We start from the raw sequence: 72,089 nt of genomic DNA, 5'->3' as shown, positions 1-72,089 counted from the left end.
TTAGTTACATGACCCACAGATTTAGTTCTAGGACATGCATTTCTCCAGTAAAGCAAACTTTGTCAGTGTTTGGCTTTAGTGTTAGACTACAACAAGACTTTCAGAGGATTTCTTGCTTTTTCAAAGCTCTCTCCCTCCATTTCCTATTTTTGGTATCACTTTTTTCAGTCTCTAGCATTTGGAAGGGTAAGTGTCAAGATTCTGTTTTTTTTTTTAAATTTTTATTTTGCAATACAATTCAGTTCTACATATTAGCCACGGATTCCCTTGTTCTCCCTTCTCCCACCCCCTTACCTTCTCCCCAGCCCACCCCCATTCCCACCTCCTCCAGGGCAAAGCCTCCCCCATGGACTGAGATCAACCTGGTAGACTTAGTCCAGGTAGGTCCAGTCCCCTCCTCCCAGGCCGAGCCAAGTGATCCTGCATAGGCCCCAGGTTTCAAACAGCTAACTCATGCAATGAGCACAAGACCTGGTCCCACTGCCTGGATGTCTCCCAAACAGATCAAGCCAATCAACTGTCTCACCCATTCAGAGGGCCTGATCCAGATGGTGACCCCTCAGCCATTGGTTCATAGTTCATGTGTTTCCATTCATTTGGCTATTTGTCCCTGTGCTTTATCCAACAGGTTGGATTCTGTTTGTTTTACATTTACAATGACATTAATAAACTTATAACCCTATGCTTCAATGAGGATGCCTCATAAACCTATGGAGTGAATTATGGGCCTGTTTTTGTTCTCTGGTAGATTATCAGGTTGGAAACTGTAGCTCATGAGTTTGTAGTGCTCTCCGTTAATGGCAGAATGTAAGTGTCTTTTGAGCTGAGAAATTTTGAGCCAGCGTTAAATAAAATTGGTCCAAACTTTGTCACCTTTCCTTCTGATTTTAATTTTTTTGATGCTAAATGACTTTTTTTTATTATTGAGAAGTTTTCTATTCATTTTACATACCAACCACAGACCCCCCTCTCCTCCCTCCTCTCATCCTGCAGTCTTCACCTCCCCAAACCACCCCCCATTCCCACCTCTTCCAAGGTACCTAGAGTGCAGGCACTAAGATTGACAATTAGTAAATGGTACCTCATAAAACTGAAAAGCTTTTGTAAGGCGAAGAGCACTATTAGTAGGACAAAACAGCAGCCTGCACACTGGGAAAAGATTTTTACCAACTACACATCCATTATAGGGCTAGTACTCAAAATATACAGAGAAACCAAGAAACTAGATATCATAAAAACCAAGTAATACAAACAAAAATGGGGTACATGTTTAAACAGAGAATTATCATTAGAGAAGTCTCAAATGTCTGAGAAACAATGAAAAGAAATGCTCCACATCCTTAGCCATCAGGAAAATGCAAATCAAAACTACTCTGAGATTCCATCTTACACCTACAATTATGGCTAAGATCAATAACACAAACTATAGCTCATGGTGGGGAGCACTCCTCTATTGATGGCGGGAGTGCAAACTTGTACAGCCACTATGGAAATCAATGTGGTGGTTTCTCAGAGAATTGGAAATTGTTCTACCGCAGGAACCATCTATGTCACTCTTCAGATATACCCGAGAGAGCTTCATCTTGCCACAAGGACACTAGTCAACTATGTTCATAGCAGTTTTATTCATAATAGTCAGAAACTGAAAACAACTTAGATATTCCTAACTGAAAAATAGATAAATAAAGTATGTTATATTTCCACAATTTACTCATCTGTTAGAAAGATGACATCACGAAATTTGCATGCAAATGGACAAAACTAGAAAAAAATCATCCTGAGCAAGGCAAACCCTACCCAGAAAGACAAAAATTATATGTCTTCACTTAGAAGTAAGTATTAGCCGTGAAGCAAAGGATAATAATGCCACAATCCACAGATTCAGGGAAGTTAGATAAGGTGGAGAGGCCTAGTAGGGATACATGGATCTTTCTGGGAAGGAAGATTAGCATAGATTTTGTGGGTGGGCTGGGGGCAGGTAGAATGGGAACAGGAGGGATCATGTTTGAGAGAAATGGATGGAGAGAGAATATGGGGAGAGACTAGTGGAATATTTGGGCATTTAGGGTACACTGAGGAGCCCTAGTGCAGAGGAAACTTCCTGGAACCTATGAGGGTGACCTTAGCAAGGACTGCTAGTAATGGAGGATATGGAGCTTGAAGCAGCCATCCTCTGTAACCACACTAGGCTCCCTATGGCGAGACTGGTTCACCAGCTATGGTGGTTTGAAAGAAAATGGTCCCCATAGGGAGCAGCACTATTAGGAGGTATGGCTTTGTTGGAGTAGGTGTGGTCTTGTTAGAGGAAGTTTATCACTGTGGGGGTGGTCTCCTATGCTCAAGATACACATAATGTGGCACACAGTTAGCTTCCTGTTGCCTGAGGATCAAGATATAGAAACCTCAGCTCCTTCTCAAGCATCATGTCTGCTTTCACACCTCATGTCCCATCATGATGATAATGAACTAAACCTCTGAAAGTGAAAGCTAGCCCCAATGAAATGTTTTCCTTTATAAGAGTAGTTGTGGTCATGGTGTCTGTTTACAACAATAGCAACCTTAGCTAACAGACCAACCCAGTCACAAAACCATGGACTCACAACTTGTTATGCCTACAAGAAGAAAAATGTGCTGTGGTAATGGTAAAATGGGAGGGGCCAACTAATGACTGGTCTAACTTGAGGCCCAAGTCACTAGAGGCAGCCCATGCTCAACACTGCCTGGATGGTCAAGATCCTGAAGCTAGATAATTCAGAGACCTAGAGTAGAACCAAACAGGACTGACAACAAAACAAAACAAAACAAAACAAAACAAAACAAAACAAAACAAAACAACAAAAAGCATGAATGAAATTTATTCTTAATGATAGTCTGTTACCCTCAATAGTCATAGAGAGGCTTCCTCCAGCACCTGAAGCAGATACAGAGACCCAACAGTAGGAGGAGCTCAGGGAACCCCTATAGAAGGGAAGTAAGAAGGATTGTAGGAGCTAGAGGGATTGAGGACTCCAGGTGAACATGGTCCACAGAATCATCTAAGGAGGGCTCATAGGGCCTCACAGAGACTAAAGAGGTAATCAGGGGCCTGCATGGGTCTTTGCTAGGTGCTCTGAATACATGTTGTGGTTGTTTAGCTTGGGGTTTTGTTGGATTCCTAACAGTGTGAGTGGGCATGTCTCTGACTCTTTTGCCTGCTCATGGGACCCCTTTTCTCCTACTGGGTTACCTCATCCAGCCTTCATATGAGGGATTATGCCCAGTCTTAGTGCATTTTGTTATGCTATGTTTGGTTGATATCCCTGGCAGGCCTGTTCTTTTCTGAAGGTAAATGGAGGAGCAGAGGATCTGGGAGAGAGAGGATATGGGGTGGGCAGCTAGGAGGAAGGGAGCAAGGGAAGGATATATTGTATGAAAGAAGAATAAAGAAAATAATAAAACAAAACCACAAGCAAAATCAAAGAACAAAAAAGAAGCATTCTCTAGTCCAGCTCTCAGAGATGAAGTCATCTGCACTCCTGTTATGGGTTTTGCTGCTCTGGGTACCAGGCGAAAGGGTGAAAGCCACCATCTCTTTCAAGTTTAGTGACAGTGTCAGTAAATTTGGCCTAGATCTTATACATTGGTGTCAACAGAAACAAGGACAAACTCCCAAGTTCCTGATCTATAATACTTCCATCTATCATCTGGGATCCCTACCAGGTTGAGTAACATTGAGGCTGCCTTAGACTTCACCCTCATCATCCATCCTTGGAAGTTGATGATGCTGTAATCTATTGTTGTCTGCAAGGAATAGAGCTTCTTCCCACAATCCTCTAGGTCTAAGGAGAAACCACTTGGGTTGCTGTTCACCGAAGCTCAGTCTCTCAGATGTCTATCCCCTTGAGACAGTCAAACTAGGGTCTGTAGGAGGCTTCTTTGAAAGGGAAGAAAAATACAAAACAGAAGATTCTTAAGCTGATGAGGGCATTTGTTTTCCCTGAATATGTTATAATTAAATAATTTCCTCACTAAATAGTGATGTCTCTGCTACTGTTTCTCAAAGAAGTTTTTTTTAGATTTAATAATTTTTACTTAGATAATCATTTAAAATTTAAGAAAAATTTTCCAGGCATTCAAAATAAAAAATAATTTTAAATATTAAACATTGTTAATGATATGACTTTGAGATACTGGCTAACACTCTTCAGATCAGGGTTGTTTGCTTATTTTGTTTTTCTCAAGAGAAGGTGAGAGATCTGGAAGATTCTGAGACAAGCCATTTTTACAAAACAAAGATGAGTTTCTGAATAAAATTAGTAGTGATAACGTAAAACAAAATAAAAACAAAGAATATAAAAGTTAAAAATCTAAAAATAGTGATACTAAGTGGTGGAAACAGAGAATTGCTTCTCAAATCTGGAATGAGGGAAAGGTGCATGCCCACTCTGTGTGTGTGTGTATGTGTGTGTGTGTGTGTGTGTGTGTGTGTGTGTGTGTGTGTGTGTGTGTGTATGCCTATCCATTTGTGATTTACAGTATCAGTGTGTAATCCCTTAAGCACCCCTTGCTTTGAATATCATTGCAAGTGTGAAACCCCATGTGTCCATCACTGGAAGAAAAGGACATAATGAGTTTAACACTGGCTCAGGTTTGAAAGTTCTTCTCTATGGGAGACAGCTCCTGTGTGAGTCTGTGGTGAGGCAGCCCATCAGAACATGAGTGTGTGGAGCAAAGCTGTGACTCTTGTGGCCAATAAAAAGGAGGAGATCACAGCCACACAGTTTCCCCATGAGCACAGGGTTAGTGGCCTCAAACTTCCCACTGGCCCTGTATTCATACACATTCCACCAGCAAACACAGCAATAGCCTGGAAACCAAGCTTTTACCTCATGGGCCTTTTGGGGACAAGCAAACTGTAATCTACTTCAGTCCTTGAGAGGGGAGCATGAAGCTTCACTTAACGCCTTGAATTATAAGGCTTATATGAGGATATCAGGGTCTAAGATGTTTCTCACTGTCAAACACCTGGAAGTGGAAATGTCTGAGTTTCCCTTGCATTATACACAATGCTCACTGTTGTCAGTGTATCCAGTTCAGGGGCCATGAAGGAGGGAAATGCTTCTTATGAAAAAGCCTCACTTCAGCTAACCTGGGTTTGTTGCAAGGCTGTGGTCCTAAGTGGAACTGATGGTGAGTGTCCGGAGGGACACAAAACCCAGTATCATTATCCTTCTTGTGTTTCAGAGAAGGGACATGACCAGGATATCTGACACTCTCGTAGATCAAGAAGGGACTTCAAACTTGTGTCCTAACTGGCAACAATTGTGGACTCTGACCTAGTGTTATTGGGTTTGGGGTAAATATTGCTTTCTCTGTTTGTGAAAGAATCAGCTAGGCTAGGAATTGGCCTAGAGACCTGCTTATTCTCAATGATGACTGTTCATTCTAAGTTTAGGTTTCCAGCCTCCTTCGTTTCATGGTCACTGCTCACTGCTTTTTCTGCTCCTGATGACATTTAGATTACAGCCTCTCAGAGGAGCTGACATCCCCTTCTCATCTGAACCAATCCACCTTGTTTTTTCTTTATCTCATTATATCCAACTATTTTGTTTGTAAGAAGAATCACAATGCAAAATACTTTGTTGTCATGAGATTCAAAAAATCAGTTTATGGCTGGAGAGATGGCTCCGTGGTTGAGTCGTTCTTGCTCTTGCAGACTACATGGGTTCAGATTCCAGCACTCATGTGGCAGTTCACAGTCATCTGTAACTCTAGTTCTAGTGGATCCTTTGCCCTCTTCAGGAATTCAAGGGCTACAGGCACACATGTAATGCACAGACATAGATGCAGACAAAACACACATACACATAAAATACAACTAAAGACATCTTTTTAAAAGTTTAAGTCTGAGAGGTCAAAGCGCTTCTGCAACTCGCACTCTTTAAAGCAGAGCAGTGAGAATGCACTCCCCAGATGGAACCTCAAAATAACAGAATTTGATGACTCCCCAGGGCCAGCCACAAAATCTCTTGGGATATACTTAAAATACTCTAGGGAATTCTTCCTAATCCTAACTGCCATAGAGTGACACAAGAACGGGTGTCCTGTGAGCACCAAGTCAAGCTTCTCTGAGCTGATTTGCATATTGAGACTTTAGCCACAGTGCAGAATGCTCAAAGCATCTTTAAAGGCAGCTTGCCAGTGTCCAAGGAGCAGCCTCTAGTCCAGGTCTCAGAGATGGGGTCAGCTGCTCTCTTGCTGTGGGTACTATTCCTCTGGGTTCCAGGTGAGAGGGTGCAGTGCTAGGAGCATCTCCTGTGGCCATCATTGTTTTATATGCCTTGGTGTCCTCCCCAGTCACTGAAATTTAATTGGTTTTAAGTTTCCCTTTTATTTTATTTTTCTCAGGGCATATCTATTGACTGATGTTACACATTCCGTATGTATGATTTTTTATGGGTATTTGCAGTATATCTGTGACAGCAATGTGTGTTTATCATTCCAGGTTCTACTGGGGACATTGTGCTGACCCAGTCTCCACCTTCATTGACTGTGTCTCTAGGGCAAAAAGCCACCATGTCCTGCAGGTCCAGCCAGAGTATCACTCTAGGTAGTATTATTCATTATCTTCACTGGTATCAACAGAAACCAGGACAGCCCCCAAAACTCCTCATCTATGCAGCATCCAACCTAGCATCTGGGGTCCCTGCCAGGTTCAGTGGCAGTGGGTCTGGGACAGACTTCACCCTCACTATCTATCCTGTGGAGGCTGATGATGCTGCAACCTATTACTGTCAGCAGAGTAAGGAGGTTCCTCCCACAGTGCTCCAGGGCTAAACAAAAACCTCCTGGGGTTGCTGCTCACTGAAGCTCAGTGTCTGAGCTGTGTTTTTCCCCAGGCATGTCAACCGTGTGATTTCAGAAATCTTGTTTGTTAAAACAGTGAAGCTCTGGAACAGATTTTTTTAAAAAAAATAATATGTGTTTGTCCCACCATTTGTGCTTCATAATTCATCTGTTTGCTTACTTAATAAAGAACTCTTGATACTATTTTCAACAGGTTATTTTCAATAAATTTTGTTATTGTTGTTCAATATACCAAATAGTCAATCATTTTAAACTTACAGGAAACTTTCCTCAGTTGCCCAAAATAATCAGAGCTTGAACTTTGAAGACTATTGTCTTGCAGACACAAGCTTACATTTTCCACCTAATGCAATATTTCCATTTCTTTTTGCTTAAGATTTCTCAAGTCCTTCTTCAGAGGATCACATACAAGTCTCTTGTGGCTGATTTACTGCTCAGCTTCTGATGTGCATCTCTGTGTCCATCACAGATGCTCATCCACAGTCTTATACTCACTAGCCGTTACTTTCTCCTCATCTAATACTCACATCTTTATATTATCTTTCACAATGTGGGCCACAATCTCTTCCTGCCTTCTTTCACTTTTTGCTGTCTTCTTACTTGAAGGAGTACAAAGTCTCACTATATATTGAAAGCTGACCTGGACATCACTATCTAGTGCCCAGTGACCTTGAACTTTCATCCCACCTACACCTTCCCTCTGACTGCTGGATTGCATGACACCACACTCAACTCCTTTTCTTTTTGTGGTTGTTCTAGCATTGCAGGTACATGAGCTCTAGAGGCCTAAGGGTATGCAGCCATGGTCATGGAAGGTTTTTTTCCTAGACATCCTCCACTTCTACCTGAGCCTTTATTGGATTACTGCATCCTCCCAGTGTGGATACAAAAACTCAACAGAATGATCCATAGCAACTTTTCAAGATGCAGGACTCTGAGTCTTTCAAGTTTACCATCCTAGATCACAATAGGGAATCAGTTTTGTGTTATTATCCTACTGCTACACAGTAAGCTAACACAAACTCGGGGACTTGCAATCACAACAACTGTAATCTTGGCAGGGTATATCTGGGTCCTCTGTGCAGGCCTTGGAGGCTAGAGGCAAGGTGTTTTCATGCCTGCACTGTCATCTGGATATGCAGAGAGTCTTTTTCCAAGGCCAGGGAGGAGGTTTGCACCATCTCTTTTAGATGTGTCTTTCTGCAAAGTGGGCAGCCAGGAAACATACGGAGCTGAGCATTACCCGCCTTCAACACCTACTCTGTGCGTTCTCACATCTTTCTTCTCTTTGACTCTTCTCTTTGACTTGTTACTTCTCCTCAGCTTTGACCTGTTTTCTGTTGCTGTAATTGAATACTGGAAACCAGGGATCTAACACAGAAAATACATTTATTTATTACAGCTCTGGGCTTGAGGAATCCTAAGAGCGTGTTGCCATGATTGGACCACATCTCCTGAGGGCTTCTTTGGTGTTTCATATCATGGTGAAAGATATCACATGCTGAGATCAACAGTTTGCTAGATCTGCTATTTTTGCCTCTACTTATAAAGCTAACAGTGCCTTTATTGCACTTTTTCCTTTATAACCTCATATAACGCTATCTACCTCCCAAACACACTACTACTATCAGATTCTTTGATCCTAGTTTGAGGATTGACTTTCTACCACTTAAGTTTGTCATGATGCATTCCCTCAGATAGAGTCTTCATCTTCCTCAACTTTCTTCTGCACTGTTGAGCCATAGATTGTGCCTTGTTCAGGTCCTGCTTTCTTGCTAGTTCCTGTTGCCTTTGGTACTTTTTAGCCAGACATTTCTTCCCTTCCCACCAGTTCCCAAATAACTGTTATAGAAACTCAATATTAATTAGAAATATTTGTCCAATATCTCAGGCTTGTTTCTAGCTAACTTAAATGTAAATTAACACATATTTCTTATCTATTACTTGATATGTGGTTTGGTACCTTTTCTCAGCACAGTATGCCTATCTTGCTTTTCTCTACATCTGTTCTGCTCACTACTCAATGACTTTAATAGCTCTGGGTAGTTGGTGAGGCTTCTGGTAACCAGGCACTATTTCCCTCTTATTGAGTAGATCTTCAAGTCCAATTAGAAAGTTGTTTGTTACCATCTAGGTATATATACTATTCATGCTCTCTTAGGGTTATCATGCAATGCTGCTCCTTGGGGTTCACAGGTGTCACAGCTGGGTGGGACTTTTGGTTGTTTCTCTCCTTCGGACATTTGCATGGTATCTTCTGGTTATTATGAAATGTTTTCCTCATGGAGGAGGCATTCAAGTCAAATCCAGTACAGAGCCCTCTGGGACCTAGGTCTGTAGTTGTGTGGTATAATATCGCCTGTGGAAGTTTTAGTGCAACATCAGGCATATAGGTTTATAAAGTAGGTATAGAAGACAAACATTAACTGATAACAAATTTTGAGAAAATTTGTTTTAAAACCATTTTTCTTTATTAAGAAATTTTCTACTCACTCCACATATCACCCACAGACCCCACCTTCTCCCTCCTCCCACCCCAACCCTCTCTCCCAAGCCACCGCACATCCCCACATCCTCCAAATCAAGGTCTCCCATGGGGAATCAGCAAAGCCTACCACACTGAGCCTAGGCATGTCCAAGCCCCTTCCCTCTGCACCTAGGCTGCGCAAGGCATCACACCACAGGCACCAGATTCCCAAAACTCTGCCCATGCACCAGGGACGGATCCTGATCCCCCTGCGTAGGTGCCCCCCAAACAGTTTGAGCCAAACAACCATCTTCTGTATCCAGAGGGCCTAGTCCAGTCCTATGGGGGCTCCACAGCCCCTAGTCTACAGTTCATGGCTTCTAGTAGTGTGGCTGGTCATCTCTGCATATACTGTAGATATCTATTAAGTCCTTTTGAGTCATAGTGTCTGTTAGTTCCCTTATTTCTCTGTTAATTTTCTGTCTGGCAGACCTGTCCATTGGTGAGAGTGGGGTGTTGAAATCTCCCACTACTAGTGTATGGGGTTTGATGTGTGATTTCAGCTTTGACTATGTTTCTTTTACAAATATAGGTGCCCTTGTATTTGGGGCATAAATATTCAGAATTGAAACTTCATCTTGTCGGATTTTCCCTGTGATAAATATGTAGTGTCCTTCACGATCTCTTTAAACTGATTTTAGCTTGAAGTTCATTTTATTAGATATTAGTATAGCTACACCAGCTTGCTTCTTAAATCCATTTGATAGGAAAGTCTTTTCCTAGCCTTTTATTCTGAGGTAGTGTCTGTCTTTGAAGTTGAGGTGTGTTTCTTGTATACAGCCAATGGATGGATCTTGTTTTCATATCCATTCTGTTAGCCTGTATCTTTTTATATGTGAATTGAGACAATTGACACTAATGGATATTAATGACCAGTTATTGTTAATTCCTGTTATTTTTTGGTGGTAGTGGTGTATGTTTCCCTTCTTTGGTATTTGTTGGAGTGGGACTATCTATTGCCTGTGTTTTCATGGGTGTATCAAACTTCCTTAGGTTGGAATTTTCCTTCTAGTGCTTTCTGTAGGGCTGGATTTGTTGAAAGATATTGTTTAAATCTGGTTTTATCCTGAAATATTTTGTTTACTCCGTCTATGTTGATTGAGAGTTTTACTGGGAATAATAGTCTAGGTTTGCATCCATGGTCTCTTAATGTCTGCATAACATATGTCCAGGACCTTCTGGCTTTTAAATTCTCCATTGAGAAGTCAGGTGTTATTCTGATGGGTCTGCCTTTATATGTTACTTGGCCTTTTTCCTTTGCAGCTCTTTTAATATTTTTTCTTTATTCTGTATGTTTATGGTTTGATTATTATGTGGCAAGGGGACTTTTTTTTTAAGATCCAGTCTATTTGGTGTTCTGTAACCTTCTTGTATCTTTATAGGCGTTTCCTTCTTTAGGTTGGGAAAGTTTTTTTCTATGATTTTGTTGAATATATTTTCTGTGCCTTTGAGTTGGTATTCTTCCCCTTCTTCTATCCCTATTATTCTTAGGCTTGGTCTTTTCATGGTGTCCCAAATTTCCTGGACATTTTGGGTCAAGACTTTGTTGGCTTTAGTGTTTCCTTTGACTGATGAATATATTTCCTCTATCGTATCTTCAATGCCAGAGATCCTCTCTTCCATCTCTTGTATTCTGTTGGTTATGCTTGCATCTGTAGTTCCTGTTCATTTACTCAGATTTTCCACTTTCAGTATTCCCTCAGTTTGTGTCTTTTTTATTGTCTCAATTTCAGATTTCAAAACTTGAACTGTTTCCCTCACTTGTTTAATTGCTTTCTCTTGTCTTTCAAGGGATTTACTGATTTCTTCCCATTTTTTGTTTGACTTTTCCTTGAATTCTTTAAGGGAATTTTTCATTTTCTCTTTAAAGTTCTGTCATCTTCTTAAGGTTATTTTTAAGGTTGATTTCTTCTGTTTCTTCTATGTTGGGGTGTTCAGGTCTTGCTGATGTAGGTTCTGATAGAGCCATATTGGTTTTTGTGTTGTTGACTGTACTTTTGCACTGGCATCTACCCATCTTTTTCTCCACTTGGTGCAAGTAGTGTCTGTGTCTGAGGGAGGCTCTCTTTGTCTGGTTGATACTCTTGGTCCAGTAGGAGCTCTTGGTCCAATAAGTGCTGATGGATTCTTTGTCTCAGTGAGCAGTTCTTAGTCCAATTGGCACTAATAGGCTCTGTCTCAGGGAGTATCTGCAATCTTGGCCCGTGGGTGGGTTGCGAGGGGTGGTGCTTGTGGGTTACTGGTTCTGGTGGGGGATGGTGGTAGTCTAACCTGTCTTCAGGAGGCCTGCCTATTGGCTTGATACTAGGACTGCAATGGGTGGTGGTGTGGGAGCACAGGGTTGTGCCCCTGAGCTCCACCTAGACAAAGACTCACCTCTTAGTCCAATTGGGTGCTGGCAAGCTCTGCCTCAGGGGCTAGAAAAGACATTTTAACTATCAATGTTTGTATCACGACATATCTGAATGTGTATGTATGTATGACATTGATTTCTTCCCAATTGTAGGTATCTTTGGGGACATTATGATGAGCCAGTCTCTATTATCAGTGGCTGTGTCAGCAGGAGAGATGGTTTCCATCAATTGTAGGTCCAGCCAGTGTCTGTCTATACCCAGAGAACCACTTGGCTTGGCATCAGCCAAAACCAGGGCAGCCTTCTAAACTGCTTGTATCTTTGGCATCTACATGGGCATCTGGAGTTCCTGATCATTTCACAGGCAGTGGATCTGGGACAGATTTTACTTTAACTATCATCAGTGTGCGTGTTGAAGATCTGGCAGATTACTACTGTCTGCAGGTTTATAGTACTCCTCCCACAGTGCTTCAGCCTCTAACACAAACCTCCTCTAAGAGACTCATCAGTTGCTTGTACCACACACACAGCCATGGGCACTTCTTTCATCTGCCCACACAATGTGCCTGGCACATTGATGAGTAAACTTCCAAGGACCTGCAGGTTATTAATAAGCACAGTGCTTCTAAGATTCATGGACAGCCATGTAGTTAAGTGCTCTGTGTAAATTGTTATGTCTTCTTTAACAATTTACCACAGAATCTGATTTGAACAAAAGAAATTCATCATTTTGTAGTTCTGGAATCCAGAAGTCCAATACAGGACTCAATTGCCTGAAGTTAAGATGTTCACAGCCTACAATTCGATGTCAAGGCTTTAACATTAATTAATTTTTATGTGTATGGGTGTTCCACCTGTATGCATGTCTTACACCTTGTGCATACAGTGCCCATAGAAGCCAAAAGAGGGCATTGGATCTTCTAAAATTGGAGTTACATATAGCAGTGGAATTCCATTTGGGTGCCAGGAATTGATCCTGGGTACTCAGGAAGAACAACCAGTGCTTTTAGCTCCTGAGACAAACTCCAGTCCCTATGTTTCCATGTGGAGGCTTAGGAAGACACTATACCCTTTGTTTTTGTTTTTTTTGCTCTTGATGAGCTTCTAGTTCTCAGCATTGTAATTATTCTCCTCATTCTTTTTTTCCTGCAATGTATAAATTGTCTGAAAAGTATTTCAATTCCTTTCAAATATAATACCCATTTTGAAAACTCTTCACCCATTTACCCTCTTCTTACACTTCCTTCATTTCTACATGCTCCTTGGTTCATTCTTTTTCTTGTTTTGCTTCTACTTTGCTTTCTAGCCCCACTTTCTAATAAACACACACACACACACACACACACACACACACACACACACACACACACACACACGAAAATTTCTATTTCAGTAAATTTTACAGTCTACAAATTAGACTGAACTATGATTTTTGTCTTTTTTAAACAGCATTTCTGCTTTCTTCCCTTCTTTAATGGGCCACATCTGGGGGCATTTATCCAAGATGCAGGTAGCAATGAACTGAAGGTATGTTTGGATTGTCCTCAGTTCTTTCCTGGCCCTTAGACAAAACTTTGTCCAGAGTTCCTTTGGTGATCTTTGAACATGGCCATGAATATGGAAAGGGCAGAACATGATCTTCTTCAGTGCTTATATTTCTGTCTGTACTTTTGTAGAGTGAAGATTCAATTGTGTGGTTATGGGAATGTTTAGGCAGGAGATGGTGCTGGAAGCAGGAACACTGTAGTGTACTGCTGCCCATGCCCAGGGGAATGTCAGAAGAATCTCAGGCAATGAATTATGTGGGAAGATGACATAATCTCCAAATAGCCTAACAGTATCTGGTTCATCTTTTTCTTTATTCTTGAATAACAATTGACCATTAATTTAGAGTTCATCATTCCTCATGCCTGCACCCTTCATGACTAGGAAGGGTGTTGCAAGGTTCTCTGCTCAGAGTTTTTTAAATTCTAAAGTTTGAGGCTGTCATGAAATCTCTGGGCATGCGTGTTGGACATTCATCTCTTCCCAATTGGAGGTGACATCATGGTGACTCAGTCTCCATCCCCAGTAGTTGAGCTCTAGCATCCTTCACTCTCTGCTTCTCAGCTGTGAACGTGATGTGAGAAGCTGCTTCCATATCCTGTCACTTTGTCTTCCACACTATAGTAGTTTTATTCTTAAACTATGTTCTCAAGTAAAGGACAAAGTTTCCTCAACTTGATTTTGTCAGGTGTTCTATCACAGCAACAGAGAGAGTCAAGGACACATGGGCCTGGAAGTGATGTCTTCATTGACATTGTATTCCTGAAATGGAGTTCTGCTCTCCACTCATGATGGAGAGGAAAATTAGATTCTGCATCACCATATATACCCAAGGAACCCTGAACTAAGAGGAAAGAAGAACAATATTAAATGCAAACACTGAATTGTTTTCATGATTTTCTGTTACTACCAGTTTCAAAGAAACTCATTTTCATGTGTAAGCCTTTTTCTTTCCATCTCAGTTTCAACAGACAGACTTTACAAGGCACACGGAGACTTTAGAAGACACTAACACATCCTCTTCTTTCCACTGATCTCTTTTCCTGTCAGAGCCTTGAGCAGTGCACAATTCTTTGTTTGTTCATGGATCTTCCTCACTCTCCATGGTGTCTATTTATTCAGAACACATTTGTGGGCCTGGAGAAATTCTCATTGACTAAGAAAACTCACTGGCTGCCCTTTCAAAGGATCAAGGTTCAATTTGAGGTACCCACATGGTGGCAGCTCACAATAATCTGTAATTTCAATTCCAGAAGCCCTGATTCCCTATTCTGGCTTCTGTAGGCAACAGGCAAACATGGCATGCACAGACATGCACGGAGAAAAACATCCATAGATGTGAAAATTAAAAATACGTAAAGAAGGCACTCTTATTATCTCTATTTCTCTACTACTATGTCATCCACAGTGGTTGATGCTGATGGGTCACTAATGGGTTTATCTTAAATGCATGTTGGAACAAGTGTTAAAGAGCCCTCAGCTATGACCGGGTGCTTTGAGTTCTCCAACCTCATCCTCTTACACAGATTCAGAAAATCTCCTCCTGAGAGGCTCTCCTGAGAGACACAGCATGTGTGGACTCTGGATCTCCTTAAGCAGGACAGATTTGTTCATGGAAGTCACTCGGTATAAAGTCTTCTTAAACTTTGAACGCAGTAATAAACTCCCACATTCTCAGGCACCTCCCTGCTGATATTTGTCACTGGTCCAGTGCCACTGAACCATTCAGGGACCCCAGCTGGAAGCCTCATAAATCAGCAGCTAGGGAAACTGGACTGATTTATGTAGAAGCCAAGTTAAAATAGTGGTTCTGTCACTGTATAAGTGGTTCTGACTAGAGCTGAGGAAATGGAGACTGGCTCTCCAAAGATGGACTGAGAGAGTGTAGTTTGTGTCATCTCAAAATCTCAAGTGGGTCTTAAATAAACAGAAAAGAATTCACCTGGGGAAAAATACAAGGTTGTATGCAATACAGCCATCTATTTAATAATTTAACACTTACTGTGACTTAATATTCAATTTTTAAAAAGGACCAAGATTTGTAAACCATGTTCTGTGATTTGCTCATAATACCCTACTCCTATGTGACAATCTTCATCAGAGCACAGGCCCTTCTTGTTAAATCTCTTTCAAGATCACAGGTCCAAATCTTATAGGCCCTGCATTAGTTGAATATGAGCTGAACACACATGGGTGTGAGCAGCATCCCTCTTCACTCTATTTCTCTCCTCTGTCCTTTCAGGGATCCAGAGCATCAGCAGCTCTAGGAGGTAATTAGGGAACCTCATCTGAGAAGCTGAACTAAGGATTCCAGACCAGTTAAAGCAAGTTACAGCTGAGTTTTTATCTCACTCTTTCAAGGGAGACTCAGAGAACAATATGCAAATCTCCTGGTGGGTAAGGTAAAAGAGCCAGACAAAGGTAAGAAGACCCTGGGGTGAACCAAGGATCTAAATATCTTTTATATTTGAAGGAAAACCAGCAGATATAAAATCCATGTTTCCTGAAGCAGCCCATAGAAGCCCACGGTGAATATTTGAGATCTGTGGGGAATACAGAGTACATACATCCCTGCCACCTTATGACAGCACCAGAAGCCCAAGATTAAGGTGTGTGTGAGTGTGTGTGTGTGTGTGTGTGTGTGTGTGTGTGTGTGTGTGTGTGTACGCATTTTGCACAGGCCACTCTGTTTGGCTTTCCCTCAGCCTGTAATAAAAAGACGTGAGTCTCTTCCACAATAGGGCCTTACCATCAGTTTGTGGAGAGCAAGCAATAGCCAGAGTTGTTGGGGGTTTCCATGGAACTCTCTGGCCAACAACTCATTTAGACGTAGCCCATTCCTGACACTGGAGGTTCACTTGGTGGTGAAAGCTGTCTCATTGAGGTTTTGTCTCCCTTCTTATCTAGTGATCCCATTCAGATTTCTTTCATATATGTATGTATGTTAAGAAGCATCTACTGAAGTAGGTTTCCATATGATCCCTCAAATGGCTCTTAGTGTTAGCTGTCCCTTCCTGTGTCCCCCGCCACTCCTCTTTCATCCCTTGCATATCTCATTGAACATGGAGAAATTGAGCTGGTTCCTAACTAGAGCCTTCACCCCTACTGACTAGTGTTCATGGTGCTGAAAGATAATCTGCATTCTACCAGAGGAGAAAGGTAACCACCAACCAAGCCATAAACTCTGACCTAGAATGATTGTAGGAACAACCAACTTCTATGTAATTGGATTTAAGACACATTTCATGAAATGCAACCCATACCTGACACTGTTCTGGTGGCCACGAACCTGAGACTAGATAGGCTATGGGCCTAGAGGAAACCCAGATAGTATTGTTCTGCTAAAGGAACACAGCAATGAAATGACTCCTAATGACATTCTGTTATTCCCATACATCAGTGTCCTACTCAGCTATCATCAGAGAAACTTTTTCCTGTAGTAGGTAAGAACTAATACAGACTCACAAGTGTGCAAGGTTCAGAGAATGAGAGAACTTAGAAAACATCAGTCCTAATGGGAATGTCTCTGTGGAAGAGGAGGGGGAAAGGCTGTGAGAGTCAGAGGGATGGATGATATCAAGGAAACAGTGTCTTCCAGACACAACAGAACTGATGAATATAGGAAATAACAGAGACTGACCTAGAACTTGCTGTGTACCCCAGGCTAGCTTTAATCGTATGATCCTCTTGCTGTTGTCTCCCCAGTTCTGGGATTACAGATGTGAATCTCAACTCCTTGTCATGATGTTTTATTTATTTTTTTCTTGTACTTTATACATAATACTGGGTTTATAATTTACTTATATATGCTTTCATAAATCGCTGCTCTGAATCTTGGAAGGTTCTTTGATTTCTGTTATTGCCATTGATTTTCAGTCATACTCAATTTTTTCCTTTGGATGGCAACAATCTATAATGTTGTGGTCTATTTGTCTTTGTAAAATTAGTGCTTGTTTTGGGATGGCTGTGCCCCCTTCTGACAAGGTTTTATCTGTTCACTATGTCAGCAAGACCGCAATGACCCATTTCAATATAGCTAATTTCTAAATTACCATAGAGTATGAATTTCTGGAATAAACACTCTTGACAATATTTGTCTATAGCCAGGATTTCTTGATAAAATTTGGTTTCTTTTATTACCCTTCCATTTCCCCAATTTAGAGGCATTTTTCAGTTCCCAAAGTTGTAGGGAGGATACTTGCTAATTTCTGCTGGGTTTACCATTGCTTCAAGATTAAAGCTTCTCTGATCCAGGTCTTAAAATCATGACCCCCATGATTTCCACAGAGCGAATTCTGAGCTACTCTTTGCATCTCTGTCCCATGCTTATGATGGAAACTGGAGGCCAAATGTCTGAGGCACTGCTCATTGTCCTCAGTATAAGAGTGGCTTTGCAGAGCTGGAACAGGGATGGAGTGGGAGAACAATGAAAGAGATATCATGATAGAAGGAGACATCATGGGGATAGGGAGAAACTGAGTGCCAGGGAAATTCCTAGGAATCCCAGCTTAGACTACTAGCAATAGTGGAGAGGGTTCCTGAACTGGCTTACCCCAGTAATCAGATTGGTGACTACCCTAACTGTTGTCATAGAGCTTTTCTCCAGTAACTGATGGAAGCAGATGCAGAGATCCACAGCCAAACACCAGGCTCAGCTCCAGGAGTCCAGTCGAAAAGAGAGAAGAGGGATTCTATGAGCAAGGGGCATCAGGATCATGATGGGGAAACCTACAGAGACAACCAAACCAAACTAAAAGGAACTCATGAAATTTAGACCAACACCTGTGGAGCCTCCATGGGATTGGAGTAGGTCCTCTGCAAGGGGAGACAGTTATGGAGCTTGATCTGCTTAAGGGGACCTCTGGCAATAGGATCAGGATCCATCCCTGGTGCATTAGCAGGCTTTTTGGAGCCCACTGTCCATGGTGGGACACCTCTCACAGCCTTGATGCAGGGGGAGGGCCTTAAACCTGCCCCTACTAAATGTACCAGGCTCTGCTGACTCCCCATGGGAGGCCTTACCTTCCTGTAGGAGAGAATGAGGATTGAATTGGGGGAGGGGAGGCTGGAGGAGCAGGAGGAGAGAAGAGGGGTATCTGTGATTGGTATGTGAAATGAATAAAAAATTGTCTAAAAAAAAAGAAAAAGAAAAAAAGGCTTTGCAGATTATAGATAACAAATTTTGATGCAGTTTCTCCCTCTCTCTCTCCCTCTCCCCTCTTTTTCTCTTGCCTTTCCTCTCCCCCTTCTTTTATTGCATGTTTTCTTTCTCTGTTTCCTAATTTGTTGTTGCAATTTTTGAGCATGTCTTATGATTTCACTAGGACTGTCAGTCTAAGATAGCTCTCCTCACATTTCTGCAAAAGTCACCGGATTTAAATATGTCTGGGATTTTAACCCACAACTGCTATTAGAGCACCTTGTAGATTTCTCTTGGAAAGCTTTAAATGGATCCCTTTCAGTGATTGCTCATGCTTTCTGTGATGGTATTTTTGCCTGTTGACTAACACCAGCCACGGTCACACAAACTGCCCAGGCATTTGCTATTGTATTTGACTACTTTGCATGATCCCCACCAGCCCAGCCCAGCTGCTCAGAACTTATAAACCAGGACTTTCCAGTGAGAACTGCATCATATAGCAGGGGGAGCAAGATGGAGTCACAGACCCAAGTTCTCATGTCCCTGCTGCTCTGGGTGTCTGGTAAGAAATTCAAAACTATTATAATTATTTTAGAGTCACTTCTTTGTATATAAGAAATTTGCAAGGTGTCCCAGGGTATAATATTTCTGACATAATAATACTTTAACAATACAATATTATAAGGACATTAAATGACAACAAATTAACTGTCATAATCTGTGTTTTTTTTCTGTGCATATTCATTGTCTTTTCATGATCACAGGTATCTGTGGGGACATCTTGATGACCCAGTCTCCATCCTCCCTGGCTGTGTCAGTAGGAGAGAAGGTCACCATCAACTGCAAGTCCAGCCAGAGTCTGTTTGGCAGCAATAGCAAGAAGAACCACTTAGACTGGCTCCAGAAGAAACCAGGACAGGCTCCTAAACGTCTGATCTACTGGGCATCCACTCGGTACACTGGGGTCCCTGATCGCTTCACAGGCAGTGGGTCTGGGACAGATTACACTCTCACCATCAGCAGTGTCCAGGCTGAAGACCTGGCAGATTACTACTGTCTTCAGGATCATACTTCTTCTCCCACAGTGCTTCAGCCTCCAACAAAAACCTCCTTTGAGCGTCTCACCAGCTGCCTGCACCACACACAGCCCTGGACCTGCACACTTCCCCCTTTTGCCGAGAACTGGTTTACCTGAAGCACTGATGTAAAAATTTGCAGAGCCAAACAAATATAATGGGTTCAATGTCCTTTTTTTCCTTTTGTTATGAAAAATGTATATATGAAAATGCACAAAAGAACCCAGTATTATCTTTCTATTCTTTCTGTAACAATTTACCATAAACTCTGTACTTGAATATGAAAGATTTTTCTTTTTGTAGTTCTGGAGTTCTGGTGTTCAGCATATGACTCTGTGGGCTGAAGTGATGATGTAGGCAAACATCATTTCAGTTTGTTGTTCTAGCGAAGTTTTTACTTTCTTTTTCTAATTTCTAGAGGATTTTCTTACTTTTTTTTTACTGCTGAACATTGCTCCAATTTTTCTTTCATTTTTCATAAATTCTTTTATTTTTAAATTATATTTTAGTTAATTACATTTTTTGTGCATGCATGCATGCATGCATGTTTACACGTGTGTAGATATACAAGTGCAGTCAGAGGAAAACTTGGACATATCTTTCTTTTTACAATATGGGTTCTGGGATAAAACTTAGATCTGACATCAAGTTTTGTGGCAAGTGTCTTTGCCCTTTGAGCAATCTTTCTTCACATTAAATTTCTTTGTTAATGTATACTCTTTGCATGCAAACACCATAAAAACAATGTCTTTCAAGTGTATCATATATTTTGACCATATCCACTGATCTTCCTCATTTCCCCTTCCCTTTCCTGCTGTTACACATTTTTACTGTAATCTCTTGTATTTTTATCACAAACACATACACATATACACAAATACATATACATATACATTTGTGCACACATACCACACACATATCCACATAAACAGGTAAACACATATCATCATGCACAAATAAAGAGATACATATACATATACATGTGCACACACAAACTTAGCACACAACATATTTAGGATCCACAAAGGAATGAAAATGTGATATTTGTTGCCCATATTTCTGGGGCCACATCTCCCTCTGAAGACCCCTTATCTACTTTCCAACTGTGGAGATTGAGAAACTTCTCTCCACTCTAATGTGAGATGTAATGTTGTGTTAGCATGTGCTACTCTCCAGTCTTTCCATCACCTATCAATTAATAGAATTTAGTGTTTTTAGAGGGCAATCATTTGTGCTCTTGTGTAAACAGTATGCAGACTAATCTCATCAGTGTTCTGATTAAGAAACTTATTGAGTATCTATTTTGGAGATATAGCAGGGAACATGTGTGCTACGAACACATTTCATAAAATTGCTGGTGATCTCCAAATACCTTAAAGCTGTCTGCTTGGTAATCAGTGCGTCCAAACTTGTATGATGTGGTTTTGCCTAGAAACACAGCTGTGCCAGGTGTTTCTGCAGGAAAATCTTGAAGTCATGTGGACTGTGCCGAATTTAGAGTTTTCTTCATTGTGACAAAATGTCTGGGAAAAAAATTTAAGAGCAAAGATTTATTTGGCTCACAGTTTCTGTTTCAGACCAAGGTAGTTTAGCATTTTCACTGTGGAAGCAAATGAGGTTGAATGTCATGGAGGAAGGACACGAGAGGGGAAAGGTGCTTACCTCATGGCAGCTGAGAAACAAAGGGAGGTAGGATGAAGCCAGGGAATTGACAGAGTTTTTAGAAGCATTCCCCTAGTTCCTCAATTAACACTGAATCCATACTTTCCACTACCTTCCAATAATGCCATTTAATCATGAATCAGCAATAGATTAATTCAGTAATTGAGTCAGAGCAGTCATGATCCATTCACTTTCAATGGTTGGTTCCATAAGCTGAGAACCAAATATTTCACATGGAAGCCTTTTGAGACACATTTCAGAAACAAACTATAAAACAAAACAAACTATCAAACAAACAAGAAACAAAAGTTGAATGACATTCAAGTGGATTCATGATTGGAATATAGGTAGAAATGCAGAGTAAGAATCTCCAACATGGCCGGGCGGTGGTGGCGCACGCCTTTAATCCCAGCACTCGGGAGGCAGAGCCAGGCAGATCTCTGTGAGTTTGAGGCCAGCCTGGGCTACCAAGTGAGTTCCAGGAAAGGCACAATGCTACACAGAGAAACCCTGTCTCGAAAAACCAAAAAAAAAAAAAAAAAAAAAAAAGAAAAAAAGAAAAAAAAAAGAATCTCCAACATGAATTATAGGAGAGATGAAAAGTATACTTTACCTTAGAGTAAGATTGTAGTTTGGACATTTTGTTGACCTATATCAAAGGAAGTGTCTGTGTTGGGAGCTTGAAATGTTGGTAACCTAAACCATAGGTGCTTCTCTCCTGTCCTTGCTCAGAGCTCCTTCAGTGGTTATGGAATGTGGCCAAGAAGTCAGAAGGAACAGATCATGGCCTTCTAATCACTTTGTACTTGTATTCCTACAGAGCATTGAGCACTGATTGTGGTAATATATTGTGTGGCCTAATAAAGCTTGCCTGAGGATGAGAGGACAGAGCAAGCCTCTAGATTAGACACAGAGGCAATACAGTGGTGGCACACACCTTTAATCCTAGCACTTGGGAGGCAGAGTTGCGTATGGATCTCTGTGAGTTCAAGGCCACCCTGGACTACATGAGATCCACTCAGTCTAGGAGAGAAAACAGAGCCAGGCAGTGGTGGCACACACCTCTAATCCCAGCATTTGAGATATCATGCCTTGGCTTGAGAAGCACACACTCCTTTAATCCCAGGAAGTAATATGGCAGGGCAGAGAAAGATATATAAGATGTGAGGAGATAGGAACTAAAGGCTCTTTTTGGCTGAGGCATTTTGTGTGAGGAATCAAAGGCTTTCAGGATCAGCTGAGGAGTTTGCAAGGTGAGGTTGGCTGTGGCTTGCTCTGCTTCTTTGATCTTTTAGCTTTTACCCCAATATCTGGCTCAGGGTTTTCTATTAATAAGACCTTTAGAAATTTGAATGACAACTGATTGTTTGACTGTGTATGCATTTTAGGAAAATTCCTGTAGTAGAAAAAGGACAGAGGCGTGCGCAATTCAGCTTAAGTTAAAGGTTCAGCACCATCCTGGCAGTGAGCTCAGTGGGGAAGGTGATGGCTGTATAGATCTCTGAGTTTCTCATAACACTGATACTTTTTTATTTCTATTACGAACTAATGAATTTCTGTTGTTTCATCAGCTCATTGATCCAAAAGCCTGTGCCTGAGATCTCTGGGAATGGCATGAGTGGGTTCTCTCATGGGTAGACTGAGAAAACCTAAATGAGGTCCTTTTATTCCAAAGCCAGCACCAGAACAGTTCCTTATGAGTACCTCTGATTTTTTCCAACCCTACCCATATACTTCTCTTGGTCTCTTTAAAATTCATGATCTCTTTGAATTTTTGTTACATATACACTCCTACGAAAACATATATAAATATATCCCTAAATATATAAATACAGCCTACTCCATCCATATTATGTGACTTGTATGTATACATTTCCAGGGTTAGCCATTTGATACTGGAGAGCCATTTAGTGTACTCTTCCCTGAGGAAGACTATTTCTCCTAATCTCAGCATTCCTTAGTTACCTGTAGTTCTATGTCTAGGGTTGATGCCTCCTGAGCTTTCTCTCTTCCAATTAGTATCTATTGGTGTCATTCTTGTTCAGTTCATGTTTAGACAGACATGTTGGTGAGGCTACATGTGTGTAGCTTCTGACATTTATAGCAGATACAACCTCACAGAAAACTTGTTTTTCTGACTCATACAATCTTTTCAATTCTTCTTCCTAAACGATCCCTAGGCCTTAGGTGTAAGAGTTGTGTTTTAGGTGTATCACTTGTCACTAAACTCCTCAAGTCTGTATTTTGATCTATTATGTTTTTTTGAAATAATCTTCATATATTTCAAAGAGAAGTTTCCTTGGTGAGGAGTGAGAACAGTGCTGATCTTTGGGTACAAGGACAAATAATAATGTAGTTAGTGATTATGCTGCCTTAGTAAAGTGATAGTTGTAGGTTCTCCTCCAGTATCTGTGACTTCACTAGCACCAGGTAGTTGGATAGATTTCCAGTACCAGGGATGATGTTCCTCTTGTTAAACAGGCTTTAAGTTTGGTCAGAGATGTATTGGTTAGTGTCAAAATATGTGTATGATAATTGTAATTGTAGGTTTATCACACCATGGTCATCATTTTTGTGGTTGTCATTACTCATAGCCATCATAGTTGGAAAGGGTTATTGGTTGCTTTCCTACTTTGTAAACTTGTATGTTGCCTAAAGCTAGTAGTCAGGGAGGGCACATACATGCCATATCCAGCTTGGGTCCTCTAGGTCTTATGTCCAAAGTGCAGTAGGGACTTACCTACTTCTACCTGTGGGTGGTGATGAAGGGCAACAGCAATAGCCTAAAAGTTTTGGGAGTCCCTTGAATAACCCTGAGCAACAACTCAAAACACAGTTTTTCATGGCTGATATTTTTCTTTTTTCTTTTTTGCTAGCCTATGGCTCTTGGGAAGAACATTGTCAGCATAAATGGGAAATTTCATTAAAAATATTATATATGTATACATGTATGCATATGGTCTATACATATACAGAGTTATATGTATTATAGGAATTTTCAATTAGATAGTTAATAATATGATTTTCTACAAATTCAGACATCTACACAGTTATTTTCCTCTCCAATCTCATTTTTCTATATTTCTCTCACTCTCCACTTAATTACAGCACATATTTTCCACTTCATATCACTTATACCCTTCTATTCCCCTATCTATTGCTTCCCTTCCCCACAATGATTTCTTTTATACGTTTCTGGTTTCTGTAGTTACTCTAGGTTATATACTTGAATGTGGATTTGGAGCTAAAAGCTTCTGATGAGGGAGAACATACGATGTTTGTCTTTCTGGGTCTGGGTTACCTCATTCAATATGATCTTTTCTAGGTCCATACACAGAATACTGGGTCTATAACGTGCTTCGTATATATGCTTTCATAATTCACTACTCTGAATCTTAGAAGGTTCTTTGATTTCTGTTATTGCCATTGATTTTCATTCATACTCAAATATTTTTTTTGGATGGCAACAATTTATGATGTTGTGGTCTATTGGTCTTTGTAAATCTATTGCTTGATTTGGGATGGCTATGCCCCCTTCTGGCAAGGTTTTTAATCTGTTCACTATATCAGCAAGAGCACCTTGACCCAGTTTCAACATAGCTAATTTCTAAATTACCATGGAATATGCATTTCTGGAATAAACACTCAGCACTGTTTGTCTACAGTCATGACTTCTTGAAGAAATTTGGTTTCTTTTATTCCTCTTCCCTTTCCCCAAATTTAGAGGCATCTTTCAGTTAGCGAAGTTGTGGGCATGATACTTGCTAGTTTCTGATAGGTTTATTTTTGTTTCAAGATTAAAGCTTCTCTGATCCTAGTTTTAAATTCATGACCCCCATTATTTCCATAGATCGAATTCTGGGCTGTTCTTTGCATCTCTGTCCCATGTTTATCCTGAAACTGGAGGCCAAATGTCTGAGACAGTGTTCATTGTCCTCTGTGTTAAGAGTGGCTTTGCAGATGGATGATAACAAATTTTGACCCAGTCTCTCTCTCTCTCTCTCTCTCTCTCTCTCTCTCTCTCTCTCTCTCTCTCTCTCTCTCCTTGTATTGTATGTTTTCTTACTCTGTTTCCTAATTTGTTGCAATTTTTTGAGCATATCTTATGTTTTCCTTTTCCCTAGGACTGACAATCCGAGATAGATCTCCTAACATTTCTACAAAAGTCACCTGATTTAAATGTCTTGGATTTTAACCCACAGCTGGTATTGGAGCACCTAGTAGATTTCTCTTGGAAAGCTGTAAGCAGATATCTTTCAGTGAGTGCTCATGCTCTCTGTGATGGTATTTTTAGCTGTTGATTGACACCAGGTGCTCTCACACAAACTCCCTAGGCATTTGCTTTTGTATTTGCTGACTACTTTGCATGAACCCTTCCAGCCCATCCATCTGCTCAGAATTTATAAACCAGGGCTTTGAATGTGAACTGAGCAACATCAGACAGGCAAGGGGAGCAAGATGGAGTCACAGACCCAAGTTCTCATGTCCCTGCTGCTCTGGGTGTCTGGTGAGAAATTCAAAACTATTATAATCATACCTTTATATACAAAACATCTTCATGTTGTCTCTGGGCATAATATTTCTTACATAATAATACTTTGATAATATGACATTATAAGGACATTAAATGACAACAAATCAACTGTCATAATCTGTGTTTTTTTTCTGTGCATATTCATTGTCTTTTCATGATCACAGGTATCTGTGGGGACATTTTGATGACCCAGTCTCCATCCTCCCTGGCTGTGTTAGCAGGAGAGAAGGTCACCATCAACTGCAAGTCCAGTCAGAGTCTGTTTGGTAGCAATAGCAAGAAGAACCGCTTAATCTGGCTCCAGCAGAAACCAGGGCAGGCTCCTAAATGTCTGATCTACTGGGGATCCACTCGGTACACTGGGGTCCCTGATCGCTTCACAGGCAGTGGGTCTGGGACAGATTACACTCTCACCATCAGCAGTGTCCAGGCTGAAGACCTGGCAGATTATTACTGTGTGCAGGATCATACTTTTCCTCCCACAGTGCTTCAGCCTCCAACAAAAACCTCCTCTGAGAGTCTCACCAGCTGCTTGCACCACATATAGCCCTTGGACCTGGACACTTCCACTTCCCCCTTTTGCCAAGAGCTGGTGTGCCTGAAGCCCTGATGTGAAAATTGCTGAGCCAAGCAAAAATAATGGGTTCAATGTCTCTTATGTCTTTTGGTATGAAAAAAATGTATATATGAAAATGCAGGAAAGAAACTAGTATTATCTTTCTGTAACAGTTTATCACAAGCCCTGTTGCTTGAATATGAGAGATTTATCTTTTTATAGTTCTAGAGTTCTGGTATCCAACATATGACTCTATGGGCTGAAGTGATGATGTAGGCAAACATCATTTTAGTTTGCTGCTCTAGGAAAGGTTCTTTCTTTTTCTAGCTTCTAGAGAACTTTCTTACTTCTTTACTGCTAAATATTTCTCAAGTTTTTTCTTTCCTTTTTCATAAATTCTTCTACTTTTAAATTACATTTTATTTAATTACATTTTTGTACATGCATGTGTATATGTATGTAGGTGCACAAGTGTAGTCAGAGGACAACTTGGACATGAGTCTTTCTTTTTGTTGTATTGACTCTGGGGATAAAATTCAGGTCTCATGTCAAGCTTTGTGGCAAGCATCTTTGCCCTCTAAGCAATCTTTCTTAACACTAAATTTCTTTATTAATGTATATTCATTGCATACAAACACCATAAAAACAATGTCTTTCAAGTGTGTCATATATTATGACCACATCCACTGATCTTCCTTATTTCCCCTTCCCTTTCCTGCTGTTACTCATTTTTACTGTAATCTCTTTTCTATTTTTTCACACACATATACATATATACATAAGTACATACACACATTTGTAGACACATACCACATACATATGCACATACACAAATACACACACACATATATGATCATGCACACATAAAATGATACACATTTATATATAATATACATGTATACATACAACATACAACATACAACATATTTAGGATCCACAAAGGAAAGAAAATGTGATATTTGTTGCTCATATTTCTGGGGCTACATCTCCCTCTGAATACTCCTCATCTGCTTTTCAACTCTTGAGACTGAGAAACCTCTCTCCACTCTAATGTTGGATGTAATGTTGTGTTAGCAGATGCTGCTCTCCAGTCTTTCCATCCCAAATCGATTATTGGAATTTAGTGTTTTTAGAGGGCAATCATTTGTGCTCCTGTGTAAACAGTATGCAGACTAATCTCATCAGTGTTCTGATTAAGAAATTTATTGAGCAACTATTTTGGAGATACAGCAGGGAACAAGTGTGTTACAGACTACATAAAATTGCTGGAGATCGAGAGACTGCCAGCACCCAATTGGACTAAGAGTGAGTTTTTGTCTAAGTGAGGCCCAGGGGCACAACCCTGCACCCCTAAACCACCACCCATTGCAGTCCCAGTTTCAGGCCAGTTAGGCAGGCAGACCTCCTGAAGACAGGTTGGACTACCACCATCCCCCATCAGACCCTGTAACCCAAGCCCCACCTCCCCAAATACCACCCACCCTCTGAGACTGCAACTGTTCCCTGAGACAGAGACTGCCAGCCTCTGATTGGACCAAGAGGTGAGTCTTTATCCACAAACCTGAACACCCAGCCCCTAGGCTTTGGGCCCAGGGGCATAACCCTGTGCTCCTTCACCACCACCCATTGCAGTCCCAGTTTCAGCCCAGTCAGGCAGGCAGACTTGCTGTGGGATGGTCGGTATGGCAAATGTGTTGCTGATTAGTCAATAAATAAAACACTGATTGGCCATTGGCTAGGCAGGAAGTGTAGGCGGGACAAGGAGGAGAATAAAGCTGGGAAGTGGAAGGCTGAGTCAGAGAGACACTGCCAGCCGCCACGATGACAAACAGCTTGTGAAGATGCCGGTAAGCCATGAGCCATGTGGCAAGGTATAGATTAATGGAAATGGATTAATTTAAGCTGTAAGAACAGTTAGCAAGAAGCCTGCCACGGCCATACAGTTTGTAACCAATATAAGTCTCTGTGTTTACTTGGTCGGGTCTGAGTGGCTGTGGGACTGGCAGGTGAGAGAGATTTGTCCTGACTGTGGGCCAGGCAGGAAAACTCTAGCTACACAGACTTCCTGCAGACAGGTCAGACTACCACCATCCCCCACCAGACCTTGTTACCCACAAGCCTCACCCCTCCCAACCCACCATGTGCCAACATTACAACTACTCCCTGAGACAGAGGCCACAAAGGCCAATTGGACTAAGAGCTTCTCCCTGAGACAAACAGTCCATCAGCACCAACTAGACCAAGAGCTCCCACTGGACCAAGAATATTGATCAGACCAAGAAAGCCTCCCTCAGACACAGACACCACTTGCACCAAGTGGAGAAAGAGATGGGTAGATGCCAGTGCAAAAATACAGTCAATAACAAAAAACCCACCATGGCTCCATCAGAACCTACATCAGCAAGACCTGAACATCCCTACACAAAAGAAACAGAAGAAATCGACCTTAAAGAAGACCTTAAGAAGAAGACAGAGATCTTTAAAGAGGAAATGAAAAATTCCCTTAAAGAATTAGAGGAAAAGTCAAACAAAAAATGGGAAGCAATCAGTAAATCCCTTGAAAGCCAAGAGAAAGCAATTAAACAAGTGAGGAAAACAGTTCAAGATTCGATTCTGAAATGGAGACAATAAAGAAGACACAAATTGAGGTAATGCTGGAAGTGAAAACTCTGAGTAAACAAACAGAAACTACAGATGCAAGCATAACCAACAGAATGCAAGATATGGAAGAGCTTATCTCTGATGTTGAAGACACAGTAGAGTAAATAGATTCATCAGTCAAAGAAAACACTAAAGTCAACAAAGTCATAACCCAAAATGTCCAGGAAATTTGGGACACCATGAAAAGACCAAACCTAAGAATAATAGGGATAGAAGAAGGAGAAGAATACCAACTCAAAGGCACAGAAAATATATTCAACAAAATCATAGAAGAAAACTTTCCCAACCTAAAGAAGGAAATGCCTATAAAAAATAAAAGAAGGTTACAGAACACCAAATAGACTGGATCCAAAAAAAAGCCCCCTCACCACATAATAATCAGACCACTAAACATACAGAATAAAGAAAAAATATTAAGAGCTGTAAAGGAAAAAGGCCAAGTTACATATAAAGGCAGACCCATAAGAATAACACTTGACTTATCAATGGAGACTCTAACAGCCAGAAGGTCCTAGACAGACGTTATGCAGATACTAAGAGACCATGGATGCCAACCCAGACTATTGTACCCAGCAAAACTCTCAATCAATATAGATGGAGTAAACAAAATATTCCATGATAAAACCAGATTTAAACAATATCTCTCCACAAACCCAGTCCTACAGAAAGCACTGGAAGGAAAAATCCAACCTAATGAATTTAGATATACCAATGAAAACACAGGCAAGAGATAGCTCCACACCAACAAATACCAAAGAAGGGAAACATACAACCCTACCACCAAAAAATAACAGGAATTAACAATAACTGGTCATTAATATCCATTAATATTAATGGTCTCAATTCACCTATAAAGAGACACTGGCTAACATAATGGATACGAAAACAAGATCCATCCATTTGCTGCATACAAGAAACACACCTCAACTTCAAAGACAGATACTACCTCAGAATAAAAGGCTGGGAAAAGACTTTCCAATCAAATGGATTTAAGAAATAAGCCATTGTAGCTATCCTAATATCTAATAAAATAGACTTCAAACTAAAATCAATCAAAAGAGATCAGGAAGTACATTACATATTTATCACAGGGAAAATCCAACAAGATGAAGTTTCAATTTTGAATATCCATGCCCCAAATACAAGAGCACCAATATTTGAAAAAGAAACATTACTAAAGCTTAAATCACATATCAAACCTCATACACTAGTAGTGGGAGACTTCAACACCCCACTCTCACCAATGGACAAGTCTGCCAGACAGAAACTTAACAGAGAAATAAGGGAACTAACTGACATTATGACTCAAATGGACTTAATAGGTATCTACAGAATATTCCACCCTAACAAAAAAGAGTATACCTTCTTTTCAGCACCCCCATGGAACCTTTTCCAAAACTGACCACATGCTTGGTCACAAAACAAATCTCAACAGATACAAAAAAATTGAAATAACCTCCTGTATCTTATCAGACCACCATGTCTTAAAGTTAGATTTCAACAACAACAAAAATTACAGAAAGCCTACAGTCTAATGGAAACTGAATAATGCCCAATTGAATCACCAATGGGTCAAGGAAGAAATAAAGAAAGAAATTAAAAATTTCCTAGATCTCAATGAAAATGAATGTACAACATACCAAAACTAATGGGACACTATGAAAGCAGTGCTAAGAGGAAAACTCATAGCTCTAAATGCCCACATAAAGAAGTTGGAGAAATCTCACACTAGTGACTTAACAGTACAACTGAAAACTCTAGAACAAGAAGAAGCAAACTCACCCAGGAGAAACAGATACCAGGAAATAATCAAATCAAGGGCTGAAATCCATAAAATAGAAACAAAGAGAACAATGCAAAGAATCAATGAAATTTACCTTTGTTTAAAGGGTTGGTTCTTTGAGAAAATCAACAAGATAGACAAGCCCTTATCCAAATTAATCAAAAAGCAGAGAAAGAGCATCCAAATTAACAAAATCAGAAATGAAAAGGGGGACATAACAACAGACAACAAGGAAATCCAGAGAATCATCAGGTCATACTTCAAAAACCTGTACTCCACAAATTGGAAAACCTGAAAGAAATGGATGATTTTCTGGATGGGTGCCACATACCAAAGTTAAATCAAGACCAGATAAACTATTTAAATAGACGAATAACCCCTAAAGAAATAGAAACAGTCGTTAAAAGTCTCCCAACCAAAAAAATCCCAGGACCAGATGGTTTCAGCACAGAATTCTACAACATTTTCAGAGAAGAGCTAATACCAATACTCTTCAAATTGTCCCACACAATAGAAACAGAAGGAACATTACCAAATTCCTTTTATGAGGCTAAAATCACCCGGATACCCAAACCACACAAAGATGCAACAAAGAAAGAGAATTACAGACGAATCTCCCTCATGGACATTGATGCAAAAATACTCAAAATACTGGCTAATCCAATCCAGGAACACATCAAAAAAATTTTCCACCATGATCAAGTACGCTTCATCCCAGAGATGCAAGGATGGCTCAACATATGAAAATCAGTCAATGTAATACATCACATAAACAAACTGAAAGAAAAAAAACCAACATGATCATCTCATTGGATGCTGAAAAAGCCTTTGAGAAAAATCCAACACCCCTTCATGATAAAGGTTCTAGAGTGATCAGGAACACAAAGAACATACTAAAACATAATAAAGGCAGTTTACAGCAAGCCAACAGCCAACATCAAGTTAAATGGAGAGAAACTCAAAGTGATTCTACTAAAATCAGGAACAAGACAAGGCTGTCCACTCTCCCCATACTTATTCAACATAGTACTTGAAGTTCTTGCTAGAGCAATAAGAAAACAAAAGGAGATCAAGGGGATACAAATTGGAAAATAAAAAGTCAAACTTTCACTATTTGCAGATGACATGATAGTATACATTAGTGACCCCAAAAATTCAACCAGAGAACTCCTACATCTGATAAACTCTTTCAGTAAGATGGCAGGATACAAAGTTAACTCAAAAAAAGATCAGTAGCCCTCCTATATACAAATGATAAATGGGCTGAGAAAGAAATCAGAGAAACATCACCCATTACAATAGCCACAAATAATATAAAATACCTTGGGGTAACTCTAACTAACCAAGTGAAAGACCTGTATGATAAAAACTTTAAGTCTTTGAAGAAAGAAATTGAAGAAGATATCAGAAAATGGAAAGATCTCTCATGCTCATGGATAGGTAGAATTAACATAGTAAAAATGGCAATCTTACCAAAAGCAATCTACAGATTCAATGCAATCCCCATCAAAATCCGAACACAATTCTTCACAGATTTGGAAAGAACAATACTTAAATTTATATGGAAAAACAAAAAAACCTATGATAGCTTAAAGAATCCTGTATAATAAAGCAACCTTGGAGGTATCATGATCCCTGACCACAAACTCTCCTATAGAGCAATAGTAATAAAAACAGCTTGGTACTGGCATAAAATCCGACACATGGACCAATGGAATCAAATTGAAGACCCTGACATTAATCCACACACCTATGAATATATGATTTTTGACAAAGAAGCCAAAACTGTACCATGGAAAAAAGAAAGCATCTTCAACAAATGGTGCTGGCATAACTGGATGTCAACATGCAGAAGATTGCAAATAGATCCATATCTGTTGCCATGCTCAAATCTCAAGTCCAAGTGGATCAAGGACCTCAACATAAATCCAGTTACACTGAACTTGATAGAAGAGAAAGTAGGAAGTAGCCTGAAATGAATTAGCACAAGAGACCGCTTCCTAAATATAACACCAGTAGCACAGACACTGAGAGAAACAATTAATAAATAGGACATCCTGAAACTGAGAAGCTTTTATAGAGCAAAGGACACCATCAATAAGACAAAATGGCAGTCTACAGAATGGGAAAAGATCTTCACCAACCCCACATCTGACAGAGGACTGATCTCCAAAATATATAAAGAACTCAAAAAACTAGACTTCCAAATACTGAATAATCCAATTAAAAAAGGGGCTACAGAGCTTAACAGAGAATTCTCAACAGAAGAATCTCAAATGGCTGAAAGACATTTAAAGAATTGCTCAACATCCTTAGTCATCAGGGAAATGCAAATCAAAACAACTCTGAGATACCATCTTACACCTGTCAGAATGGCTAAGATCAGAAACACTGAAGACACCTTATGTTGGAGAGGATGGGGAGCAAGGGGAGCACTCCTCCACTGTTGGTGGGAATGCAAACTTGTACAGCCACTCTGGAAATCAGTATAGCGCTTTCTTAGAAAATTGGGAATAAGTCTCCCTCAAGACCCAGCTATACCACTCTTGGGCATATACTCAAGGAATGCTCAATCTTACCACAAGGACACATGCTCAACTAGGTTTATATCAGCACTATTCATAATAGCAAGAACCTGGAAACAACCTAGATGCCCCTCAACTGAAGAATGGATAAAGAAAACGTGGCACATATACACAATGAAATACTACTCAGCAGTAAAAAACAATGATATCAAGAAATTTGCAGTGAAATGGATGGAACTAGAAAATATCATCCTGAGTGAGGTAACCCAGACTCAGAAGGACAAACATAGTATGTACTCACTCATAAGTGGATACCAGATGTGAGGGAAGGGATGGCCAGACTGCAAATCACAGCTCCAGAGAGGCTAGCTAACAAGAAAAGACCCTAGGAGGGACACATGGATAGCCTAGCGAAGGAGAAGTGGATGAGATCTACATGAGTGGACTGGGTATGTGTGTGGGGGGATGGTGGCAGAGGTTCAGGAGTGGGGAATGAGAACATAGGGAAATTGGAGGGTCGAGCTGGAACAGGGACAGAGTGGGAGGGCAGGGAGGGATATACCAAGATAGATGAGGACATCATGGGAAAAAGAAGAGGCAGGGTGCTGGGGAGGCTCTCAGGAACCCACAAGGATGACATCACCTTGGACTGCTGGCAGTGGTCCAGAGGGTGCCTGGACTGTCTACTTTGGTGACCAGTCTAGCGAATACTCTAACTATCATCATAGAGCCTTTGTCCAGTGACTGATGGAAACAGATGCAGAGATCCATGGCCAGGCACCAGGCTGAGCTCCAGGAATCCAATCAAGGAGAGAAAGGAGGGACTCTCCAGATGTGGAATGTCGAGATCATGACAGGAATAAGTGCAGAGATGACTGGCCACACTATTGGAGGCCCATGAACTGAAGTCTAGTGGCTGTGAAGCGCCCACGGGACTGGACTAGGCCCTCTGGATATGGAAGATGGTTGTTTTGCTTGAACTGTTTGCGGAGAACCTAGGCAGGGGGATCGGGATCCATCCCTGGTGCTCGGGCAGGCTTTTGGGAATCCAGTGCCTGTGGTGTGGGACCTTGCACAGCCTTGGTATAGTGGGAAGGGGATTGGACTTGCCTAGGCTCATTGTTTTGGGCTCTGCTGACTCCCCATGGGAGACCTTGATTTGGGAGATGTGGGGATATGGGGTGACTTGGGAGGGAGGGCTGGGAGATGGGAGGAGGGAGGAGGTGGGATCTGTGGGTGGTATGTAGAGTGAGTAGAAAATTTCTTAATAAAGAAAAATGGAAAAAAATGGCTGGAGATCTCGAAATACCTTAAAGCTGTCTGCTTGGGAATCAATGTGTCCAAACTTGTATGACGTGGTTTGCCTAGAAATACAGCTATGCCATTTGTTTCTCCAGGAAATCTTGAAGTGATGTGGGCTGTGCCGAGTTTAGAGTTTTCTTCACTGTGACCAAACATCTCAGGAAAACAACTTAATGAGCAATTATTTATTCAGCCCACAGTTTCTATTTCAGACCTAGGTAATTTAGCATCATTGCTGTGGTCCTAAATGAGGTTGAATGTCATACAGGAAGGATGTGACAGGAGAAAGATGCTTACCTCATGACAGCTGAGAAGCAAAGGGAGGTAGAATGAAGCCAGGGACTCTACACGGTCTTTAGAAGCATTCCCTCAGTTCCTCAATTAGCACTGACTTCATACTTTCCACTACTTCTGAATAATGCCATTTAATTATGAATCAGCAATGAATGAATCCAGTAATTGAGTCAGAGAACTCATGATCTATTCACTTTTAATAGTTAGATCCATAAGCTGGGAACCAAATATTTCACATAGGAGCCTTTTGAGTTATACTTCAGAAACAAAGTATAATACTAAAAAAAAAAAAAAAAAAAAAGACAGTGGAATGACATGCTAGTGGATTCATGATTGGAATATAGGTAGAACTGGAGAATAAGAATCTCCAACATGAATTATAAGAGAGATGGAAAACATACTTTACCTTAGAATAAGGTAACAGTCTGAACATTTTGTTGACCTACTTCAAAGGAAATGTCTGTCTTGGGAGCTTGAAATGTTGATAGCTTTAACCATATGTGCAGGCAGCTGTTTGGTTATGTCCATTTAGATTGTTATTTGTTCTCTCCTGTCCTTGCTCAGAGCTCCTCAGTGGTTATGGAACATGGCCAAGAAGTCAGAAGGGACAGATCATGGCCTTCTAATCAGTTCCTACTTGTATTTTTGTAGAAGAGAATTCTTTAGAGACTGGTACTATTTGAAATTTCTAGGAAATGTGGCCTTGTTGGAGGAAGTGTGTCATTTTGGGTTTACTTCTAGATTCCAAAAAACACATTCCAAGCCCAGAGTCTCTCTCTTCCTGCTGTCTGCAGATCTTGATGTAGAACTCTGTCCTACTCCTCCAGCACTGCGTCTGTTTGCATTCCACAATGCTCACTGCCATGATGACCATGCACTAAAACTCTGAAAATGTAAAAAAGCTCAATTAGATGCTTTCCTTTATAAGAATTATCATAGTCATGCTCTCTCTTCACAGCAATAGAACACTGATGAAGACTTCTACTCTATGCTGATTCATATTTGTTCAGTAATATGTCTAGTGCAGAAGTAGCTGAATCATATGGTAGTTCTATGTTTTCTTGAGGACCCTCCATACTGAAGTTCACAGTGCCTGTACCAGTGTGCATTCCCTTTAGCAGCAGATACTGCTTGCTCTTTCCCATAGTCTTGCCTTCATTTATAGTCATTTTCATGATTTCTTTTGAATTTGTTATTCAGGGGAAATGATTTTTATATTTTTGCTTTTCTTACTATCCCACTGTCAAAATGTGAAAAATCCACATGTCAAAAAAGATCATGTAGAAGTCACTAACCATCTTTAGAAGAACTCAAGTTATTGATACCCTAGAACATCCTTTACCTTCAATCATATGTATTTATTCAGAAGTGATTTGATAATGTTTAGTGTTCTGCTCCATATTGACATGCTTATAATGAAGGAACTGAAAGCAGTATTAAGGCTTTGCTTGCATGAAGCTATGTTTCCCATGGGATACAGAGCTCTACTGTAACTTGTTGATTTGTTTTCTCCCTCTCATACAAGTTCAACAATTTCCTATGATTTTTCCAAAGACAAGTGAAACATGATGGCAGTTGGACCATCTATGTAGGAGGGATTTCATTTTATTTTATAGCATTGTATGAGGACATTGTGTGCCTTGTACAAGGTGATAAGTAACATCATCCGCATCCTCTATTCCACTGATTTGGGCATGAATGTCCTGGACTTTGCCACCCACATTCCATGATTAGAAACCTGATCTATACTACATAATGACTTTATAAGTTACTGACAGAATATGCAATTAGGAAGTTGCTTCATCTCCAGTCAAGACCCATTGTCATTTAGACTGTCATGAACCTGATGTTTCTGTTTGGAACTCTTATATATCAGTAGCTTTTGTCATTGTCCTGATTTATGTACTACCCATGTCAAGTAGGTGTTTACATCACTTAATAGGAAGCACTGATTTGACCTACAAGAGATGGTGTCAGGTCTCTACTAATGGTAGCCAGAGATAAGAATCTTAGTCATTTCAGTATCTCCAGTGGATCCTGAGAGAATGGCAGACTAAGGTGAAGTCATATGAATTCATTAGCTGTGGTGATCTTTTATCTGTGTCCCCCAATAAAATTTATCTGAGGATCAGAGGAAAAAGCCAGCCACCGTATTAAACATAGAAGTCAGGCAATGGTAGCACATGTCTTCAATTATATCACTTGGGAGGCAGGGATCTGTCTGGATCTCTGTAAGTTAAAGGCTACACTGGGAACAGAGCCAGGCATGGTAGCACACACCTTAAATTCCAACACTAGTTAACCATAGAGGTCTGGAGGTCTATACAGACAGACAGGAAGTGATGTAGCTGGATGGAGAGAGGAAATGAAATGCAGAACAGATAGGCATATAGGCATGGATATAAAGGAAGTATGACTCTGGAGACTGAGGCTTCTGTAAAGTGAGGTTGGCTGTGGCTTTTTCTATTCCTCTGATCTCTCAGGTTTTCACCCCTACATCTGGCTTCATGTTTTTTTTTTATTAATAAGACCATTTAGCAATTTATCTACAATTGCAACTCTAATTATTGTGGCAAGAATTCACTAAAAAGCTACTTGTGACCTTACAGGTCCCACTGTTCAGGCCAGAGCTGCATGTGGCTGGATCACCATCCCACATGGGCCAGAGTCTCTTTGGCTTTTTCTCTCCTTGTGGGTGGTGGCCTCTCTATGGATTTCCATCTCAGAATGCTACCACACTAGATAACTGCTTTGAAATTCCCTCGGACTTCTACTGTTCTATGCAGTCGACAGACTTGATAAGTCAATTAAAATATCTTAAAGGGAGAAATTAGTTAAAAGAGGTTTTTTTTCCCACATTGAAAAATGGGAAACATTTTTACAATGGTAGGAATTTGGTCTCTGTTTGATAACACATTAGGCAGTCTGAAAATGGAACAACTAAATGAGAGGATAGTAATGTTGATGGGATGTATGTAACATCAAGTATGAATATTATTTGTTTGATCATTTTTATTTTATCATTAAAAAGTTTGATCAATCTGCCAAAATAGAAGCTTTAGAAAAACCTGTTAAAATGAATTATAGAGAAATTCAGACCCAGACAGAAGAATTTAAAGGTGAACCTATATTAGGATTGACTTTAGAAAAACCTGTTAAAATGAATTATAGAAAGATTTAGACAAAGACAGAAGATTTAAAGGTGAACCTATCTCAGTAATGAATTATATTGCTACAGAGAAACAGCCTCAGGTTACCAGACAGCAAACATTAATCTACCCGGTAACCTTATAGGAACTGCCAAATGCTCAAAGGTGTGTATGAGCTATCTAGATTCCAGTGGAAATGTTAGATTTGAGATTTAAAGAAGTTGTAGTATCATATGGCATGTATTCTCCATTTGTAAAGCAGATGTTACACTCGTGGTCAATTTGAAATAGAATTATCCCCCAGGACTGGAAAGAATTGGTTACAGCTGTCCTAGAGGCTGGACCACAGTTACAGTGGGGAATGTGGTGGAAAGAAGAGGCTAAAAGTATAGAGCAATGATGTAGGACTAGAGGTGTGAAAATTTCTCAGGATCAGCTTCTTGGGGAAGTATTGGTGAAATTATTAAGGCCACTCCACATAGTTAAAAGGAAGGTTTATTTAGTGGTGTAACTTACAAATTAAGGGTTAGGTAGGTTGCAGAGTCTGGGGAAGACATAGCGCAGTCTGGAGTTCTCTGGAGAACTCTGCTCGGTCTACCTCTAGCATCCAGGGTTCAGGAACCAAAAGAGACAGTGCATCGGGTCTTGGGTCTTCAGGGTCCTCTCTTGGCCCTGCTTTGTAGACGTGACAGTTACCGAAGCCTCAATGGGGGTTGGAACTTCCAGATCAAGATTGGAATGGTTACCCACTACAGGGAAGGCAATTATTGATATACAAAGACAATGTTTATATGATAATTAAATCCTAATTCTATGCTGCATGGCAGCCACAAATGCATGGGACAGATTTGATGAAGGAGAAAATAAAATTGAGTCATTTATGAAAGTTATACAAGGCCCCAAAGAAACCTTATAGATTTTTTACAAAGGCTGTCTTCAGCAGTAAATAGAATGATACCAAATTCAGAAGCTAGACTGCTGTGGGACGTCATTCTGTATGCTGTGAGCATGTGTTGCTCTGATTGGTTGGTAAATAAAATGCTGACTGACCAGTAGCCAGGTAGGAAGTATAGGTGGTGCAAGAGATGAGGAGAATTCTGGGAAGAGGAAGGGCTGGGTCAGGAGTCACCAGTCAGACACAGAGGAAACAAGATTCAAAGGTAGTACTGAATAAAGATAATAAGCCATGTGGCTAAACACAGGTAAGAATTATGGGGTAATTTAAGTGTAAGAGCTAGTCAGTAATAAGCTTGAGCTAATGGCCAAGCAGTTATAATTAATATAAGCTTCGGAGTGATTATTTTATAGGCAGGCTACTGGATTGCAGGGGCCTGGCAGGAGCAGAGAAACCTTCCTACTACAAATGACACCCAGACATGGTGGCAAGAGTTTCCACCTAAAACATGAGAGAGCTTAAGAAGAGATTATAAATGTAGGTAAGAGCACCTTCCTAGTTCATGTTGCTCATGGTAGGCTGAGGTATAGTGATGTGTCCCTTGGCTATGGTGGCTTTGTGGCTTCTGGGCTGGAGCTCCAGCATGGTGGATTTCCCGAAAGTTACACAGAGGTTTCTCTAAACTGTGCAGAGCACTGCATGGTGGGTTTAGCTTTTGCTAGCACAGACAAAAAAAATGATTTCTGTGATATGTGCTGCTTTTATGGAAGCATAAAGCTACTGCTTCCAAGAGTTGGTGGTGCACGTGGCTCCCAGAGCTGGCAGTAAGTGTACCACTGCCATATTGGAAAGATGAAGTGGGCAAAGCCAGCAAGGCTTCTGCTTCAGTACTTGTAGCTGGAGAGTTTTTTCTCCGGGTCCCGCCAACCCCCGGCAGTCCAACAGCCCACTTATAAAATAAACACACAGACGCTTATATTAATTAAACTGTTTGGCCTAATGGCTCAGGCTTCTTCTAGCTATCTGTTCTTACATCTTAAATTAATCCAGTTTTATAAATCTATACCTTGCCATGTGGCTAGTGGCTTACCGGCATCTTCACATGTTGCTTGTCATGACGGCAGCTGGCAGTGTCTCCCTCTGCCTTCCTGTTCTCTCAGTTCTCCTCTCTGTTAGTCCCACCTATACTTCCTGCCTGGCTACTGGCTAATCAATGTTTAATTTATTGACCAATCAGAGCATTTGACATACAGACCATCCCACAGCAAGTACTAGCCACTGCAGTTTAAGCAATAGATTCACAATAAGGCAGATTCAAATGAAATAAGATGTTAAATGGTTTATAGTGTGTGTAAAAATGTATGTAGTCTTAGAAGAGAGAAGAAAATGAATATAAAGAAATAGTTATATAAAGAAATAGTTTTAAAAAATAAAATCTTTAAGGAGACAGTAAAGGTAATATAAAAATAAGCCATGTAAAGATGAATATTACACAGAGAATCTGGATTGTGTTGTCTTTGGGATTTTTTTAACTGCAGAAAGATATTTGATTGTAAAGACTGCTGATTTATATATTATATATATATTTAATATATTATATATATTTAATATATAATATTATATATTATATATATTTAATATATAATATTATATATATATATATATAAAAGATACTTTGACTTCAAAATTTGTGTCTAAGGATACATTGCTTTGGAAAAGAGGTTCTTTTTTTTTGTTTCCACAGAAGATGAGAACCTATGGATTGCTTCTAAGCTAAGATGGTTTGATTGACAAAGACTCCCTGAGAGGTCTCCAGATGTTCCAACTTCCAGATCAGCTCCAAAGCAACTGGCTCAGACAATGCAGCCTCACAGACTATTCCAGTCAGGACTTGACCACAGTTCTTAATTTTCTCAGGATCCCCATAAGATTGCCAGAGCCCCCATCCAGCAGGAAGTAATATGAGAAGCTATGTCCCAAATCTCAAAATATTGTTTATAAATGTTTATTTTTATTTAAAGGGGATTGATTATAAATTCAATCTTTCTAAAGAAGAAAAGGGGATAGTATAGATATGACAGGATGAAAGGTTAGATCATTGAACCCACTTTTAAAGAGCAACAACTTGTTTAAAAATGTTTTACACTGCTATGGATTTTAGTTTTCTGATACAAATTTAAAGTTAATTTTGTTATACTGTATGTATATTTCTCCTCTTGTTTAAAGTATTTTGTTTGTGCAACTCATTTAAAATTGTCATGTATAGTTGAGAAATACAGATAATCAAACTTATAGTCATGTTAGTTAATTTTTCTAGGTATACATAGATATATTTCAATTATGTAGGAAATCTTCAAACACTTCAAAGACCTACAGAATGTGGCATTTAAAATGTTTTAAAAACTTAGACTTTCCTGGTCAATGATAAACATCTGCTCCTGGCGGCAACAATTTACTTCAAAGAGGAAGATGGATGTTGAAGACACTCCATATGCAGTTTATCTTCTTCTTGGCAAAAAATAGCCATTTTGGCAAGAAACTGTTCTTGCCTTACTGCTTAAAAATGTATTGAATGGACATGAAGGACACATAAGAAGGTGACCACTGAATTTCGCAAGATGAGATGGTCCTTCAGGTTCCTGCTTCACAGAGGAGACTGCCAGATATTCTATAGGACACATAGAGAAGTAACTGGGAGACTCTAGGTCTATAGGTTGAAGATGGATACCCTGACATTGTAGAAGAACTTTGGGTGACTGTCCAGGCAGGCAGCTGTCTCTGTAATTTCTAGAATTTTGCAAGTTGCTTACAATGCATTTCCTGTTTACTTAGGTAATATTATATCCTTCTGGGGTCTTTGGTGTAGTTGAAGACTAGATAGTTTTTCCTTGGTTATGATACAAGACAAAATTAGATATGAAATTTTAGACTCACAAATATAAGATAGAATATTTTCTTTAATTTTGCCAAATACAAATAAACTAGATATTATAACAGTAATTCTTGCTTGATAACTGTTTTGTTATATGTAATTTTACTATGTTAAAGTTAAAACCTTCCCTTTTGATTAGGCAGAAAACGGGAAGCATTGTGGATTGTCGTTCTGTATGCTGTGAATATGTGTTGCTTTGATTGGTTGGTAAATAAAATGCTGATGACCAGTAGCCAGGCAGGAAGTATAGGCAGGGCAAAAGATGAGGAGAATTCTGGGAAGAGGAAGGGCTGGGTGAGCAGTCACCAGCCAGACACAGAGGAAATAAGATGTAAAGGCAGAACTGAGAAAAGGTACCAAGCCACGTGGCTAAATATAGATAAGAATCATGGGGTAATTTAAGAGTAAGAGCTAGTCAGTAATAAGCTTGAGCTAATGGCCAAGCAGTTATAATTAATATAAGCTTCAGAGTGATTATTTTATAGGCAAGCCATGGAACTGTGAGGGCCTGGCACGATTAGTGAAACTTTCCTACTACACTAGATAGATTATAATTGAATCATTAGCTTTTGTGAATGCTAATGAAGTGTGAAAAAGGGCAATCAGGCCACATGAGCACCCTTGGAGGACTGGATCAGGGGACACAAGTAAAATTGAGTCTCATGACCATGATCATATATGGATAGGAGTGGAGATTTCAAGAGCTTTCAAGAAAAATAATAATTTCAGATGCTTTAATTGTGGTAGACAAGGTCACCTAAAAAGGGAGTGTAAACAGGGCATTCCTAGAAACAATGTTTCTTCAAGTAACAATGGCAATAGAATGTTCCTCCCTTCTGGATTATGTAGAAGATGTAGTAATGGTAAACACTGGACTAATGAATGTAGATCTACAAGGGACAGGCAAGGTAATCCTTTGCCTTTTTCATTGGGAAACTCCCTCAGGGGCCTCTTACAGGCCCTCATGGCAAATTCAGTTTAGTCCTTTCCTGCCATCATAGAAGAAAACCCTTCTCAGAGCAATTAAATAACCAAATGCCTTTTGTAAAAAACCATGCTGCTCGGGGTTATAAAACAGCTATAGCAGAGAGAACAAAAAAATCAGAAGAAACCATAAAGTAAATTTTTTTGGCAAACTTCTATAAATGAACAAACACTAAAATTGAAAACATGAATAAATGACATTTCCTTGGAAGATCTTGTAGACTCAGGTGCTAATGTCACAATAATTGCACCAGAATTTTGGCATCCAAATTAGCCTCTTCAGGAGATAAATGTTCAGCTATTAGGGATTGGAACATTATCTCAAGTGAAACAGAGTGCAACATGGTTCGAATATATAGGGTCAGAAGGACAGAAAGGAAAATTAAAACCATATGTGACCAATATAGCTATGAATTTATGGGGCTATGATCTATTACAACAAAGGAATACAAGGATTAACATTCCTCCAACCTCAGAAACAAACCATAAACTAACACATGTTTCTGAGAGAAATATTAGGAGATATTATAAACAGCAGTCACTGGCCATCCAGATTGTACAAGAACAGGGAACAACTGCTGATCTTTCAAAGACACCAACAGCTCTATCTTTAGAGTGATTAACAGACAAGCCTGTCATCCAGGCACTGGCACTGGGTCCTGTGCTCATTGCATGAGTCGGCTATTTGAAACCTGGGGCCTATGCAGGGTCGCTTGGCTCGGCCTGGGAGGAGGGGACTGGACCTGCCTGGACTGAGTCCACCAGGTTGATCTCAGTCTGTGGGGAAGGCTTTGCCCTGGAGGAGATTGGAATGGGAGGTGGGCTGGGGGGAAGGTGAGGGGGGCGTGAGGGGGGAGAACAAGGGAATCTGTGCCTGTATGTAGAACTTAATAAAAAAAAGAAAAAAAAAAGAAAATGAAAATGACATGAAAAAAAAAAACAAAAAAAAAAAACAGACAAGCCTGTATGGGTTCAGCAATGGTCTTTAACAACAGAGAAACTGCAGGCTTTAGAAGAACTGGTACAAGAACAGTTGAATGCTCAAAATATTGAAGAATCAACCAGCCCTTGGAATTCTCCTCTATTTGTTATTAAAAAGAAATCTGGTAAATGGAGAAGGGTAACAGACCTTAGAGCAATTAACAAAATAATTCAGCCAACAGGCTCTCTACAATCTGGAATCCCTTTGCCTATTCTGTTACCTAAAGGATGGCCTCTTATAGCTATTGATTTAAAAGACTATTTCGTCTCAATACCCTTACAAGAAAAAGATGGATAAAGATTTGTCTTCATGGTGCCTACTTACAATAATTCTCAGCCAGTTAAGTGACATCAATGGAGTGTTCTCCCACAGGGAATGTTAAATAGCACAACTTTGTGCCAATGTTTTTAATGACAGCCATTAGAATCAATATGTACAGTTTCCCAAATCTATAATTTATCTTTACATGGATGATGTTTTACTAGCTGATTCAAATGCAGATACTTTAGAAAGAATGTTTGAAGAAGTAAAGAAAATTTAGCCTTGTTGGGGATTACAATTTGCTCCTGAAAAGATACAGAGAGGAGATTCTATTAATTATTTAGGATATAAAATAGGTCTACAAAAATATTAGACCACAAAAAGTACAAATAAGGCGAGATTGATTATGGACTCTTAATGACTTTCAAAGGTTATTTGGAGACATTTCTCATCTGTGGACTCTTGTTGGGATAAAAAATGATGAACTGAGTAATCTGTTCAAAACCTCATAAGGGGAGAAGGACTTAAATAGTCCAAGAGAATTATCAGCTGAAGCTGAGAGAGAATTGGCCTTGGTGGATAGGAAAGTACAGAAGGGACATGTGAATTGTGTGGATCCAAAGCTTGACTGCATTTTGATTATTTTACCCTCTAAGCATTATCCTACAGGAATTTTAATGCAGAGGGAAGATATATTGGAATGGATATGTCTACCAATTAAATAGAGTTAAAAACTTATGTGGAAAAGATCTCTGACTTGATTTTAAAAGGAAAATTGAGACTTCATCAATTAGCAGAAATAGACCCCACAGAAATTGTAGCACCTTTAAATAAGGAGGAAATTGACAAATTATGGGCATAAAGTGAACCTTGGCAAAGAGCTTACAGTAATTTTTTGGGAGAGATTAACAACAAATATCCCAAAAGTGATAGAATTCAACTTATAAAGAGAGCTGATTGGATTTTGCCTCTCATTCTATGGAAAAACCCATATCTGGAGCCCATACATTTATACAGATGCAAACAAAGAAAAGCAGGTTACAAATCAGATAATTTAAGTAAAGTGGTTCAAAGTCCTTATAATTCAGTTCAAAAATCGGAATTGTATGCTATTCGGATGGTATTAATGAATTCTTTGGAACCTCTCAACATATTATGGTGAAAGGGTGGTATTACATATTGAGATTGCAGAATTTATTCCTGAGGAGTCAGAATTAACTTTTCTTATTTATTCAGTTAAAAGATATAGTCAGGAATAGGAATCATCCCTTATATATATATAACTCACATCTAATTCCATATGGGTCTGCCAGGCCCTCTAGCACAAGGTAATGACAAGATTAATAAACTATTTATAGGAAAGGTGCTGGAGGCCTCAGAATTTTATAACACCATGTCAAGAGTAAGAGCTTGAAAAAGGATATTTCCATAACCTGGCAACAAGCCAAGTAAATTGTAAGGAAATGTCCTACTTGTTCTTTTTACAATCAGACTTCATTACCAGCAGGATGTAATGTAAAGGGTACTTAAGAGGAATGAAATCTGGCAGATGGATGTGTTTGACTTTGCAGAATCTGGAAAATTGAAATATGTACAGCATCCCATTGATATCTATTCAGGATTTCAATGGGCAATTGCTCTGAGTTCTGAAAAAGCTGATTCATTCTGTAATCATACATTTGTTAGAAGTTATGGGCATCATGGGTATACCTGCATAAATTCCAGTATATGTCTCTGGTAAAATGAAACAGTTTTTTGCTTATTATAATATAAAGCATATTACAGGTATACCACATAATCTACAGGTCAAGCAGTCATAGAAAGATCAAATAGAACTCTAAAGGATATGCTAAATAAACAGAAAGGGGTAACAAAAACTCCAGAAATACATTACATAATTCTTCGTTAACTTTGAGTTTTCTCAATGCTAATGAGAAAGGAACAACAGCTGTGGAGACACATTGGATAATAGAAAAAAATACAGAATTAATCAGCCTATATACTTTAAAGATGTGCTGACCTCAGAATCGAAACCAGGATATGTATTACGTTGGGAATGTGGTTTTGCTTTTGTTTCTACAGGAGAAGAAAAGCTATAGATACCATCAAAATGGATAGAGGTTTGATTTGAACAAAAGACCTTTATTTAGAAGAGGTAATAGTTCATCAACCAGCATGACCACCCAATTTAAAATTAACTTATACTACTAACAAATGCTTTTCATTTAATCAGATGTCATTTGTCAAAAGGGGACCTCCCCAAAGGCTTGGGGAAGGGCTTTTGTTTTTGTCTTTCAGGAGAATGAAGGTTAAAGAATCTGAAGAACACTGGACAAATGAGACATCTGAAGAAAAAGGACAAATCATCCAGAAAAAAAATGTCCCAAGGAAAGGAGTAAATTGGCCTATTGGTATATCACATATAAAATGTCATGTCTTCCTAAATGTTTGTTTCTGCTGTTTTCTACAGACATGTAACACAAATGGTCTTTATGTAGTCCCAATTCAATTAAAAATTAAAGCTGGCTTTGGAATTGGAGAACGGCTCTTTCCTTCTTTAAATCCAAGCATGTTTGTTAAACATAAAATGCAAAATCTCTGTATCATGTCAGAAGAACCATCTGATATGGGACAGAAGAAAATAAGAATTAATGGACTTATCTATTGCTACTGATCTCATAATTCTTTGGTTCCATTTTGATTCTTTAAACTTTTCTTAAGGTGTTAGTTTTATGTTAAAATTTATAAGATATATATATATATATATATATATATAACTTTTGTTGTGATATTAATGGTTGTATAGAGTATTAACTAATTCTAGAAAAAAAGCTTCATCTAGCTGCCTGTATATGTTTTCCTGTTTTAGTCTCTATCAGTTTTCTGCAGGGAATCATGACCAGGCCTAACAGCAAATTTGAAGTCTCTAAAAAGATAATGGGGCCCCATGACAATGATTCCACATGGACAATAATAATACGACTAACCTGACAAACATCACCCACAGATCATCTTTGGATTACAAACTGCTCAGGACAATTTTAAGATGGCTAGCTGAGATGATCCAGCCTCACAGACTACTCGAACAAGGACTTGAGATAAGCCCTGCACTTTCAAATTATTCAGAGACTGGACAACAAATGATACAGCTACCTCTCCCAGGACTTGACAATTAACTTATTTCTTTTCAGGATACCCTAAAGATGCCTTCACCCCCAAAACAGCAGGAAGTAATTTTAAGAACATGACACCCACATTCCCAACAGATGGGTTGGGTTGTTTTTGGTCTTTCAGTGGGTTTTGGATAATTGTCAGTGTTTAGGATAGTTGGTTACAAGTTGTTACTTTTGATGGTCATGGAAAATGGCTAAACAAAGGAGATTAGATTTAAGGTTCTTGTTTGAAAAAAAAAGCAGGATATAGGTATGAGGTGGATTATTGAATCTACTATATAAAATGATATAGAAATGATAGAATAAAGGGTAGATTATTGAATCTTCTCTGAAAAGAAAAAAAAGGATAGATACAATATAGATAAAAAGGTAGATTATTGAATCTACTTTTAAAAGGCAACTGCTAGTTTTAAATATTTTACATTGAATTGGATTTTTTGTATATTGTATACAAATTATGTATATTGCTACAAATTTGAGATTGATTTAAACATATATGTAGCACAAATCTCTGACAGTTTTATTAATAAACAAAATCAGAGCCAGGTATTGGGGTGAAACCTGGAAGATCAGAGAAGCACAACAAGCTTCCTCACCTTGCCAATTCCTCAGCTGATCCTGTTTCCTCAGACTGGAAGCTTCTGAGTCCTCATCCAGATGGATCTCAGCTGAACTGCTGCTCAAAAGCCTAAAAGCTTAACCAGCTCTAGTTCTGGTCCTCACAACTTAAATACCTTTCTGCTTTCTGCCATCACTTCCTGGGATTAAAGGCTCTTGTTACCACACCTAGCTGTTTCCAGTGTGGCTTTGAACTCAGAGATCCAGAGGATCTCTGCCTCTGGAATGTTAGGATTAAAGGCGTGTGTGCCACCATTTTCTGGCCTCTATATCTAGTGGCTGTTCTGTTCTCTGACCCCAGATAAGTTTATTAGAGTGCACAATATTTTGGGGAACACAAAATCACCACACATATATGATAAGATAAAAGGTAGATTATTGAATCTATGTTTAGAAAGTCACTATTAGTTTTAAGTATTTTACATTGGATTGGATTTTTGTATATTGTATACAAATTATGCATATTGACACCAATTTGAGATTGATTTTGTTAGGAAATACTATACATATATTTCTAATCTTGTTCAAGATATTTTTCCTATGCAATTCACTTAACAATGTAGTGCAATTTGCTAATCCTTGAAAGTTATTATTACCAACTATTAGGATATAGAGAAATGAAAGTTAGTAATTAGTCATTAGAATGGAACTTGTAGTCATATTAGGTATGTTTTCAATGTCAAGCAGAGATATATTTTAGATAGATAGGTCATCTTCAAACCCTTCAGAGATCTACAGAATATGGCATTTAAGATGTTTTAATAATTTTTTTTCTTTTTTTATAACTATGAGACATGTCTGCTTCTGGCAGCATCAATATACTTCATTGAAGATATGGTCATTGAAAAACCTCCACATGGAGTTTACTTTCACTGTGGCAAAAGTTAGCCACTGGACAAGAAATTGCCCTCTAATTGACTGCTGACAGTATGCTGTCCAAAATGGACAAGCAGGAAAAAAAAAAAAGGACTGCCCATCCTTACCAAGACAAGTGTGGGTGCAGCTTTGGCAACAGGCATCTTCTGAGGCCAGGACAATATGGCAACATCACTGAAGTGGCTTCATAATCCAGAAAAGGTACAGTGCCCCTTCCTTTGAAGGCAGCTGAGCAGGTAGTGGACCGATGGCTCCTGGTGTGCAATGGAACAGTAGCTGAAGCAGTTATTCTTGGAGGAGCAACTAGGCTGATGGAGTCTGGCCTCTCAATGGTAGACTGGCATTTAATAAAGGAGATGAAACCACCCACAAGCTGAGAAGAATGGGAAGCCAAATTCCAAAAATACCAGCAATTTCCAGAATTTAAAATCCTGAATCATGACAGGACACTGGCAGAATTCAAGTTTATCTGGTACATGGAATACTTGCACCAAAACTGGGCTTGAGCTGTAGGCCTTTCATACATCCTGCTTCACAAATGAGTCTGTCAGATATGCTAAGCCTGTAGGACGAAGATGATGCCCAAATGTTGCATAGAAACCTTGGGTGACTGTCCAGGCAGCTGGCTGTTTCTGTTATAACTCACATTTTTTTGGAAGTTGCTTGTTTGCACTTCCTGTTTTACTAGTTAATATTTCCTTCTCAGGTCTCTGAGGGAATTGAAGATTAGATAATTATAGTTTTCCTTGTTAAGAAATTCAGAAAAGAAACTTGATAAAGAGGTATAAAGTGTATAAATTTGAAAGACATCATAAGATAGTTTTCTGTTGGTAATTTAAATTAGGATAGAATGTGAATTAGGTACTCATCAAAATAGGATAGTTAATGGAATATTTTCTTTGAATTTGTCAAATGCAAATGGACTAGACATTGTTGATGTATTTATTGCTTGTATATATTGTATATAGTTATTGTACTTTTTGTATATAGTTTTTCTTATATTAGTTATTACTTTTTTATTATTTTTTATTTTTATTAGACAAAAACAGGGAAATGTGATATTTTATTTGTGCTGAAATGTGGTGATATTTCATTTGTGTTAATAAATAAAGCTTGCTTAGAGATCAGAGGAAACAGCAAGCCATTTTAAGTAAACAAAGAAGTCGGGCAAAATTAGCACATGCCCTTAATCATATTACTTGGCAGGCAGGATCTCTGTGTGTTCAAGGCCACAGTGGAAGCAGAGCCAGGTGTGGTGGCACACGCCTTAAATTCCAAAACTAGTTTACCATGGAGGTCTGGAGGTCTGTACAGACAGACAGGAAGTAACAGAGCAGGGTAGGAAGAGGAAATGATGTAGCTGAACAGAGAGAGCAAATCAGATGGCAGAACAGCAAGGCATATAGATGTAGGTAGACAGGAAGTAACTCAAATTTGGAAGCTGCAGAGCTGGTGAGGTAAGGTTGACTGGTGGCTTTTCCTATTTCCCTGATCTCTCTAAGGCTTTCACCCCTATATTTGGCTCCATGGTTTTTTTATTTAATAAGACTGCTTAGCAATTCATCTACAGCATCCCCACCAACTCAGTCATGTCTCATCTTCTTTTCTATCACCTTTTTATTTTTTTCTGACTGACAGTACTAACTACTCTCTCATGTGAAGAAGGAATTTTGTCTTTATTGAAGAAGGGAAGGAATGAATGTTAGGGAATAGGAAATTAAGTTAAGTTCATATAATTGATAACATATGTACATGTTAATGGAACTCTATGCAATGGGAGACAGAAGTGTGCATACATACATACATTTGAGATGGTGTCTAGCTGTGTTCCTGTGTAGCATATACTGTTTAGCATGGGTTGGTGGCAAACTCCTATTCCTCTTGCCTCAGCCTCTCAAATGCTTGGATTATAGGCACCAGTCACCAAGCTGGACAGAGGCATGACTCTTGAAATCACAATATATTGCATGATAAGAACAATAATGGTGTTCAGGAAATATCTTAGAGAGATAGGAATGCCAGTCCAAAATGATTCTTACCACATGTCTCACTGTCTGCAGCCATCCTGCCAATAAAACTACATGAAATTGGTTGTATAGCCTCATTTATGAACTACACATTATGGAATTCTAGATATAGTTTTGATTGTGTGCATAAAATGAAACACACTTTAACAGAACTTGGAGTCATACTATTTCCAGTTATTACCTCTATGAGCAGTTAGGAACTGTAGGCTTTTTGTGGGGAGACTAGAGAGGAGTGGAGAGGTTGTGGGGGAAACTGGTTGAATTAGAGAACCTCCCTGTCCATGTCTTCAGCACAGAGAATCACCATCTGCTGCAAGGTCAGTGGTGTCCACACAGAGGTCTAACAATAAACTATTTAGCCTGATGCCAACAAAAGCAGAGGCAGTCCTCTATTGGCAATGGGTCTAGGTCAGAGTTCACTCTCAGTACTATCATCATTCAGACTGAAGATGTGACACGTTATTACTGTGAACACTGTTGTTGCCTGCTCAGTGCTTCAGTCTGAAACACAAATCCCCTTTAGAGCGCAGCCCATGGGTCAGTGTCTGAAGCAGCAGCTTTCCTCTCTCTACATACAGCATGGTATTCAAACACCATCCTCTCTGCCCAAGGACCAGTGTGCCCTGATTTATTCCTGAGTAGACCTGAGAGTCCAGGAGAGCATTCAAGGATAATGTGTCCTTTAATCCTTTATTGAAGATACCCTTTTGAGTCAAGATGAAATAATTGTTTTAACTTTAGTTTTGCCTGTAGCAAAACTAAAGCAAGTTCCTACATGCTGGTTTGATATTAAATATTCTCATTTCATAGTTGTGCCCATTAGCAGAACAAGTAGGTTGAAAGCAATTCAAGAATGTTCATTTCATGTTAGTCACTAATATCTAAATATTGTGTGGCTGGGATCTTAGCTCAAGTGCTTTCAGGATCTAAATTAATCAGTTGGGCATGGCTTGAAACATGCTCCCCTTAATTCCAAAGCCATAATCAATGACTGTCCCTCACACCAAGTCTTGTTGATATAATGAGCCTTTCTGCATTTCTCTCAGGTTAAATCCAGATTCTAAGGGCTCCTATGATTATGTTAGTTCCATTCAGATAATCTCTCTCTTCAAGGCACCTTCTGTCATTATAGTTGGAAAATCTGCTTACAGAAGGAATTTAATGACTATTCCAGAAAGGCAAACTCAAATTCTTTCTAATTTGAGGGTCTTAGATCCAAATCTCCAGATGTGAGTATATATCCTGGAAGAGCTTCAGAAATGAGGAAAGAAAAAAGGGATCATGGAGGAGGGAAAAGATGTTCTAGATGTAGAGTTAGTAGGACACCGGCACCAAAAATGATGAAGTGGGAAAAAGGGAAACGAGCTGAATCTAACTGAGGTGCAGACAGGAAGGTAATACACAGAGAGTAGAAAGACAAAGGAAAAACAACACTAGGGATGTTTGGAAATGCCATAGCGAGAAGAATAATTTTTGTGTACTTGACAGCACCTATAGCTGTAGGATCCAGATCGGTCTCTCACCCTTGAGCTTGCTTTTTGGAACCTATTTCCTATGGTTGGATGCCTTGGTCAGTCTTGATACAGTGGGGAGGAGCTTGGTCCTGCCTCAACTTGGTATGCCATGCTTTGTTGACTCCCATGAGAGGTCTTACCCTTTGAGGAGTGGATGAGGGAGAGGAAAGGAGTTGAGGGATGGAAAAGATGAGAGTAGTGAGGGGAAACTGGGGTTGGTATGTAAAATAAATAAAAAATTTAATAAAAAAGAGTTGCTTATGGGATGGGAGATAATGAAAATAAGTAGCATTATTTCTCTCATTTTTTTCTTTCCTCTTCTCTTCATTCCATCCTTCCTTTCTTTTATTGTGCATTTGCTTACTGTATGTTTCCTAGTTTGTTGTTGTATCAATTCCCTGGGACTGTCAATCTGAGATAGCTCTCCTAATGTTTCTGCAAAAGTCACCTGGTTTAAATATGTCTTCGATTTTAACCAAGGCTTCTATCAGAGATACTAGTAGATTTCTGTTGGAGAGCTGTAAGCCAAAATCTTTCAGTGATTTCTCATGCTCTTTGTGATGGTACATTTGCCTGTTGATTGATAGCAGCCACTCTTACACACACTGCCTAGGCATCTGCCTTTGTATTTGCTGACTGCTTTGCATGGGCTCCTCCAGTCCAGTGCAGCTGCTCAGAATTTATAAACCAGGCCTTTACATTGAGAAGTGAGCAGCATCAGATAGGCAAGGAAGCAAGATGGAGTTGCAGATCCAGGTCCTTATGTCTCTGGTGCTCTGGGTGTCTGGTGAGAAATTTAAAAGTATTATCATCTTTTCAGAGTCATTTCTTTGTATATAAGAAATTTACAATATTGCCAGGGTGTAATATTTTTATGCATTAATACTCTGACAATAATAAATTGCAAGGACATTAAATGAAAAATTTAATCTCTATTGAATTCTATTCTTTATTATGAATGATCATTGATATATCTGATTGCAGGTGCCTGTGCAGACATCCTGATGACCCAGACTCCATCATCCCTGGCTGTGTCAGCAGGAGAGAAGGTCACCATCAGCTGCAAGTCAAGTCAGAGTCTTTTATACAGTAAAGACCAGAAGAACTACTTGAACTGGTACCAGCAGAAACCAGGGCAGTCTCCTAAACTGCTGATCTACTATGCATCCACTCGGCACACTGGGGTCCCTGATCGCTTCACAGGCAGTGGGTCTGAGACAGATTTCACTCTCACCATCAGCAGTGTCCAGGCTGAAGACCTGGCAGATTATTACTGTCTGCAGGTTTATAGTACTCCTCCCACAGTGCTTCAGCCTCCAACAAAAACCTCCTCTGAGAGTCTCACCAGCTGCCTGCACCACACACAGTTCTGGACCTGCACACTTCCCCCTTCTGCCTGAGAGCCAGTGTGGCTGAAACAGTTATGAAAACATTTGCAGAGCCCAGCAAAATAAGATGGTTTCAATATCTCTTATGTCTTTGGTATGAAAAAATTTTATATGATAATACAAAGGAGAACTCAGTGTTATCTTTCTATTTGTTATGTAACACATTATCCCAAACTCTGTTGTTTGACTATGAGGGTTTTATCTTTTTATAGTCCTGGTGTCCATCATAAGAGTCTATGGGCTGATTATGACAAATTGTATTTCTGTTGACGGCTTTGGCAAGAGAGTTTCCTGCTCTTTCTAGATTCTGGAGGGCTTTCTTACCTCCTTAATGGTGTCCATTTATTCTGTCTTTTCTTTTCCTTTCCATAAATTCTTTTAACTTTTATTACACTTAGTTATTTATTTACTTTCATCTGTATATGAGTATGCATGTTTCTAGTTGCACATGTAACATGTCATGTTTCTAGAGGTCAGAGGACACTTGACTTGATTGTCTCTTTGACATTTGGGTTCTGAGGATCAAGCTCAGGTTTGTCGGCAAGTGCTTTTGGCATATGAGCCATCTTGCTGGCCCTTAAAAATCACTTATTGATGTAAATTCATTGTACCTAGTTTTCTCTCATTAGGGTTCTTGGTTTTATTATCTCTCTGAAGCACTTTGAAAGTCTTGCATTTATAATATACATCCACATGTTTTTCTTTTTTAATTTAAAAATATTTAACCTTTTTTTAATTAAGAATTTTTTTTGTTCATTTTTACATACCAACCACAGAACCCAGCTTTTTTCCCTCCTCCCAACCTCCAGTATCCCTGCCAGTCCACCCCCATTCCCTCCTCAGATATGGTAAGGCCTTCCATGGGGAGTCAGCCGAACCTGGTACATTCAGTAGAGGCAGGTCCAAACCCTTCACCTGCTTCAAGGCTGTGCGAGGTGTCTCCCAACAGGGGACCCCTTAAGCAGATCAAGCTACAGAACTGTCTCGCTTATGCAGACAGCCTAGTCCAGTCCCATAGATGATATGATGGTATACACAAAAATTCTACCAGGGAACTCCTACAACTGATAAACACCTTCAGTAATAGGCTGGATACAAGATTAACTCAAGAAATAGATGTTCTTAAGCATGAAAATGCTAAGTTAGATCACAAGAAAAATTACAAGGAGGATCAGAACCTCCAGTCTATAGAATTCCAGGTAGAGCAGGTACATGCTAAAGCACAGCTGGCAAGACTTGACTAAGAACTGGGAGAAAAAGGAGAAGAGATTTAAGACCTGTTGAAAACTGTGGAGAGGCTGCAGAAGGAGAGAATGATGGTGTCCAGACATAGCCCCAGGGTCAGAGAGAAACCTTCTGCCAAAAGGCTGAAGGAAGAAGTTTTGCACCCAAATAGAGAAAATGCAAACTCTTTCCCTGGAACCCTACATGCCAAACTGTACCACTGACATGCCTTTACTGATTCCCATATTTCAGAGGTTTTATGAGAAAACCACAGATTGAGAAACGAGCTACACAGATTGATTTCAGAGAGAAATATGCTGAGGATGGAATCTGAATACAATACAATACAGCAATTTCAAAACTCCATGAAAAGGGTCAAGGATGATACCGCTGCACACATTGAGCCCCTCAAAGCATCTCATGAGAGAGAAACAGAGAAACTCCTTTGCAAAAATGGCTTAGAAAATTTCTCTTCCAAAGTAGGCAAACTGCATCACAAAATCACAACTCAGGAGGTGCTTATAAAGTATTTTGAAGGTCAAGTTAATGATCTGTAGGGTAAACAAGAATCCTTGCATTTCTCAAGTTCAAGAAGAAATACTACAGGACAAGTCACAAAACTCTTAGGAGAACTGAAAGAAGATAATGAAAACCATACACCAGAGATGAAACCTTTCATGGGCTTGAAAGGATGAATAGGCAGATGGAGATGGAGCATAAGCAGGGAGAGCAGGAACTCCAGCAGATAATACAGCAAACACACCAAGTAGTAGAAACTGAGCACAACAAGGGAGTTGAGAAATGGAAGAGACTCGCACAGCTAAAGAATCAGGAGCTGGATGAGTTCTGCACAAAATTAGACTCCTTACTAGAGGTTCTGTGGAAGGTGAACTAGATGTGCCAGTCGCTGTTGCAGAGGAAGTAAAAACAGCAAGAGTTTTAGTTGAACAGTGTGACCTCATTGGAAAACAGATGAAAATGTGCTACTGTTGGGACAGCTTTTAAAAAACACGGATGCACTACACAACCATATGTGGACATCACCAGACTAACATGTCAGAATTAAGTGCCCTCAGCAAACAGGAAAAAGAACATATGTGATAGTGTATTTTACTGCAAACCATTAACTAATCACATTAGAGATGACATTATGAGCAGGTTCTATCGGTGACTAGATGGGTCTGGCCCCTCGATAGTCCTCTCCCAGGGACTGTCTACAACCAGCTGGCAATTTAATCTTTGATGAAAAGAAATGAATCTATGTACACAAAACTCCTTAGTCCATACACTTTATTATTCTGTGTCAGTTCTCTCTCTACACAGCTTCTGTTCTGCTCTCATCCCCTAGCTCTTTTCTTGCCTGATTTGTCTCTACCTATATCTGTTGTCCCCTCTAAGTTCTATCTTAATTCTGCCCCATCTTAGTTCTGCCCCATCTAGATTTTCATCCATGTTGTACCTTCCCGTCTCAGCTCCTCTCCTATATCCTTCTTTCTCATCTTGTTCTTCCTCATCTTCCATCTTGTTCCTCTAGTACTCTCTTCTATCCCTTCAATCTAATTCTTCCCATCTAGTCCGTTCCTCTCTAGTTCTATTCTCTTTCTCCTCTCTCTCTCCTCCTCTCCATCTCCTTATTCTGTCCATTCTCTCTAAGTCTCTCAGGAATCCAGTTATAAACCCAAGCAATAGCAATCCTCTGGCAGAGCAAGGCCACCAGACTTGAATTCTTAAGGGGTCATAAAGGCAGGTAAGAATTTTCCTTAAGCAGTGACCATCAGGCTTTCTTTTACAACCCAAAAGGGGAGTGGTAAAGTAGGAGGTCAATAGAGAGCTAATGATCAGTTAGTGTATCAAGAAGGGGATCTATGTGCTCAGTCTATATTCCTAGAAGTGGTTAGGTAAGAAGTTAGGGGTCTATCATGTTAGTAAGGCTGTATAAGGAAAGAGGGTCTCAACCAAAATTGAACAAGAAATAAAGCTATCTGCCTGACCTAGGAGACAGGTATTGTTTAGTTTGGCCTTGGATGCCTGATAGGTATTTTAGATAAATACACTATTAGGAGTTCATGGAAGCACACATAGCATTACAAGAAAATCACTATATGAACCAGGTTAATTATATATATATGTGCTAAAATATCTCCAAGACTTCTTAAGCCATGGCTTAACCTTCGGAAAATCCTTGACTTTTCCAAGCAGTAGCTTTTGTGATAGTAACTGAATTCTATTACGTTTTCTGTGGCTTGCAGCAAGGTTCCATAATGTCACATGACCATGATTAGCAAGGTTTACTGCAAAAGGGCTCTCTGCTAGGCTACAGTGGAAGAAGAGAATTTGTCATCCTCAGCAACATTTTATAGATTAGATGTGTGCTTTTCATTTTCTGTATGTCAGAAAATCAGCTCTTCCTCATGAAATCGGCAGAGGAATGTGGGCCTCATTGTGCGAATAATCTCATCAACCGACAGCTGAGATGTAGAGCATCCTCAGTATTTAGATGATTGTTGTAATTTCTGTACAAGGAAACAGTAAGCTCTCTTGGGTATTTGCACTTGATATAAAGTGACAACTAATGATGTAGTTTAATGCATCCCTTAGTGTAGGTCAGGTCTAGTAAATAACAGTCCTAATTTTTGGCAGCTCTAAAGTTACAAACAATATAACTTTTTCTGTTGAAAAAGGGATATTATGTTGAATAGAAAAATAAAAACATTCATAAAATAGCTAGATTATTTTGCAATCCCATTTTAAAAAGTACATCACAAATGTGTGAAATAGTGATAAATCGAATCCTGTTTGTTTTCAAGTATCTTTCCCAGTCTGCTTATAGCCCCTCTCTGGAGAGGGAGCTGTCCATGGAGTCTTGGTGTCTTGGTGTCTACAATGGGCACTCATGGTCAGCCACATGGAAGAGGCAGGTGACATGAGGACTCCTGGTCCTCTTAGCACCAGACAGCATGATAAGAGCTGCATAGTAAATTTTAATTTTTAGCTACTTTAAAATGTAAAAAGACACCATGTGTATGTTTTTAGAATATATTTTACATTAATAGTGCATTTTGATTTGGAAAATATTCCAAATGCACATACCAGTAAAAACAATTCAAAGGTAAAACTTGCAAAGCAGAACTTTTTATAAGGGAAAAGGGAGCAAGTGTAAGTGAACTTGTGAGCAAATGTTGTCAAGTACCGCACCTGTTAAATACAAGAAGTGTAATTATTGTCTTAATGCCAACATTATGAAATTTGTGTTTTTATGAGATGGGAATAAAAAAGCATTATTATTTTCATTTTTTTCCTGTACAACACTTCAAAGTTATAATACAAATAATTTATTTTATAAAATAATGAAGCACGAGACTTATAGATGCTTTGCAGCATTCTGCCAGACCTTTAATGAAGAGCTGACATTAAAATTCCTGAAACTGTTCCATGGCATAGAAAAGGAAGGAACACCACCAGACTCATCGTATGGAGCCAGTTACCCAGATCCAAAGGGGATAAGTCAGAGAAGCTCGCTGATTGACATAAGGATCCCCTAATTCTTGCAAATGAAATCTAAGAACACATTAAGAGGCCTGTACACTATAACCAAGTTGATTTCTATTCAGGGATCAAAGGTTGGTTCAAACAAAAAAATACTACCTTCAATTCAGCATAAAGTATTTAAGAAGCAGAAATCCTGTCATCATGTTGAATAGTGAAGAACACTCATTTGAAATCATGATTAAAAACCCTGACTAGACCAGTAATAGAATCTTTCCTAAATATCACTAACAATATAGGGCACAGTTAGTGGCATGTGCAGCCCTGTCTGAAGCTTCATGCTGGAAGAAAGCAAAATACTTGGATTCATTCTATTGTCAGTACTGAGACAGAAAAAGTCAACTGTTCATTTTCTTTCAAAATTGGAGCATGTTGTCCTGGAGACAGAAGTTTTGGTTGCACAATACACTGACCCTTAGTCACACTATATTGAAAATATCAAACAAAATCCCAAACAGTGCACAGACGGCTGATGGCTTATACTGTTCTGTGAACAACATGGAGACACAGGAGCACTGTGATGGGTTCTTTGAGGAAGTCTTCACTGATGTGGAACCAACATATTGCACAGATTAGTGTCACCAACAACCTGGGAGCCCACCTGGTAGGGAATGTGTATGTCAAGTTTCTCCTTGAAGAGGATGCTGAGAAGGCTGTGAAGGAGTTGAATAATCCAAAGTTTAATAGACAGGATATCCACACACAGGTGTCCTGAGTGTCTAACTTCAGAAAAGTCTGCTAGCTCCAGTTTGAAATGGGAGAGTGTACAAGAGAGGCTTCTGCAACTTCATGGCCCTGAAGAATGTCCAGAGAGGTAAAAGTGCTGTATGGGTGCCAACTCAAGAAACATAATCTAGGCCCCCATTCCTGGAGCTGCATGACTGACTGTAGCATGAATCTTAAAAGTTCTTATTAATAAAATCAAACCTGAGCCAGGTATTGGGGTGAACACTGGAAGATCAGAGAGACAGAATAAGCCACAGGTAACCTCACCTGGCCAACTTCTCAGCTGGTCTTGTTTCCTTACACTAGAAGCTTCTGTGTCCTCATCCCCATGGCTCTCAGCTGAACTGCTGCTAGAAGCCTGAATGCTTAACCAGGCCAAATGCTTCTAGTTTCTGGTCCTAACACCTTATATACATTTCTGCTTCTTACCACCACTCCCTGGGATTAAAGGTTCACTTTCTGGGATTAAAGGCGTGAGTCACCATACTTGGCTGTATCTTTGAACACATGGATTTCTGCCTAGTTCTGCCTCCCAAGTGCTGGGATTAAAGGTGTGTGCTACCACTGCCTACCCTCTATGTTTAATATTGTGGCTGTTCTGTCTCTGACCCCAGATAAGTTTATTAGGATACACAATATTTTGGGGAAAACAATACCACCACACATGACTGATCCAGAGACCAGGGGCCTGATAGCAGAAGAGGTGGTGGAGGATGAGAGAATGACAGATCTGGGCAATTCTGAGCCAAACTGTCTCTGCTAGACAGTGATATAGTTGATTGACAATCCATTTCAAAGTGGGATTAAAAAATAATAATAGTAGCCAGGTAAACTTGCTGTGGATATTGCTCTGTATAAATAAACACTGATTGGCTGGTAGCCAGACAGGAAGTATAGGTGGGACTCACAGAGAGGAGAATGGAGGGTTCAGGAAGGCAGAGCAGGAGACTGCCTGGAGCTGCCGCCAGGACAAGGAAGATGTAAAGTACCGGTAAGCCACGAGCCACGTGGCAAAGTAAAGATTAATAGAAATGGGCTAAATATAAGAGTAAGAGCTAGACAATGACAGGCCTGAGCTAATGGCCAAGCAGTTTAAATAATGTAAGCGTCTGTGTGTTTATTTTATAAGTGGGCTCCAGGACTGGCAGAACTTGGTGGGACCCGGAGAGAAAAGCTCTCCAGCTACATAAACTTTATTTATTAACATACAAAAAATATCACATTTCAGCACAAATAAAATATCACTGCAGATAACAGGTTTAAATAAGTATCTCCAGTATTTCCAAAGAGCAATTATAGGCTTTTCTTTATATCTCTCTTCCATGTTTGGCCTGGAAACTGGAGTCCCAATGTCCAAGGCACTATTCACTGTCCTTACTGTAGGAGCTGCTTGGGAGATAGGAGATAACGAAAATAATTAGAATTAATTCTCTTGCTTTTTGGCTTTCCTTTTTTCTGCTTCCATATTTTTTTTTTTTGTTTTTCAAGACAAGGTTTCTCTGTGTGGTTTTGTGCCTTTCCTGGAACTCACATGGTAGACCAGGCTGGCCTCTAACTCAAAAAGATCCGCCTGCCTCTGCCTCCCAAGTGCTGGGATTAAAGGCGTGCGCCACCTGGAGAGATGGCTCAGCCATTAAAGGCTAGGCTCACAACCAAAAATCCATCCTTTCTTTTATTGCACCTTTTCTTACTCTATGTTACCTAACTTGTTGTTGTAATTTTTTGAATATAACATTTCCCTAGGAGTGTCAATCTCATATAGTATTCCTAATGTTTCTGCACAAAGTCACCTGATTTAAATGTGTCCTGTATTTTAACCTACATCTGCTATTGGAACAACTAGTAGATTTCTGTTGGAGAGCTATAAGTCAATATCTTTCAGTGATTGCTCATGCTCCCTGTGATGGTATGTTTGCCAGTTGACTGATGCCAGCCACCCTCACACACATTTCCCAGACATTTGATTTTGTATTTGCTGACTGCTTTGCATGGGCCCCTCCAGCTCAGCCCAGCTGCTCAGAATTTATAAACCAAACCTTTATAGTGTGAACAGAGTAGCGTCAGACAGGCAGAGGGAGCAAGATGGAGTTCCAGACCCAGATCCTCATGTCCCTGCTGCTCTGGGTGTCTGGTGAGAAATTTTAAAGCATTATACTCTTTTCAGAGTCACTTCTTTGTATACAAAAAATTTACAATGTGTGCCAGGGTGTAATATTATTTATGCAATAATACTCTGACAATATAGGATTGCAAAGATATTAAATGAGAAATTTTGTTTGTATTGAATTCTGTAGTTTTTTTTTTTTAATTATGCATGATCGTTGGTATTCCTGCTGCAGGTGCCTGTGCAGATATCCTGATGACTCAGTCTCCATCATCCCTGGCTGTGTCAGCAGGAGAGAAGGTCACCATCAGCTGCAAGTCCAGTCAGAGTCTTTATTCAAGCACTAACCAGAAGAACTACTTAGGCTGGTACCAGCAGAAACCAGGGCAGGCTCCTAAACGTCTGATCTATTGGGCATCCACTCGGGACAATGGGGTCCCTGATCGCTTCACAGGCAGTGGGTCTGGGACAGATTTCACTCTCACCATCAGCAGTGTCCAGGCTGAGGACCTGGCATATTACTACTGTCTGCAGGTTTATAGTACTCCTCCCACAGTGCTTCATCATCCAACAAAAACCTCCTCTGAGAGTCTCACCAGCTGCCTGCACCACATATAGCCCTGGACCTGCACACTTCCCCCCTTTGCCTGAGAACCTGAACATTAGTGAACACTCACGAAAATGTTTGCAGAGCCCAGCAAAAAGTAATGGGTTCAATGTCTCTTATGTCTTTTGGTATGAAAAACCTTTGTATGATAATAAAAAGAAGAGCTCTGCATTATCTTGCTGTTGCTTCTGTAACACATGAGCACAAACTCTGCTTGAATGTGAGGGTTTTTCTTTTTATAGTTCTGGAGTTTGGTGTCCAGCATAAGGGTCTATGAACTGAAGCCATGATTATGACAAACTGTGTTTCTGTTCATTGCTGTGGAAAGAATGTTTCCTGCTCTTTCTAGATTCTGGAGTGCTTTCTTATTTCCTTACTGATGTCCATTTCTTCCGTTATTTCTTTCTTTTCCTTTACATAAATTCTTTTAACTTTTATTACATTTTATTTAATTAATTACATCTGTGTGTATTTTTGTGCATGTTTCTAGGTGCACATGTGACATGGCATAGTTGTGGAGGTCAGAGGGCACTTGGACTTGAATATGTCTTTGTCATTTGGGTTCTGAGGATCAAGATCAGGTTTGTCATCAGGCTTGGTGTCAAGTGTCTTTGCCATGTGATCCACTTTTCTGCCCCTTAAAGTATTTTATTGATGCAAATTTTTTGGACACAATTTTCTTAAAAAGGAATGTTTTTCCAGTATATAATATATTTTGACTGTATGTGCTAATCTTCCCCATTTCCCTTCCCTTTCCTGCTATCTTTTCTCCCCTAGTCTCTCTTCTGCTTTTATCTCTCTGTCTCAGTCAACACATACAGACATACACCCCATACCCAACACATACATATACATACGCACATATGCACATATGCATCGTAATATACATACATAGATACACACATATTCACATATGTATACATTTATACACACATACAGACATGGACTTTACATACTCAGAATCCACATATTTAGGATCCACAAAAGAGGAAAATATGATACTTGTTGCCCTTGTTTCTCAGGTCACATCTCCCTCTGAAGTCTTCATGTCTGATTTGCAACTGTAGATTCTGGGAAAACTCCATCCTCTCTAACATTGGATATAATTTTATGTCAGCAGATGCTGCCTTCAAGTCTTTATATTTCATATCAATTAATAAAGCTTAATGTTTTCAGAAAGGAATATTTTGTGCTTCTGTGTAAAATCAATGTGCTAACTAATCATGTCCATATTCTGATTAAGAAACTAATTGAGCACCTGTTTTGGAGATATGGCAGGGAACAAGTGTGTTATAGACTACATAAATTGCTGGAGATTTCCAACAAATACCTTAAAGCTGAGTGATTCTGGGCAGTGAACCTTGAGTGTAGGTTGATAAATTTAGAAAAGTATCAGATAAACCAAAATGGCTGTGTAAACCAACAGCTACAAATCATAACACAAAAACACAAGATCCTTAAAAATCAAATAAAAAAGATGCCCAAAGGATCATAATTCCCATAAGAATTCAGCTCAAAGATCTGAAATAGGTAAAATGTTGGGTGAAGATTTCAAAAACGTGTTTATAAAATGTGACTCACCATAAGAGATACAAGCAAAAAATTTATTCAGTCAGGAATGTAAGATGAATCTTAGATATTGGGGTGAAATTTGAAAGATCAGAAAAGCAGAACAAGCCACAGCCAACCTCACCTCGATAACTCCTTATCTGATTCTGTTTCCATGAATCCTCAGACTGAAAGCTTGAGTTCTCACCTGAATGGATCTCAGCTGAATTGCTGCTAAGAAGCCTAGAAGCTTAAAAGTTCCTGGTTCCAATCTCCTCCAGGGAGGGCTGGGGGAAGGTGAGGGGGGCAGGAGGGGGGAGAACAAGGGAATCTGTGCCTGTATGTAGAACTTAATTGTATTGCAAAATAAAAATTTAAAAAAAAAAGAAATGGATAATAAAAAGGTGGTCCAAATATAAAAAAAAAAAAGTTCCTGGTCCTCATGCCTTATATACCTTTTTGCTTCCTGCCATCACTTCCTGGGGTTAAAGGCTTGTGTCACCATGCCTGGCTGTTTCCAGTGTGGCCTTGAACTCACAGAGATCCAGACGGATCTCTGCCTCCTGAGTGATAGGATTAAAGGTGTGTGTGTGCCACCATTTTCTGGCTCCTACGTCCTATCTAGTAGACATTCTGTTCTCTGACCTCAGATACGCTATATTAGGGTACACAGTATATGGGGGACACAATGTATCACCACACAGGAAGCTAGTGTTATATGGGCAAATATAAGCAAGATGGATAAAACAAGCAGCTACAGGGCAGAAAAAGTGAGTAACGGGAAAAACACAATTGAAATGCTGGGAATTAAATTGAATGCATTAAATACAACACACTGAACAAAGAAGTCATCAACAGTCTCAATAAAACAGAAGAAGGACATCCTGGATCAAGGTTGTAGTGGAAGAAACAGCATTGAAGCATCATATGTTAAAAAAAAAAATCATGACCATAATGTCAAACAATTCTAACATGTGATGAAGAGACCCATACCAAGAATCATAAGATACAGAAGAGCTGAGATAAAAACCAAAGACATAGGGAACATATTGAGTGAAATAAGAACAGAAAATTTCATATATATGGAAAAAAAGTGACAAACACAGAAAGGCATTTAGTTGTCTAAATGGACGACACCAGAGAAGAACCTCCCCACGTCACAGATTGTGTCTATAATGTAAAAACTACAAAGTGAAAAAACAAAGTCCAATAATATAATGGAAAATGCCAACTCAACTCTAAAGACAAATCTGTCAGAATGACATCTGAAATCTCATTCGAAACCTTAAAGTCCAGAAAAACATGGCACAATGTATTTCAGGTCTCAATAGTAAGTAATTGTTAAATGAGTTACCTATGTCCAGCAAAATTGTATTTTTTTAATTTTTTTTTACATAGCAACCATAGTTTCCCCTCCTTCCCACCCCACATGCACTTTTCAGAGAGAGTAAGGCCTCCTATGTGAAGTCAACAAAGTCTGGCATATCAAGTTGAGGCAGGACCAAGTCCCTCCCACCTGCATCAAAGCTGAGCAAGATATACCTCCATAGGGAGTGGGCTCCAAAAAGCCAGTTCATGTACTTGGGATAAATTCTGGTCCCACTGCCAGGGGCCTCACAACAGATCAGGTCACACAACTGTCACCCACATTCAGAGGACATAGTTAGGTCCTGTGCAGGTTTCCCAGCTGTCAGTCCACAGTCCCTGAGCTCCCACTAGCTTGGGTCAGCTGACTATGAGTTTTCCCATCATATTCTTGACCCCCTCTTGCTCATAAAATCTCTATTCTCTCTCTTCGATGGACTCCAGAAGCTCAGCCCAGTGCTTAGCTGTGGATCTCTGCATCTGCTTCCTTCAGTTACTGGATGAAGGTTCTATGATGACAATTAGGGTAGTAACCAATCTGATTACAGGGGGAAGCCAGTTCGGACACCCTCTTCACTATTGCTTGGAGCCTTGGCTGGGGTCATCCTTGTGGATTCCTGGGCATTTCTCTAGCACCAGGTTTCTCCCTAACCCTATAATGATTCCAGCTATCAAGATATCTGTTTTCTTGCTCTCCCTCTCTCTCCCTACCCCAACTCAACAATCCTGTTTCCTCATGTTCCCATCTACCATCCCCTTCACCCCTCCCTGTACATGCTCCCAGTTTACCCAGAAGATCTTATCTCATTCTCTCTCCAAGGGAGATTTATGCATGTCCCTCTTAGGGTCCTCCTTGTTACTGAGCTCCTTGGGGGTTGTGGATTGTAGTCTGGTTACCCTTTGCTTTATGTCTAATATCCACTCATGATTGAGTACATACTGTATTTGTCTTTCTGTCTGTGGGTTACCTAATTTAGGATTTTTTTTCTAGTTTCATCCATTTGTCTTAAAATTTTATGATAGCCAGAACCTGGAAAAAACCTAGATGCCCCTCAAAAGAAGAATGGATAAAGAAAATGTGGTACATTTGCACAATGGAATATTACTCAACAGTAAAAAGGCAGAATTGTATTATAAATTGAGGGAAAAATAAGGACATTATAAGATAATCACAAACTAAGATGTTTCATGACCATGAAGACAGCACTTTCAGAAGGTACAATAAAATACTATGCATACAGAAAAAAAAAACAGTGTTTCAATCATGAGAGCACAGACATAATGTACATGTCATGAGAGAAATAGATGAATAATGGCTATCAGGAAAGGAATCTAGTCTGTCCAACACTATAAGCCGGGAGACCTTAATGAAGTTGAGGAGTAGGGTTATTGGAAGACAACTCAGATCCTTCCCAGAAAGCAGAGCAGTGAGAGTTCACTCCCCAGATGAAATCTCAAAATAACAGACTGTGATTCCCCAGGTCCAGCCACAAAGTCACTAGGGATGCACTTAAAATACTCCAGGGAATTCTTTGCTAACTCTAACTGCCATAGAGTGACACAAGAGCAGGTGTCCTGTGAGCACCAGGTCAAGCTTTTCTGGGCTGATTTGCATATCGAGGCAAGGCAGCTTGCCTGTTCCCATGAGGCAGCCTCTCCTCCAGCTCTCAGACATGGGGTCAGCTGTTCTTCTGCTGTGGGTACTGCTACTCTAGGTTCCAATTGAGGGTGCAGTTTGGGAGCATCCCTTGTAGTCCTTGTTGTTTTCCATGCTTTGGTATCCTGATCATTGAAATGATGTCATTTAATTGGTTTTAAGTTTCCCTTTTATTTTATGACTTCTCAGAGTGTAGCTCAAGACTAACACACACAGATTCCACATATATGATTTTTTACAGTGGGGTGCTTTCAGTACATCTGTGGCAGCAATGTGTGCTTGTCATTCCAAGTTCCACTGGGGACATTGTGCTGACCCAGTCTCCAGCTTCATTGACTGCATCTCTAGGGTAGAGGGCCACCTTCTCCTGCAAGGCCAGTGAAAGTGTCACTTTATTTTGTAGTAATTATATGCAGTGGTGCAAAAAGAAACCAAAACAGCACCCCAAATTCCTCATCTATGGAGCATCCAACCTAGCATCTGCAGTCCCTGCCAGGTTCAGTGGCAATGGGTCTGGGACAGACTTCATCCTCAAAATCCATCCTGTGGAGGCTGATGATGCTGTAAGCTACTACTGTCAACAGAGCAGGAAGTTTCCTCCCACAGTGCTCCAGGGCTAAATAAAACCCTCTTGGGGTTGCTCCTCACTGAGTCTCAATTTTAGCTGTGTCTTTCCCACACATCTCAACCATGTGATTTTAGAAATCTTGTTTTTAAAATAGGTGAAGCTGTGAAACAGAGATTTCTTAAACTGATATGAGTGTTTGTCCAAACACAGATGCTTTATAACTTTTCAATTTGCTTCTTTATTAAAGATTTCTTTTTTAAAAAATTTTTTTATTTTTATTTTGCAATACAATTCAGTTCTACATATCAGCCACGGATTCCCTTGTTCTCCCCCCTCCCGCCTCCCTCACCTTCTCCCCAGCTCAGCCCCCATTCCCACCTCCTCCAGGGCAAAGCCTCCCCTGAGGACTGAGATCAACCTGGTAGACTCAGTCCAGGTAGGTCCAGTTCCCTCCTCCCAGGCCGAGCCAAGTGATCCTGCATAGGCCCCAGGTTTCAAACAGCCGACTCATGCAATGAGCACAGGACCCGGTCCCACTGCCTGGATGCCTCCCAAACAGATCAAGCCAATCAACTGTCTCATCCATTCAAAGATTTCCTTTTCAAAATATCATATGTGTATGCACACATCCATGTGAATGCATGCACCTGTATGTGAATTTGTGTGTTCAACAGACTGAGTAGACAACCAATTTAACTTACAGGAACCTTTCCTCAGTCTCTCAAAATAATCAGAGCTTGAGCACTGAAGACTGTTAGTGGTGTGCAGACACAGCTGCCATTCACAAACTAATGTCACACTTCTTTCTATTTTCTTGAGACTTCAAAAGTCCCTCTTCAGCAGACCACACACAAAAGCCTCCTCCAGCTGATTTACTGCCTGTATTCGGATCTGCATCTCCATGTCCATCACAGATGCTCATCCACAGTCTTAGACTCCTTAGCTGTTCTTTTCTCCTTGTCCAATATTCACATCTTTCTCTATAATATCTTCCACAATGTTGCCACATTCTCTTCTTGCCTGCTTTACATTTTTCTTTCTTTTAATATGGGGTGAGTGTCAAGTGTCTCATATATATGTGTGTGTGTGTGTGTGTGTGTGTGTGTGTGTGTGTGTGTGTGTGTGTGTGTGATGTATATATGTATATCACCAGCTAACCTGGAAATCACTATTTGGTGCCTAGTGAACCTGAACCTGAAACCCACCTACCCCTCCTCCCTGACTGCTGATAATATGTCACCATGTCCAACTCCTTTTCATTTTATAGTTGTTCTACCATTGCGTGCATGAACTCCAGAGGCCCAAGTGTGGACAGCCATGGTCATTGAAGGTTTACTTTGTACACACCTTCCACTTTTATATGAGCCTTCTTTGGGCTTCTGCATCCTCCCCATGTGGAGTGAAAAAACTCAAGAGAATGATCCCTAGCAATTTTTCTGAGGTACAAGTCTCTGAATTTTTCAAGTTTAATTCCAATTCAGGATATTGAAACCATATTGTGTTACTTTCCTACTGATGCACAATAAGTTAGCACAAACATAGTGACTACAATCCTAACAGGTATATTCTGGGCAGGGTTTGTCTGGGTTCTCTCTTCAGGCTCTCATAGGCTAGAGTTAAGGTGTTGTCAAGGCTGCATTCTCATCCAGGTACTCAAAAGAATTTCCTTCAAGGGCCAGTGAGGATGTTGGCACAACTTATTTTTTTCTTTTAATTTTAAAATAGGTTTCATTAAGTTTCCCAAGATTACCTTGAATTTGCAAAGGTTCTCACTCAACACTTCATGTGCCAAGATAGAATCCTGATCCACTTGAGTTCACAGAGGCTTTCATAGTTACTGATATACGTGCAGTATGGGAATAGTGAAGGACAGCTCTCGTGTTGACTGGGCTGTAATCTTGCAGCTGCAGCTTTAAAGAAAGAACCAGTTATTGCTATATGTTTACAGAGATAGCTTTATAAAATTAAACTATTGAGAAGTCTAAGAAATATAAGGAATTTGTGCATGCATCCTATATTTCTAAGTGTATTAACATTGAAAATTAACATTTTGTGATTAACAAAAGTGCTGGCTTTCTCAAGTTTTTACAGAAAGAGAGCTGTGTCTTAAGTACTTTGATTGGAACTCAGGTTGACTTTAAATCTCCTAATATTGGCACACTTTGGTGTTTTCCAAGGCACAGTGACATAAAAAGTGTTTTAAATCTTGAAATATATTTTCCTATCCTGTAACTACTGATTGTCTAAGAGCATCTGCAGCTCTCATTAGGGGCTACAGAGTCAAGTTATATTCTGTAGCCTAGACTACTCAGAATACATTTTCACAAACTGAGGTCAGAAATGGGTGCCAGGGCTAAATAATTTGCTAGATAGTAAAAATTGGGCTTTTTGTATTCAGTCACTGTCCCCATCCTTTGAATTTCCCTTCACTCTGGAATAAAGTTGAGCTGCCTCCCTGAAGATGCCTTCCAGAAGGCTATTTCTATTGTGTTCACAGATGATATAAAGCTCTCTGTCATGGCTTCTGCCCATTTATAATTAAACTGCATGAAAAATGGATGGCTACCATGACATCTAAAATATATCCCAGTTATCATGTATACATGTATATTATCTATCATTCTTAGATCCCATCAACCTTCTAAAAATAGACTTCATTTTAAGTCATAATGTAAATTCTAAAAAGAATAAGAGAATCTAAATGAAACTAGAAACCAGCACAGAGAGAAATTACAGGGACCACATAATTAATTGGAATCAGCACAATATCCTCTTGAATTACCATTGATTTATTGAAGAAGTAAGAGAGAAAACCAAACAATTTCTAGAGTCAAATGAAATTGACAGCACAGCTTCCTTGCATCTTTGGGAGGCAGCTATGTGATGCTTAGAGGAAAGTTTATGGCTTTGAATGCCTACATTTAAAAAACAAGAAGACCAAATTCAGAGAGATCTCAAATAAGCACCTAGTGATGAGCCTCAAGCTCTAAGGAAATGATCAAACCAAACTCAGAGGCAGGCAGTGGTAGGAGGTAACAAGTAAGTGGAGATTAAAATAACAATACATAAAACTATTCACAGTTTGTTCTTTAAATAAACACATAGGCAACAGCATGCAAACTAACTTAGAGAAAAGAAAGATCTCTAAATTAATAAAATCAGAGATAGAAGAGAGATGCTCACAATAGATCAAAATGAAATCCTGGTGATCACTAAGGAGTATTTAGAAATCTTATACTTCTTTTCAAATCTGGAACATCTAGAAGAAATTGGTATTTCTACACACAACTGTCATAAAATTAAATCAGAAGAATATCAACAACTTTATCAGAACCAAAGCAAGCAACACTATTGAAGCAGCAATAAAATGTCTATGAAAAGCACTAAAGACAGAACTTGAGGACATAAAGGAAGTCCATTGTATCACTGTCAAAAATCTGGAGGCTGAAATAGATTTTCCTAAACATGAAAATGCTGTTAGAACACAAGAAGAGTGACAAGGAGGATCAGAACCTCCAGTCCATAGAATTCCAGGTAGAGCAGGCACATGCTAAAGCACAGCTGGCAAGACTCGACTAAGAACTGGGAGAAAAAGGGAGAGAGATACAAGACCTGTTGAAAACTGTTGAGAGGCTTCAGAAGGATAAAAGAATGATGGTGTCCAGGCATAGCCCCAGGATCAGAGAGGAACCTTCTGCCAAAAGTTTGAAGGAAGAAGTTTGGCACCCAAATAGAGGAAATGTAAACTCTTTCCCTGGAAACCTACATGCCAAACTATACCACAGACATGCCTTTACTGATTTCCATATTTCAAAGGTTTTATGAGAAAACTACAGATTGAGAAATGAGATAGACAAATTGATTTCAGAGAGAAACAAGATGAGAATGGAACATGAAGTATTAATAGAGCAATTTGAAAATCCCGTGAAAAGGGTCAAGGACAACATGGCCACATATGTTGAACCACTCAAAGCATTGCATCAGAGAGAAATAGAGAATCTCCTTTGCCAAAATGCCTTAGAGAATTTCTCTTTCAAAGCAGCCAAACTGAACTGCAAAATCACAACTAAAGAGGTGCTTATAACTCATCTCCATGGTCAAGTTAATGATTTGCAGGGTTAACAAGAATCCTTGCATGTATCAAGTTCAAGAAGAAATCATACAGGACAGATTACAAAACTCTTGGGAGAACTGAAAGAAGATGATGAAAACCATACACCGGAGATGAAACCTTCCATGGGCTTAGAAAGGATGACTAGGCAGATGGAGATGGAGCATAAGCAGGGAGAGCAGGAACTCCAGCAGATAATACAGCAAACACGCCAAGTAGTAGAAACTGAACACAACAGGGATTTGAGAAATGGAAGAGACTTTCATAGTTAAAGAATTGAGAGCTGGATAAGTTATGCACAGAATTAGACTCCATGTTAGATGTTCTGTGGGAGCTGCACCAAAGTGAGGTAGATGTACTAATTGCTCTTGCAGATGAAGTGAATACAGCAAGAGTTTTAGTTGGAAATTGGATTTGAGTGACCTTGTTGGAAAACAGATGAAAATGTGCCACTGTTGGGACACTTTTTAAAAAAATATGATTTCACTACACGGTCAAACTTGAACACCACCAGAGTAACATGTCAGAATTAACTGTCCTGAACCAACAGGAAAAAGAACATACATCATGATGATTTTACTGAAAACTGTACAAATCACATTTGAGATGACTTATGAGCAGGTTCCATAATGTCAGAAGACCATGATTAGCAAGTTTTACAGCAAAGGTCTCATTCCTCGACTACAGTGGAAGAAGAGAAAAACTCATTCTCTGCCATGTTTTATAGATTATATGTGTGCTTTTCATTTTTTACATGTCAAGAAATCAGCTCTTTCTCTTGAAATGGGTAGAGAAAGGTGGACCTCATAGTGGGAACAACTGACAACTGAACTGTGAAGCATCCTCCCTATTTAGATGATTGCTGTAATTTCTGTACTGGGAAACAATAAGTTCTCATGGGCTTTTTGAGGCTGATATAAAGTGACAAGTAATGGCATAGGTTAATGTATCCCTTAATATAGGCCAGGTCTAATAAATGACAGTCCTATTTTTTGACAGCTCTAAAGTTATAAATAATAGACAAAGTTTA

At 39.7% G+C, this 72,089-nt stretch overlaps 1 pseudogene and 5 gene segments (V, D, J or C); all 6 read left to right on the top strand.

Annotated features, from left to right (window-relative positions):
- Window positions 1–6,216: 6,216 nt before the first annotated feature.
- Window positions 6,217–6,816, top strand: LOC131907026 (Ig kappa chain V-III region MOPC 63-like). The segment is given in 2 exon segments: window positions 6,217–6,265; window positions 6,485–6,816. Coding segments are annotated over 2 exon segments (381 nt in total).
- A 12,108-nt stretch (window positions 6,817–18,924) lies between these two features.
- On the top strand, window positions 18,925–19,606 carry LOC131906409 (immunoglobulin kappa variable 4-1-like). The segment is given in 2 exon segments: window positions 18,925–18,973; window positions 19,176–19,606. Coding segments are annotated over 2 exon segments (480 nt in total).
- Window positions 19,607–25,555: 5,949 nt separating this feature from the next.
- Window positions 25,556–27,495, top strand: LOC131907025 (immunoglobulin kappa variable 4-1-like). The segment is given in 2 exon segments: window positions 25,556–25,656; window positions 25,848–27,495. Coding segments are annotated over 2 exon segments (432 nt in total).
- A 25,458-nt stretch (window positions 27,496–52,953) lies between these two features.
- Window positions 52,954–53,615, top strand: LOC131906408 (immunoglobulin kappa variable 4-1-like). The segment is given in 2 exon segments: window positions 52,954–53,002; window positions 53,200–53,615. Coding segments are annotated over 2 exon segments (465 nt in total).
- A 1,903-nt stretch (window positions 53,616–55,518) lies between these two features.
- Window positions 55,519–59,225, top strand: LOC131906407 (splicing factor U2AF 26 kDa subunit-like; annotated as a pseudogene).
- Window positions 59,226–61,181: 1,956 nt separating this feature from the next.
- On the top strand, window positions 61,182–61,821 carry LOC131906406 (immunoglobulin kappa variable 4-1-like). The segment is given in 2 exon segments: window positions 61,182–61,230; window positions 61,439–61,821. Coding segments are annotated over 2 exon segments (432 nt in total).
- The last annotated feature ends 10,268 nt before the right edge of the window (window positions 61,822–72,089 follow it).

The sequence above is a fragment of the Peromyscus eremicus genome, chromosome 3, assembly GCF_949786415.1.
Source record: "Peromyscus eremicus chromosome 3, PerEre_H2_v1, whole genome shotgun sequence".
Taxonomy (NCBI): domain Eukaryota; kingdom Metazoa; phylum Chordata; class Mammalia; order Rodentia; family Cricetidae; genus Peromyscus; species Peromyscus eremicus.
Note: the sequence above shows the minus strand (reverse complement) of the source record. Positions and strands in the feature narration are given on the sequence as shown.